Source organism: Malania oleifera, chromosome 5 (genome assembly GCF_029873635.1).
Source record: "Malania oleifera isolate guangnan ecotype guangnan chromosome 5, ASM2987363v1, whole genome shotgun sequence".
Classification (NCBI taxonomy): domain Eukaryota; kingdom Viridiplantae; phylum Streptophyta; class Magnoliopsida; order Santalales; family Ximeniaceae; genus Malania; species Malania oleifera.
The window spans coordinates 145,954-218,042 of record NC_080421.1 but is presented as its reverse complement, the minus strand read 5'-3'; the positions used below and the strand labels follow the sequence as shown (position 1 = coordinate 218,042).

At 37.0% G+C, this 72,089-nt stretch overlaps 1 protein-coding gene across 2 annotated transcripts; it reads left to right on the top strand.

Annotated features, from left to right (window-relative positions):
• Positions 1-15,602: 15,602 nt before the first annotated feature.
• LOC131155174 (brefeldin A-inhibited guanine nucleotide-exchange protein 1) lies at positions 15,603-67,839 on the top strand. Of its 2 annotated transcripts, XM_058108122.1 has the most exons (11): positions 15,603-16,838; positions 28,015-28,332; positions 46,284-46,617; positions 46,910-47,332; positions 48,682-48,974; positions 49,464-49,737; positions 51,078-51,574; positions 51,719-52,040; positions 53,083-53,437; positions 65,815-66,491; positions 67,027-67,839. In XM_058108122.1, the coding sequence occupies exons 1-11, from the start codon at positions 15,787-15,789 to the stop codon at positions 67,636-67,638; spliced, it is 5,157 nt and encodes a 1,718-aa protein (XP_057964105.1). In that variant the 5' UTR covers positions 15,603-15,786; the 3' UTR covers positions 67,639-67,839. The 2 variants fall into 2 exon arrangements, with proteins under 2 accessions (XP_057964105.1, XP_057964106.1); XM_058108123.1 differs by lacking the exon at positions 15,603-16,838 and having other exon boundaries at positions 46,274-46,617.
• Positions 67,840-72,089: the final 4,250 nt, after the last annotated feature.

Below are 72,089 nucleotides of genomic sequence, written 5' to 3'. Positions count from 1 at the left end.
GGCTGCAGTACGAAGGAATGAAATGAAAATATTATGCAATGAAATGACAATGGAATGACCATGGAATGAAATGACAAATGTGAACGAAGTAAATGGGAAAGAGTCACTTAAAGTGAAACGAAATGCAATGTTTAAGTTATGAACATGAACAGATGTGTATGAATAAATAATGACAGAAATGAATAAAGTATTATTTTATTAGAAGTATTTATGTATGTAGAACATGTTACGATTGGGCGAGGCAAACTCTTCGCCTGAGGGCTTGCTGAGAAAGGCGAATACACTAGTGGCTTCAGATGTGGCAGTAGTTGCATAATGTACTAGGGTAGAGGGAACCTATTTGTATGGGCGGGTAGATTTCCCTATCCTTAGGGCCTTTATCGGTAAACTATTGTTGAATGCGTGAGTACGAGATCAAGTTAACACTTGAGGGCTTACTGAGTAGGGTAAGTGCCCTGGTATGCTTTAGTTGTGACCTTAGGGTTACCTAAGTTTCAGGGCAGAGGGGTGCTACTTGTATGGGCGGGTAATCACCCCTATCCTAGGATAATCTCGTGGGTTAAATCTTTTGCATGTGTTTGGTTAGTTTTAGAGAATGATTTCATCGTTATGTTAATAATTTGCAAATGTAATTAAAATGATATCTATTTACCTCATGTTGGCCACACGCTGTTTTAATATGTATGTTTCCTCCCTTACTTAGATGTATCTCACCCGAATATGATTATTTCTTTTTCAGGACATCCTCGAGGTAGGGCTTAGGGAGCTTGAGGGTATTTAGTTTTTTTGAGGAATATAAAGAAACATGGTATATGTTGACGACGTTTTGGATGTAAATATATATGTTTTATGTTTTATGTTGTTATGTTTTAAGGATGTTGAGAGATGAATGGTTGTGAAAATACTGAAATAATTTTGGAGATATATGTATTTGTGGAAATGCAGGTGATGGTTGGATTTTAAGGATCTATAGATAGAAAATAGTAAACTTTGGTATTACGACATTATGGTATTACAGAATAATGTTATATGGAGATTATGTTTAAGTTTTCCACTGCGTATGTATGGACTTTTGTTATGAATTAGGGATTATTAGGATATTATCAGGTATAACGCACCGGACTTGGGTTTAAGGGTTCGAGGCGTTACACATATAACCCCCAATCACACAACTAAACTTACCATAATAATTATCACATTCATATTTTCCCCAACTCCACATATCTAGCATTTCTAAACTATAATTTACCTGAGCTCCTAGAAATATACCCATTGGGGTCTTTAACCCATAGCTGCAGGGTCCTAAAAACACCCTAATCCTGAAAACATAATACCCTAATTTTACTCCACAAAACACTAGTATATTCCCACACAACATAGAATCTAAACTCAGATAAGTCCGGTAATACTAAAAATACCCAATTAATCAACTTACCCTGATTTTGGGATGGTGCCCAAGTTAGCCTAACCAACAATCTGCTCAAGTAGACTTGAAGAGAATCTTCTCAAGAGTAGCGTGGTGGCTTTCGATCGTGGAACTGGTGAAAAATGAAGCTGGAATTGTAGAGAGAAGGAGAGGGGAATGAATTTTAGAGAGAGAGAGGGAGCCTACATGAAATAATTTGCAGAAAATGTGATTTTTGGCCTTATATAGATTGTTTGTCCACGTGGCCTCGTTAACGAGCCACATCTTCTCATCGACGAGTTCAAAAAAGGGGTTCGTTGACGAACACCTAACCTTCGTCGACTAGTTTCAAACCCTAAAATCAGCCCTCTCGATAAGTTCTCGTCGATGAGACATAAGTCCACGTCGACGAGCCCAAGAAGGCTTGGGCTTGTTGATGAGACCCTATTGAGTCCCTTTTGAAAATTTTATTTTCTCTCTTTTATTTTATTATTTAATTCCCATAATTATTTGGGTTACCACATTCTTTTCTCCTTATAAAATTTCGTCCTTGAAATTTGCTATATGTATTGAACACCATCCATTGAGGAAAACAAACTACTTATTTTATTAATTACCCTCACTTATGGCGGAGTACCGTGGTTTCATAAGCAGTTCTAGGAGATTACAATTATACTCATAAAAGAAAAATTCTCCCAATACCAACATACTATCTATCCTATAATCTAAAATACAACTATACATTTATCATTATGTACTGAATAAAATAAAACGGTCATTATCTGAACAAAACTGACTATTACTATATCCTACTAAATAGGTGTGGGTATTTCTATCTGATTTCCTCCTTAAGCCCCCACGAAGCTTCCTCTATGGCGTGATTCCTCCACAAGACTTTTCCTAACTGAATTTTCTTGGTGCGCAATTCCTATTCCTTCCTGTCTAGGATCAGTACTGGTGCTTCCTTATATAACAGTAAATCTCTGAGCTTATCTCCATATAACTTATCACGTGGGAATGGTTTGGAATGTATTTCCTCAAAATGGAAACATGAAATACGTTGTGAATTCTAGATAGAGCTGGTAGTAGAGTTAGATTATAGGCAACTGACCTCACTCTTTCAAGTATCTCAAATAGGCCAATGTACCTAGGGCTCAGCTTGCCTTTCTTCCCAAATCTCATAATTCCTCTCAGTGGAGCTACCTTCAAAAATACCCGAACTCCCACATCAAACTCCAATTCCAAGTGGTTAGTATTTGGGTAACTTTTCTGTCGACTTAGAGTTGCACTGATTCTGTTTTTAATAAGCCAGACTTTATCGTATGCCTATTGCACCAACTCTGGTCCCAATACTCACCTTTCTCCACTTCATCCCAGTATAATGGAGGGCAATACCTCCTACCATATAAAGTCTCGTACGGTGTCATCCTAATGCTGGCCTAATAGCTGTCATTGTATGCAAACTCGACCAGTGGTAAATACTGGGTCCAACTACCCCCAAAATCCAGCAGGCATGCTCGTAGCATATCCTCAAGTATCTGGATTGTCTTCTCTATCTGCCTATCTGTCTTAGGATGAAAAGTGGTGCTGAATGCTAACTGTGACCCCATAGCCTCTTAAAAGCTCCTTCAAAATTGTAAAGTAAATCAGGGGTCTCGGTTTGAAACTATAGATACTGGCACACCATGAGAGCGCACTATCTCTTGAATGTATAATTCTGCTAGTTTGTCCATAAAATAGTTGACTTTGATAGGGATAAAATGAGTGATTTTCATCAACTGATCTACGACCACCCATATGGTGTTTTGTCCCTACTGTGCAGGCGGTAACGCTGTCATGAAGTCCATGGAAACATGATCTCATTTCCACTCAGGAATGTATATCTGCCCTTCCGGTCTTTGGTGCTCAGCCTTTATCTGCTGACACATCAAGCACTGTTTCATGAATTCAACAAATTTCCTCTTCATGTCACTCCACCGGAAGGATTCCTATAGATCCCGATACATTTTCGTGTTACCCAGATGCACAGTGCAAAGGGATCTATAAGCCTCTTCTAAGATTTTCCCCCTGATCTCGACCTCTGTAGGAATGCATAGTATGGCATGGAACCTCAAAGCTCTGTTATCTAAAATACTGAACTCTTCCCCTTGTCCATCTTGTACTATTTCCATCAGTTCTATTAATTATGGATCACTCCTCTAGGCGGTTTTAATTCTTTCTTGCAAAGTACGCTACACCACCAAGTTGGCAATGAATGTTTGGTGATCACCCTCCATCAGCTCCACGCCTAACCTCTCCAAATCCATTTGGATAGGGTGCTGAATCTCCACTACTGACAATACTACTTCTAATGACTTTCGACTCACTGCATCATCTACCAGATTTGCTTTCCCTGTGTGGTAGCTAATAGTGCGATTATAATCTTTAATAAGTTTCATCCATCTTCTTTGCCTCATATTCAGTTCTTTCTAAGTGAATAAATATTTCAAACTTTTGTGGTCCGTGAAGATTTCACATTTTCCTCCATAAAGATAGTGTCTGCAAATCTTGAGGGCATACATCACTGCAACTAGCTCTAAATAATGCATATGATAGTTCTTTTCATATTCTTTAAGTTGTCTGGATGCATAAGCAATAACTCTCCCGTGCTGCATCAACACACACCCGAGCCCTCTCTGAGACGCATCACTGTAAATGACAAATCCATCCTCTCCTGATGGAATAGCCAATACTGGGGCAGTAACCAGCCACTATTTCAACTCTTGAAAGCTCTACTCACATTTATTAGACCATTCAAACCTCGCATTCTTTCTTGTGAGCTATGTCAAAGGACTTGATAGTCTGGAAAACCCATCCACAAAGCGCCGATAATACCTTACCAATCTTAGAAAACTCCTGATTTCTTCAACATTTCTCAGCCTCGCCCAATCTACCACTGCCTCTTACCTGGTTCAACTACTTTACCATTCCTAGATATCACATGCCCTAGAAAAATGACTTACCTTGGCCAAAATTCACATTTCTTGAATTTCGCGTACAAATTTCTTTCCCTTAATACCTGTAACACTAGCCTCAAATGATATTTATGCTCCTTAAAACTCTTTGAATAGACTAGTATATCATCTATAAAAACCACAACGTACTGGTCCAAATACTGATGGAACACCCGATTCATCAGATCCATGAACGTTGTAGGTGCATTTGTTAGACGAAATGACATAATGAGAAACTTGTATTGCCCATATCGAGTCCTAAAAGCCATCTTCGGTACGTCCTTCGCTTTAACTCTCACCAGGTGATAACCTGACTAGAGATCAATCTTGGAGTAGACTTGAGTCCCCTGAAGCTAATCAAATAGATCATCGATTATGGGAAGAGGAATATTCTTTATCATCACTTTGTTTATTTCTCTATAATCAATGCACATTCTCATGGTCCCATCTTTCTTCTTTACGAATAAAACCAGTGCTCCCCAAGGCAACACGCTAAGCCTGATACAACATTTTCTAACAGCTCCTACAATTAATCTTTTAACTCTTTTAATTCTGCTGGAGCCATTCTGTAAGGCACTTTAGATATTGGTGTCGTCCCTGAAAGTAAATCAATTGCAAATTCTATCTCTCAATCAGGTGGTAAGCCAAGTAACTCTTCAGGAAAAATATTTAGAAATTCTCTAACCACTAAAATATCGTTAAGCTTTAATTATCCCTTTGGCCTCTCCTTTACATAAGCCACGAATCCTTAACAATCGCCCTGAAGCAGCCTTCTCACCTGTAAAACCGACACTAATCGCGGTGGGGCACGCACACACGATCCCATAAATTTGAATTACTGCTTACCCGGAGGTCTAAAGATCACTTCTTTCTTATGACAGTTAATGCTAGCATGATTAGATGCCAACTAGTCCATACCCAATATCACGTCAAACCCCTGTAGGTTTAGTACCACAAGATCAGCTGGTAGTACTTCCCCGTTAATAGTCACTAGAAAATTCCTAAGTATCTTTCTACATCTCACTACAGATCTAGTCAGCGTGGCAATAGACAGATCTACATTTAAGAGTTGTGCCTCAATCCCAGATAATTTAGCGTAATCCGATGATACAAATGAATGGGTGACACCCGTGTCAAAAAAAACAATACCTTTATATGATAAAGCGGTAAAAGTACCTGTCATGACATTTGCGGTGGTCTCCCCGTCTCTCGGCGTCAAAGCATAAACCCTCGCCAGGGCTATATTCCTCTACTAGCCACCACCCTTGGGTGCCTGATTATGTCTCTAGATCTGTCTAGGAGCTGGTGCTTTATTCAGTGACCACTAACACTCCCGTACTATGCGTCCAGGTCTACCGCAACTGTAATAAACATTGCTCCCCAACCAGCATGCTTCTGTATGTCTCCTACCACAAATAGGGCAAATAGGGTATGCCTGCTCACCCTGATACTCGTGATCTCCTCCATCCTGTCTCTGAACTCTGCCAAATCTATTTCCCTTCCAATGGCCTCATCTATAACTCACCTAAAATCCCAAAGATGCAGGTCTCTTTCTGTGACTCAATGTCCCCACATCCCTCTAACTCGATGCTCCTACATCTTTTTGCTCGCTCTCCTCTGCCATAGTGGCCCTGTCAACCAGCTCAGAGAAGTCCTGCAGCTTTAAAACCACCACTTGTTTATAAATATCCTGTCTCAAGCCCCACTCAAACATCCTAACCTTTTTCACCTCATCTGGAATAATATAAGGGGCGAAGCGTGACAACTCAATAAACTTCACCGCGTACTGTTGGATTGTAAGATTTCCCTGAGTCAATCTTAGAAATTTTGCTACCTTCGCCTCCCTAACGGTGGTGGGAAAATATCTATCAAATAAGATTTCTTTAAATCAGCACCAAGTCATAACTACTGGTACCTGTCTCTGTTCCTCCAATAATCTCGTAGTCATCCACCACCTCTTAGCCTCACCTGTTAGTTTATAGGTAGCATAAAGAACCTTCTGCTCATCGGTGCAATGGAGGACCATCACTATTTAATCAATCTCTTGTATCCAATTCTTAGCCACTGCAGGATCGACTCCTCCTGAAAAAGCCAAAGGATTCATTTACGTGAACTTTTCAATAGTACAACCTCGCCCTGTCAATGGTCCTCCTTGCTTTTTGGAGTTACGTGCAATTTCGGCCATAACCTGTTAAGCCACACTACGTAAGACTGCGTCTAAATCCCCACCACCTACACCATAGGGGTCTGCCCCATCATCCCCACTGGCATGAGCGCTACTTCCTCTAGGGTCCATCTTGAAAAGGAAAATAAACATAATCTGAGGACCCTGTATGTATAACATAACTAACATATTCATCAACTTTTGAAATCTCATAACATCAACTAATCTATCATCCTTACCCTCGATTTAAGATTCAGTCTAGTAATTGAGAAACACAACCTAGCCATAGTTTACTATGGCTTTCCTAAAATCATCACCCCAGGAAAGGCACAAAAATCATAACGGAAATTCTGCTTCTCGATCACTAAACAAAACCCTAAATACTTATCTTCATTCCCCAACATTGACTCACTAAATTCCTGATCTATTCCTGTACTTTGGTATTGTTTCTGCTGCACTTTATAGCCTACAAAACCTAGCAACCTAGGCTTTAATTTTCATCCATTTTTTCCCCTTCTATATTAATATATAATTTCTGATACCTTGCATGAGCATAGCTGACATCATCACGACCCGAAGTGAGACCGTGGTATCCTGTACATTTCATATAACACCTAGGCAGGAGAAGTACATACATATCCAACATATTCCAAAATACAATACCTGAGTACTATATACCTAGCTATACACATACACACATTTATACATAACACTTCCTAAAAGTCCCAAAAATACTGTGGGTTCCACAAATCAGCCCAAAACTCACCCCAAAACTATTCCAACTCTACCCTACCTCTACCTTTGAGCCGTCCCTGCTTGCCTCTCTAGATTACCTAAAATGTTTAATAATGTTGGGGTGAGACACCTCTCAGTAAGGAGAAACATGTTATTACTAGTGTGTGGCATATGGTTAGTTGGCAGCATATCGTTTAATCAATACTGTATACAATATACATCAAGAAAAACATCTGTATAAAAACACATGCTTATGTCATATAGAATATGAAAATTTATGAGTTATCTATTCAAAAGTACTTCTATCTATAATACATAATCTTTGCTTTCCGTGTATACTATACATAACCATATATCTATAAACTTCCCCCTGGATGGCTATATGTCATGACTTACCCCCTCAAGTTTTTGAGAGTTTGAAAGAGGGGAGAGTTTGAGGTTGGAGAGTTTCTGAGAGTTTGAGAGGAGAGAGACTGTAGAGATCTCCTAGTAGGGGAAATTAGGGTTTCCCGCTCGTTTGGTTGCAGAGCAGAAGGTTAGAGGAGGCTGAGAAGAGGGTGAGAACAAGAAACCCTAAGGGATCCATTTGCAGAGGGAAGAAGAAAAGAGAAAGAGAGCTTCGAATTAGAGAAAATAAAAATGAGCAAAAATGAAAAAAATTGACTTTTTATATGTTTGGTGTCGGGACCATAGGATCGCGCCACGTGGCTCTCCTCCCACCGCATCTTCACATGCTACGCGGCCTCTTGTGAGTCATTCAATCTGTTTTCCTTCTCAACATTTGAGATCGTGTCATGTCTTTGATCCGGGTAATCCTCCATTTCCCCTTTCGCTGGCCGACATGTGGCATGCTATCCTCCACATCTTCGCGGTGTTACGTGGTCTCTTGTGAATCGTTCGATCTTTGTTTCTCCATAATAGTTGAGATGGCGCCACTGCACCGATCCAAGCACGTAGATACCCTTCCATCCAGCTGTCGACATGTGGCCAAACAGTTAACCCATACCAGTTTCCCATTGAACTGGTTGACCCCACTGAACCGGTTTCTTTTTTATTTTTGTTATTTATTTTATGTATTATATTATGTATTTGCTTAAAAATTTGAAAAAAATATGGAAAAGTTAAAAAAAAAAATTCAAAAAAAATGAGAGGAAAACCATAAAAAAAAAAAATTTTGATTTGGTTTTCACCATTTTCTTTATTTTTGTATTATATTAGGCTTTAAAATTTCATGAAAAATTTGGAAAAATCACCAAAAAATTCAGAAAAATCGTAAAAATATTTTTGAGGTTGAAAGATTGTCTTTACAAACTTTTCATCCCTAATAAGTTCAAAAACCTCCCATAAAATTTTGAAAATATTGCCTAATATTTAGAAAAATCCTATAATTTCTTTGAAAAAATTAAGGGAGTTATTTTTTGTAAAATATTTTTTTGATTTTGTTCCCTATGACTTTAAAAAAAGGGTATGAGTTTTTTGAGCTTCACGTACCCTAGTTTTAAAGGATATTATATATTATGTAAATATTTGTGTGGTCCATTTATTTTGCATGTTCGTTGGTGATTTTGTAAATTCAAAAAGGGAGTAAAATAAAAAGGCTACTAAATTCAATTTGGGATAATATTCGATTAATTAGGTACCGTTTGTAGAACGAGTGTGTAAGGGGTGCTAATACCTTCCTCTCGCATAACCAAACTCCCAATCTCGATCATGGTAATGTTGACCGATTCTACCCTTAATTGGGTAGTAATCATGCATGTTAACCACACTCCAAAAGGTTAGTGGCGACTCCATCACGCAATTTTCCTGAAAATCAAATTATTCATTTTTCATTTGCCCACTTAGGAGCACCCTTGCTCCCGGGGACATTGTGACAACAGAGGCATAAGACACCAAATCGTCAAAACCATGCCTGAGGGGGTGGCCTGATGATGCGTTTGTTTTTGTCTATAGCTACACTACACAACAACTACTAGTCACCTGAACTAGGACTCCTTGTGCTCTGAACATCATCATCATCATTATCTTCATTATGAGTTTTTAACTCCACCTACACCTTCTATTGATCTCTCAAGCTAAAACCCCCCTGCATTTCTCCCCTATGTCCCTAACTCCACCCGAACCACATGCCTGTTACAATTGAAGTTTTTTGGCACTTGTTTCTCTACTTCTTTACGAGTACGTCGCAACGTGACTTTCTCATTGAAAATCACATTTTTGCTAATTACCACCTTGTTTGCCACTTGATCTCACAACTTGAACCCTTTCACAACATTGTGATACACTAGAAAGATGCACCATTTAGACTTCACCTCAAACGTTGATCTCTCCTCACAAGGAATGTGCACATAGGTTGGACACCCAAACACTCTTAACCCGTAGTAGTCTACCTTGTTACCTGTTCACACTTCCTCAGCAACTTTCCTATCCTATGATGCCCTTGGTGATTTATTAACCAATAAACAAGTCATAATCACCACCTCGACCTAGAAATTCATTACAAGTCCAACATTCAACCTAAGACGCTGAACCCTTTCAGCTAGAATTCAGTTTATCCTCTTTGCCACACCATTTTTTCGTAGTGTCCGACATACTAAAAAATGTCTCCTTATACCATGCTGCTCATAAAACTCTACAAAACCTGAATTTGTGTACTCAGTATCGTTATCTGACCTAAGGCACTTTATCTTTATCTCGGTATGGTTCTCCACCTCAACTTTCCACAATTTAAACTTGGAAAATGTGTCAGACTTATGTTGCATGAAGTAAACCCAGACCTTTCATGAGTAGTCATCAATGAAACTCACGAAATACACAACCCCCTCGTGATGCCCCCCAAACATCCGTATGAACATAGTCTAGTAATCCCTCTATTTTGTGTGTGGTTGCCATAAACTAAACTCTATTTTGCTTCCCAAGTACACAGTACTTGTAGAAATCCAACTTACATGATTTTTACACTCTTCTAGAAGATTTCTTTTGTGAAGTTCCTTCATCCCACATTCACCTATATGCCCTAACTGCATATGCCACAAAATTGTACTATCAAACTCAAACTCAGTGGTTGCAGCTCCACCTACAACCGTTGTACCCAATAGTGTATATATATTTTCTGGCACTCTCTTCCCCTTTATCATGGTCAGAACGCTCCTGCTCACCTTCATTGCCCCACCTTCAGATTTATAACTAAACCTGTTACAATCCAAGGTGCCCAATGAAACCAAATTATTCCTCAACTGTGGTATGTGCCTCACATCACACAACATCCTAACCACACCATCGTACATCTTTATTCATATATTCCCTATCCCGATCACTTTGCACGCAGCATTGTTCTCCATCAGAATAGTACTAGAACTCACTAATTTGTACGTAGTAAACCAGTCTTTGTTGGGCGTTATATGATAAGAACACGCCAAGTCTAAGATCTAACCATCTACAAACTTATTTGCCTAGATGAAACCGAAAGCATATCACCGTCACTGCTTCCAAAGTCTCATTCTTTTACTACATTTGCCTTGTTTGATGACCCTTCTTTGTTTTCAGCATTCCCCTTCATCCAATCTGGGCACTCAAGTTTTATGTGTCCCTTTTTACCGCACTTAAAACATTGCACATCTTTCCTTTTGTTGGATTTGGACCAAGCCTTATGGTTGTTCGATCTAGCCCGAGATTTGACTCTCCCACAATCCAAATTACCCTTCACCATGAGCCCTTCGCCTTGAGAATTATTGTCATTGACCTTCTTCTTTTGATGGAAACTCAAGAGGTCTCTCATGATATCCTCCAACTCCAGGGTTTCTTTTCCCCAAGACAGATTTGTAACTAGGTTCTCATACGTTGGATGTAACGGCCCGACCCTCTACGTGGGCCCGGAGTGCTACTAATCCATTCATTTACCTGATAATTCATATACTAATATCATGTATGCAATGAAAAATATAAATATAATCTTCCAACAAATATAATACCATAGTTTTTTGCTTCCATCTACATTCTAGCATAAATCATACATCCACCTGTATTCACATATATACATATCTCCAAAACATAACTTACACTTGCAGTATTCACAAACATCAGTATTCACAACTAACCATTTCCCCAGGAAACTTAAAACATAAAACATAAATTTTATACATCCCAAAATTAACATAGAAATATACCCTTTTCTTTTTCTATTTCCCAATGATGCTATAAAAACCTCGAGCTCTCAAAACTCGATCTTAAGGAAATCCTGAAAAAGATAAATTCATATTTGGGTGAGACACATCTTAGTAAAAGAAAAAACAATATATTAAAATAGTGTATGGCTAACATGAGTTTATATAACAACATAATATTTAACATTTGAAAATCATTAACATAATTTCTGAAATTATTCCATGAACCTAATCAATCACATGCAAGAGATTTAACTCATGAGATTACCCAAGGATAGGGTGATTACTCACTCATACAAGTAGCTCCCCTCTGCTCTGATACTTAGGTAATCCTAAGGTCACTACTAAAATATACCAGGACACTCACTTTACTCAGTAAGCCCTCAAGTGTTAGATTGATCTCGTACTCACACCATTCAACAATAGCTTACCGGCAAAAGCCCTAAGGATAGGGAAATCTACTCGTCCATATAAGTAGGTTCCCTCTGCCCTAGTACGTTATGCAGTTACTACCACATTTGAAACTACTATAGCACTCGCTTTACTCAACAAGCCCTCAGGCGAAGAGTGCACCCCGCCCAAATGTAACATGTTCTACATACATAAATACTTTTAATATCATAATATATTATTCTTTCTGCCATTATTCAATCATACACATCTGTTCGTGTTCATAACTTAAACATTGCATTGCATTTCATTTTACGTAATCATCAACATTACATCGTTCACATTTGTCATTTCATTCCTTTATCATTACATTGCATTTTCATTTCTTTCCTTCATACTACAACTGGTCTTTAGCCATCATCAGTTAGTCTACAACTCCTTTCAGCTGTCATCAGTTAGTCTACACAAAAGTGTGCTAAAATCTGCTAACATGACTGTCTTTCAACTATCTTACATTTACATGGTTGCATTTAGCATACACAAGCAACATAGTCCATAACATATTTTATTTCCAATACTTTACTTACTTAGCCTACATCTCATACATTTAACATATATTTTCACAGGATCTCATGCCACACAATTTAACAGTCAAATTCATACAAAATTCCTGTAAAATAGGTCAACCCACATTTAACATTTATATGCTAAAAATACATTTCATTTCTTACATAATTCCTTAAAAATCACTTTTCACTTTCATCAGTTCATTTCCACATATACATAGCTAAATAAGTGATCCAGGCTTTGAAATCATAGTTTTACATGATTGACATTTTAATAATTCACACCAAAACATGCATATATTATAACATATTTTATTACTTTTAATTTTATAAAATCTGCTTTAATATATAATTTCCCCTTACGTGGTTTATTAAACTACGCCAATAGGGACCCTGAAAAATACCTACGGTACTCACTCAGATCCTGAATAAAAAATCCTAATTCCATTAAATTAATCATAAATAAAATGCTACTTTAATATTCCCTAGGCCCTTAAATACCATATAACAGTTATACCCTCAAATATAACCAATTTGTCAAAATTTCTAAATCCCACTCATGCTTTGGAGTGGGGCCTAGAAAACCCCAATTGAAAATTTACTCATGTCAAAATGACGACGATTACGACTAGAACCCCATGGTAGTGCTTGATCGTCGATTTAACAGCAGATTTAACAAAAAATTGCGAAATTAGGGAAATGTTGCCTTACCTCAAGAATGGTGCCTACACCGCTCCACGACAAATTTGCTCTAATAGAAATGTCGGTGGTGGAATTAGAAATCCAACGACACCTTCCGTTTTCTGATCGGTCGAATATCCGTTGAAAAATGAGAGGAGAGAAAGAGGAGACGAAGGAGTGGACGACTGAGAGAGAGCGCAGGAGGTCTCTCTCTCTGCAATTCACAGGAAGCCTCTCTAGCTTTCTTATCATTTTTTTTCCCTTTCTTTTTTCTTTTTCTTACTTAGTCATATGTTATAATAATGTTATATATATACATATATATGTATCTATGCTTTAACCATTACATATATATATATCATATTATTTATTTAACAAATCAAATTTAATAATACTTAATTAGTTAATTGATTAATAATAAATAATTTTAATTTAATTAAATTTTTTTTATTTTATTTGTTTGTTTAATTAATTGATTTAATAATGTTTAATTAATTAACTAATCAATAATTATTCTTAATTCTAATTTTTTTAAATAATTATTTTTTAAATATTTTTTTTTGGGTTATTACATTGGAGACGTAGGTAGGGAATTCAATAACATCAATGCTTTGTCTTAATTCTCAAACTTCACATGAACCTGTTTTCATATTGCTGATGATTTGATTGAAAACGTTGATGTGTTGATTCAAATCTAAACCTTCTGCCATCTTAAGCTCATAAAGTCGTTGCTTAAGATTCAACTTGTTCGATAAAGACTTGGACATGTATTGACTATCCATTTTCAGCCAAACTGCCACCGGCGATTCCTCATCCATGACGTGATACATCACGTCATCAGCTGGACACAATCTGATAGTAGCCACAATTTTGGCTTCCGAATCCTTCCAACTTGCATCATCTATGTTGTCTAGCTTCTTTCCACAACTCTAATTCAATTGTTGTGACCATAGGTGCTCTGACACCAATCATCGGAGTTGAACGCGCAACGGGTACAACTCTAACCAATCCAGAACAATTGATGCAAAACAATCAATGATGAATATACAGATCAAGCAAGCACGAATCATAATCACACACAATAATTAAAAAAAAAAAGACAAAAGACACAAGATTTATGTGGTTTAGCATTGTGCCTGCGTCCATGGGAGCAACAGCCGATTTTCACTATAAGATTGCTCAAGCTTACAATTAGGGGTATGTAGACATGTATATATATCAACCCTATGCGCACAAAAGGCCCTACATAAAATCTCGGAGAAAAAGTCCCCCCAATTTACTAATCTCAAATTCGAATTTTCATATTTGCGCCAAATGAAACCGTTGACGATTTGAGACAGAGAGTAATTCCCTCGCTGACAACTTCTGTAACCGTTGACGGTTTCCTTAGTAATGCCAAACCGTTGAGCAAAACCGATGACAGTTTCCTCTTGCAAGCCTCTCCCTTTGTTCTTTACATCACTATGCTTTTCCGTTACGTATATCTACCCAAATATAAGTCACATCTCCAACAATTAAGGTGATGAATATGTGTTTTAATTGTTTAACCATTTTCTTCAAAACTATTTATTTTTCGTTTGGGGACCGGCATTCCCTTTTTGTCAACACCTCGAATAGAATCTAGCATCGACACAAGGGCAGATCGACTTAAAAGGACTTCAATACTTCCTTCTTATTCTTTTTTGTATCTCCCTTATGTCCTTCTTAATCCCCATATCTTGACCATAATTGTAAGCCCATCAAGTTTAAGTAAGGACCAACAATCAATGTTGTATCAAATATTGTATTAAATTTCAAAATAAGAGTAAGACCATCCTCATTATATATTTCTTTGTTATATTCACATTCAAAAAACTTAGAAAAAAAAAACTTAAGTTATGTTTTGTTTCATTTTTATTTCTACATAGTGAAGAAACAAATTAAAAAAATGTTTTCATGAGGCTTTTTTTTGCTTTTGTTGTCCATTTTCAATTATTTGCGAAAAAATTGAAAACTAAAACATACAATTTTTCATTTGTTTTTACAATGTAAGAAATTTTAATATCTAAAAGGGTTTTTTTTTGAATTAAATCATTTGTTTTATATAGTTTTAAATTAAAAAGTATAGAATGATGTATAAATTTAAATATAGTTAACATAAAAAATATATATAAACTTTTTTAAAAGTAATAATAAAGCTAATAAAGTATTTATACTATTATTCAATTTTTATGTCTAATTAAAATTTTATTATAAAGTATTTTAAGGCATGACAATTAAGTAAAATAACTACAATAATTTTTATTTTTATAATATAGTTTTTTAATGTGCATTATTTTAATAATATTTATAATATTATTTGATGGATGAAAATGAATATTTTTAATTAAAGTTTTAATTTATTTTAATTTTATAAATAGTGATTTAATAGAAGATTGATTTCTAATTTTTAATTTTTGTTTTTGATTTTTGATTTTTAAATTTTATTTTCGTTTCTTTAATTTTATGGTGTTGTTGAATTTTACCATTTTAAATTTGAAAAATAGGTCCTTTTACGCCTTCCTCTCTCTCTCTCCCCGACCAAATTTTCCAGGTCATGGCAGCCGACCAACAAGACCTTCTTTCTTCCCCAATCTGCAGGGCCTCCTTGTCCTCCCCAAACCGTTCTCTTGATCTATATCCTGTCACTTGCTAACCTAAAATTCTCTCAATGTCGGCCTCCCAAACCCTAGGCGGTACTTCTCGCTCCGGTCGGGTCCTTGGCCCCTCCCTCGACAAGATCATCAAGAACGTCGCCTGGAGAAAGCACTCTCAGCTCGTCGCTGCCTGTAAATCCGCCCTCGACAAGCTTGAAACCCTCTCCGACTACCCTGATCCCGATTCTCGCTCTCCCCTATTCGGATTACCCCTCTCCGACGCCGAATTCATCCTTCAACCCCTCCTGCTCGCCCTTGATTCCGCCTCCATCAAGGTCGCCGAGCCCGCCCTCGAATGCACCTTTAAACTCTTCTCTCTTGGCCTAATCCGCAGCGAGATTGATCGCACTGACAGTGACGGCGACACCTCCCTTGTTCTACATCTGCTCGAAGCCATCTGTAAGTGCGGTAGCCTCGGGGACGATGGCATCGAGCTAGCCGTGCTGAGGGCCTTGCTCTCTGCCATTCGATCTCCCTGCGTGTTGATCCGTGGAGACTGCTTGCTTCATATTGTTAGAACTTGTTACAATGTGTACCTCGGCAGCTTGAGCGGCACCAATCAGATCTGCGCAAAGGCTGTCCTCGCGCAGATTATGGTGATCATCTTCTCGAGGGTTGAGGAAGACTCCATGGACGTCGGCAATATTCCATTGGTTTCTGTTTATGGATTGTTAGAATTTACGGATAAGAATTTGAATGAAGGGAGTTCGATACAGTTCGTGCAGAACTTCATTAATGAGGTTATGGAAGTGAGTGAAGTGGCTCCGGACGTAAAACGGTCACCAAATATTTCACTTACAATGCAGAATGACAACGTTTTGGGGTCTAAAATGGACCCAAAAGACGATTTGGGAGGTGGTGAATTGCATGGGGAGCCCAACACTGGTGGCAGTAAAATTAGGGAGGATGGATTTCTACTTTTCAAGAATCTGTGCAAGTTGTCGATGAAGTTCTCAGCACAAGAGCATTCAGATGACAATATCCTTTTGAGGGGGAAAGTTTTGTCTCTGGAGCTGCTAAAAGTAGTCATGGACAACGGTGGGGCAATTTGGCGATCAAATGAAAGGCAGGTGCTATTTAAGAGTTCTGGACTTGATCCGTTTATTTTTATCATTGGCATATTACTCATTTATATGTTTTGAAATCTTATAAAATCTCTGCTATTGTTTTTGTTACTTCCTGGCAATTTATCTAATTGTGTTTCTTGCCATAGGATTGTCAAGGCATTGTATTGTAAGTAGTTCCTTGTTTTTTTGGTTTTATTTCACGAATACATGAGAATTCAGAATATTATGACTAGAAAAAAAACATTTTAGCTATTTATGTTTAGTTTATTGCTAGATGATTGTTGAATCTGATATAAAATGGAAGATGAAAATGATAAATTTAAAAATAAAGGGAAACAAAGTTGAATTGAAAACTCTACTTCTTCATTGATAAGGAAATGACCATTATATAGGTTAAAAAACAAACGGTTACAAGCACAAAAATAGGAACCACTAACATCATGCTAAACAACTCCTAGGCATTACTAACATTATGCTACCACTAACGTCATGCTAAATAATTTCTAGGCACCACTAACATCATGCTAACTAACTTCTACAAACTAGTAGAAAATAAAACACATTTGCTGCTATTAATTTATTCAACAAACCCTCCCTTAAACTAATGTTCCATACATAACATTAGTTTAATAAGACTTAAACTTTAAAGCGTCATCCCTAAGATAAAGTCCTTTGAACTGCAAACACCAAGTAACTCCCTGAGCTTATGAAATACTGGAAATTTGAGAGGCTTTGTTAGAATATCAGCAATCTGGTCGTCACTTTTGCAGTAAACCAGATTAATAACTCCATCATTTGTGAGATCTCTCAAGAAATGATACTTCACATCTATATGCTTGCTTTGATCATGTAGAATAGGATTCTTTGAGAGTTTTATTGCTGAACTGTTGTCACAGTAAATGAGAGTAGGCCTATCTTCTTTGAACTGCAGCTCTTCAAGAATCTTCTTCAGCCAAATAGCTTGACAAGCACAAGCTGTTTTAGCTTCAATGGTTGACAATGTGACGATTGGCTGCTTCTTTGATGACCATGAAACAGCTCCTGTTCCTAACATGAAAACATACCCAGATGTGCTTTTATGATCATCAGAATCTCCTGCATAACCACTATCTGTAAAGCCAAACAAATCTGATTTTTCTTCCTTTTTTAAGAACGACCCAAACTCCTTAATACCTTGCAAGTGCCTAAGAATTCTTTTTGTAGCCAAAAGATGAATCTCTGTTGGACACTCCATGTATCTACTAATGACACTTACAGTATGCATTATATCAGGCCTTGTTGCAGTCAAATACATTAAGCTCCCCACAATCTGCTTGTAAAGAGTACTGTTAACCTTCTTTCCTCCATCATCTTTGTTTAGCTTCAAACCAAATTCAGATGGTGTATTCACAGGATTACAATCCTTCATCTAAAACCTGTCCAAGATTTCTCCCACATATTTCTTTTGAGAAATAAGAATGCCGGTAGAAGACTGCAACACTTCTATGCCAAGATTAGACATTTCAAATTCAGCCATCATGGATTTCTTAAAGCTTCCAAACATAGCTGTATTACTTCCAGTATAGATTAGATCATCTACATATAAGCAAACAATGAGCATTTTCCCTCCATCCTCAACTTTTATGAAAAGTGTATGTTCATAAGGACATTTTTGAAATCCTTCCTTCAAAAAATAAGTTCTAATACGATTATACCATGCTCGTGGGGCTTGTTTTAATCCATATAGAGCCTTCTTTAGTCTATACACTTTATGCTCATTTCTAGATTTCACATAACCAGGAGGTTGATTGATAAATACCAGTTCCTTCAAATCTCCATGGGGGAACGCCAACTTCACGTCCAGTTGAAAGATAGGACATGAGTTTTGAGCTGCTAATGCAATCACCAATTTGATTGTGTCATGCCTTGCAACTGGAGCAAAGACTTCTTTATAATCAACACCGCACTCTTGCTTATAGCCCTTGGCCACCAAGCATGCCTTGTACTTATCTACTTCACCATTCTCCTTCAGCTTTGTCTTGTAAACCCACTTCACGCCAACTGTTTTGTGCCCTTTTGGAAGATCAGATAACTCCCAAGTGTCATTTTTTTCGATGGCTGCAATTTCAGCATCCATAGCCTTCCGCCATTTTGATTCTTTGACTACACTTTTAAACACTGTAGGATCACAATATGAAAATAGAGCAAAATGAGTGATTTGGTCTTCAGATTGATCAATTTCGGTTACCTCATAATCTGACATCCATGTTGGCCTCCTTCGAACACGATGAGAACGTAATTCAGCTGCTCCTTCTGGTGCTGTTGGAGTGACTTCAAAGGCTGTAGAAGTTTCATTTTGAGGATTCTCAAATGCATCAGTTGCTGGAGCAAGGTGTTGCTGCTGCTGGTTTGCTTCATCACCATCTTCTCCATCAAAACTAGTTGGAATTGGCTCTCCAACTACATTTTTGCTCCATTCCCATATTTGATTTTCATACAAAACAATGTCTCGACTGATAAGTATTTTCTTAGTTTTAGGATTGTAAAGCTTATAAGCTTTTGAATGATCACTAACACCAAGAAAAATACATTTTTCTCCCTTGTCATCCAGCTTCTTCTTCTTCTGATCTAGAATATGGGCATATGCAACACACCCAAAAATTCTGAAGTGATCAACAACTGGTTTCCGTCCGCTCCATTCTTCCTCTGGTGTCTTATTTTGAATAGCAAGTGTCGGACTTCTATTCAATATATGAATGCTCCAGTTAACTGCTTCAGGCCAGAAGCTCTTTGGAATACAGCTCCTTATTAAAAGACTTCGCACCATATTTAGAATAGTATGATTCTTCCTTTCAAAAAAGCCATTTTGTTGGGGCGTATAAGCTGCTATAAGCTGCCTCTTGATTCCATGAGTCCCACAAAAACTTGCAAATTCATGAGTTATATTCTCCACCACGATCTGTGCTAAGAATTTTTATGGGACTGCCAACTTCTTTCTCAACCAGCACTTTATAGCTTTTAAAGGCTAGAAAGGCTTCAGATTTCTCTTGCAAAAAATAAACCCAGCTTTTACGACTAAAATCATTAATGAAAGTAAGTATATATCTCTTACCTCCATTAGAGCATGGAGATATTGGCCTGCAAATGTTGGAATGAACAAGCTCTAGTGCAGCCTTCGCCCTCCATGATTTCCCTTGTGGGAATTGATTACGGTGTTGTTTGCTAAAAACGCATTCTTCACAAACTTCAGAAGGAGCTGTTTGAGGAAGACTTGTCACCATGTTCTTCAATTGTAAAGTCTTCAACCCACCGAAGCTAAGATGTCCATAGCAAAAATGCCATAGCCATTCCTTCTTTCCCAATATTGTAGAAAGACATGAGTGAGCGGTGTCATGGAGATACAATGGAAACATTCGGTTGACTGTCATGTCGACTTGAGCTATCAAGCCCAACTTCTCATCTTCAATTCTGCAGACTCCATTTTTGATAGAGATTCCATACCTCTTTTCTTGCAGCTGACCAACACTGGGTAAGTTTGTTCTCAAATCTAGAACAAAGAGAACATTAGAAATAGTTTGAATACAATTTTTGTTGGTTTGAATTGCTACATTTCCCTTTCCCATGACAGAGACTATAGAGCCATCACCAAACTTCACAACATCACGAAAAGCTTCATCCAATTCAAAGAATACAGACTTCTCTCCCCTTATATGGTTGCTGTAACCAGTGTCTAAGTACCATGAGAATTTCTTGTGAGTTTCCTCCTTCACGTGACAAGCCATCAACAAAGACACTTCTTCTTCCTTCTAAGCAAATTTGGACTGCTCTCCGCCATCTTCCTTAGATTAGTATGACGCTCTGACTTGTAGTGGCCAAACTTGTGACACCTGTAGCATTCAACTCTTGATTTTTCTGCCAACTTTGACTTGGAAGGTGTTGAATGATTGTTATTGTTGTCATGACCTTTTCCTCTCCCTTGAGAATCAGAATCTTCAGATTTTTTATTTGAGTGTCTACCATCATTGCCACCTTTGCCTCTGGCTCTGCCTCTGCCTCTTCCTCGTCCATGACCTCCTCTTTTTGATGCCGAGGCTTGTAACGCTTGCTCCTCCTTGTCTTGCCGATTTATTTTCTTCTCATGAACCAACAAAGAACTCTGCAATTCATCAATGGACATGCTGTCAGTGTCTTTAGATTCCTCAATCGAACAAACAACATAGTCGAATTTTGTTGTCATCGAACGAAGAATCTTCTCAATGATAGCGACATCTATCATTTGGTCGCCTTGGATTCTCATCTTATTTGCGATTGCCATCGTCCTGGAGAAGTAATCTGTCACCGATTCTCCAGACTTCATGTGTAAAGTTTCGAAATTGCCTCGAAGTGCTTGCAATTGTGCCCTCTTTGCCTTTGCCGTCTCCTTATATATCTTTTTCATAGAGTCCTAGATCTGCTTGGAAGTTTCTTTACAAAGAATGGTTTCCAGGATGGAACAATCAATGGCCTGAAAGTGATAATTTTTTGCTTTGAGATCCTTCAACTTCTGCCTTGCAAGCTCCACCTTCTGTGCATCTGTTAGCACAACACCTGCTGCTGGTTCTGCTACTCCAGAAACAACAACAGTCCAATATTCTTTGGACCTCAAAAAATTTTCCATGAGCATGCTCCAGTGGTCATGGTGACCATCAAAGCGTGGAATGGCTGGCTGCACAAAAGTTTCAGAAGCCATTGTGGAACTCTAACTTGGCTCTGATACCACTGATGTAAAATGGAAGAAGAAAACGATAAATTTAAAAACAAAGGGAAACAAAGTTGGATTGAAAACTCTTCTTCTTCATTGATAAGGAAATGACCATTACATAGGCTAAAAAACAAACGGTTACAAGCACAAAAATAGGCACCACTAACATCATGCTACCACTAACATCATGCTAAACAACTCCTAGGCACCACTAACATCATGCTACCACTAACATCATGCTAAACAACTTCTAGGCACCACTAACATCATGCTAACTAACTCCTACAAACTAGGCAGAAAATAAAACACATTTGCTGCTATTAATTTATTCAACAAAATCAGTGTACTGTGAGCATTTTTTTTCCCCTCTGATTTTTTGAATGGATGAGAATTCAAAACATTAGGACTAGAGGGAAAATGGTGGATAGACTCCAAAACAGTAAGTGAGAAGCTATAAATAGCTTTGTGAATAAATGCATTGAATGTGTTTTTTTAGGAGCTATTTAGGGGGCTGAAACTGCTTGCTACAACAACAATAACAATAACAACAACTAACCAAGCCTTGGGTCTCGCTAGGTGGGTGGCTACATGAATCCTTTTCCACTAATTCACATGATTGAGGGCATTTTTATTTACCGGTTTGAGAGCTATTAGACCACTCTTTACTATCTCATTGCATGTTATTTTAAGTCTACCACAACCCCTTCTATTACTAATAATGGTAATTAGCTCACTCCTCCTCATTGGTGCATTACTTGGTCTATGTTTCAAATACCCAAACCATCTAAGATGCTCTTCCTTTATCTTATCTTCAACCGCCTAACTTATTACAAATATGTTTGTTCTTTACTTTATCCTTTAATGTTTAACCATTCATCCACGTTAACATTCGCATTTTGGAAACTTTTGCTTTATATGTTGTTTTTTAGTTGCCCAACATTTTGATCCATAAAGCACTGGTCTTATAGTTGTCCTATAGAAATTTCCTTTTAGCTTTAAGGGTATTCTATGATCAGAAAACACTCCTCCATTTTAGCCGACTTGTTTTAATTCTATTTACTACATCCTCCCCAATTTCTCATTCGGCTTGCATAATAGATCCTAACTAATTTATTTATCATGAAGTTTAATATTTTTTTCAATATTTTTCCTATCATGGCTGAAATTATATTTCATATATTCCGTCTTATTTCTACTTATCCTCAAACTTCTAGACTCTAAGGCTTCTCTCCATAATTCTAACTTATATTCTTCTCCACTCCTACTTTCATCAATCAACACAATATCATCTGCAAATAGTATACAAAATAGTATCTTGTTTTGGATACTCCTAGTGAGTTCATCAATCACTAGAATGAAAAGATAAGAGCTCAAAGTAGATTCTTAATGTACACCTATTGTGAGTGGAAAATCTTTAGTCTCTCCATGTGTAGTCCTAATTCTAGCAAGTTCGAGTGAGTTCATTAATCACTAGAGCAAAAAGACAAGGGCTCGAAGTAGATTCTTGATGTACACTTATTGTGATTGGAAAATATCAGGTCTCTCCATCTTCAGTCTTAATGCTAGTCAGTGCTTTATCATACATATCCTTAATGACATCAATATACCTACTGCATTCTCCCTTCTTTTCTAAAGATCTCCTAGGTATAGCTTTTATCTACAAGTTGATTTTTCATTGTTCATACTTTAAAAAAATAGTAAGATTTTTTTTAAAAATTTTTTATCCTAATTTTGAAAAATTAAAATATTTTTTTTTCCACAAATGATTTACACAACTCGTATTACATTTGATTTGATATTTATTTTCTAATAAAAAGGATCAATTTTTTTTTATTTTTAACAAGGAAATAGCGTGGGAGAGCGTCTAACTGTTATTGTTAAAAATTGAAGGGTATATAGCATGATTTGGGGGGGCTGTTGTTTTTTATTTACTTATTTCTTTTATTTGCGCTGTTCAGTTGTTACTAATGAGCTGCACAAAGCTTTAAAGTGCCAAAAACCCTAACCAAAAAACTCAAGCTTAAGAACTAGGGTTTTTGTATCTGTCCGTAATTTGATCGTCATTGGCATTTTCGGCATGGATTTGCCTGAGATTGAATCCACAGACTCCGCACAAACACATATTAGCGGTCTCCTTATTGGTGAAGACTAAGAAGCCGTGCGTTCGATTTTCTGCTTCCGAAGATCTGTTCGAGTTGCTCTAGGCCTGTTCAGTTTTGTGCATTGGTTTGAAAAGCATTGCTATACTTGCTCCGGTGATGTTTGTGGTCTATGCAGTGGTTGTTGATATGCATGAGAAGAAATACTTGTCTACTAGGAGAGAAAAGAAGATGAAAGAGATCGAGTCGTTAATCGAAGTGGTTCTTGGATATATCAGTGTGTGTCGTTGGGAGGATTCAGACATGGAAAAAGATGCTTCAGGTAATTTAATTTCTTCCATAGCAGATTTAGTTTGCTTTTGGGTGGAGGATCGGCTTGAGGGGAACAGAGAGGTAATGGAAGCTCTAAAGTTGTTTTACCCTCTTTTGAGAAGGATGCTCATACAAGGCTTAATGTGAGAGAACTTGATATTGGTTACTTTGCTGGAGGAGTTGTTTTTTAGGCTCTTTTGTTGAGAATGTGCTGGAAATTTTGGCATTGATGTTCTGAGATCATAGTTGCAGAAAGATTTGAGGACTTGGACAGTGGGTTCAATAAACAACATTCAGAGCTATTACTTTTTTGGATAGCGTTCTCTTCCTTTTCCTTGACATGAGCATATGCTCATTGGTTTACAGTTATAATCTTTTCCCCTTTTTTGATTGATTTATTTAGTCAGGTTGCTGTGGATTAGGATTTGGGATATTGTTGGTCAAGGTTTGTGATCATGGGTCTGAGGACTCAGTTGTTAGGTTAACTACTTTCCAAGGATAGGTAATTTATGTTTGGTGACCCTGAATATCTCCCTTGTTCTTCCATCCCTCTAGGATTGCTTTTCTTTGGCATTACTGCGCCCGGGGGGTGGGGGTGGAGTCCAGGAATTGTTATGAGGATACCTTTGGAAAAATTGATGTTTCAACTTCATTTGCTCCTTATTCGCAATGATTTTAGAGATTCTTGCATGGATGACTTTTTTGGGGGTTGAATGACTTGCTGTATTGTCCCCTCAGAGTCAGTGGTCTGTATTCTTTTTCTTCTTACAATGAATGATTTTGGAGGTGCTTGCATGGAAACACATTTGGGGATTGAAAACCCTTTATCTTGACTCCAAAATATGATGTAAGAGCACGTTATGTTTGGATTTCCCTTGAAATCTACCCAAATTGTTTGGGCTGTTACACTGCAAGCATCTATTAATGTGTACTTATTTTCTTAATTGTTCATATAGTAAGGTCTTATTGTAATGCACTAAAAATAGCAATAAAAATAATATATTTTTTTTAATTATAAAAAGTCATTATATTACAAATTATTCAATAACTATTTATGCTCAATAATAGTGAAAAATGGAGCCTATACATGGGATCTTATAAGGAGATACAAATTCTCATAATTACAAAGTGAAAATGGCGTCCTGCCTAAATCTACGAACACCATGTTCTTCATTTTTTTGAATAAGAGAATATATTACCAGTGAAAGAAGGTACAAAGAGAGGAGAACAGGATGTCCTCCTGAAAAATGAAGAAAGCATATAAACAATTATAAAAGAGCTGACCTCCAATCCCTTTACAGGTGTGGCAGTGATATCCCCCAGAAAAACCCAAAAAAATGAGCCTAAAAAGAGGCCAAAAACACAACTCTATTCCATAACATGCTTAAAGAAGTTTTGCGGTCCTTGAAAATTCTCAAATTCTTTTTGATCCTGAGGGTATCATCTCCATAATACCCTATCCTTTCTTGATTTTACAAAATCCCAAAAGCTCACTTGTAGGGAATCCCCCACGACTCACAGAACAGCCCAATTTACAACATGAGGATGCAGGGACCCGTCGCAGATCTCCATGTAATCATTCTGGTAAGGGTTTTTCAGAATCGCTGCTCTTCTTATTAGTCTAAAGTTATTGCTTTTACTAAATGTTGTGATCCTATAACTGCACATGGAATTTCTAATTCTTGAAATGAGTTATCTGAACTCTAAAGAGGTATTCTGCCTATACCTGTGGTTGATTTAAATGAAAGAATTACCTTTCATGACATGGAGAGGTAGGTCCTGTTGGAAGGACCGAAGGACCTTAACCTTAGATTTGCTGGGGGATGCGAGGGACATCCGGGACCCATAGGATCTTCTGGATAGAGGGGCTGCTCTTTAGTTAATCCTTTAGGTGAGGCTGTGAAGGTTGCTGTTTCTCCTAGAATCAATGAACCAGGGGAAAAATTTGGCTTCCAATCCTATAGATTTCCACTTTTCATCTTTTTTAAGGCCATAGTAGCTGTAGTTACTCAAATTTTGTGAATAAATATCATATTTAGGGGACATTTGCTGTTACTCTGACTTCTGAACATTGTGAGTCGTGACTAGAAAAAAAAGCATTTTAGCTACTTGTATTTAGGTTCTTGCATGATTGTCAAGGCACTATATTATAAGTGTTTTTTTTCCTCCTTTGATTTTGTAAATGGATGAGAATTCAGAACATTATGACTAGAGAAAAAGCGGTGGATAGACACCTAAAAACAGTGAGTGCAAAGCTATAAGCCTATAATAGCTTTGTGAGTAAATGTGTTGAATGTGCGCATACTTCATAATGAGCTTTTTAGGGGACTGAAACTGCTTGCTGTTACTCTGAATTCACACTGAGTTATCAAGAGGTTATTTGCAGCATTTGTGTCTGTTAGTATTGGCGACAAAATGATGGAACTTCTATGTTTCAAGAATACAAATTCCAGTATCTCCATAATGTTATCAAATAGTACAATGCAGACATAAACAAATTATTGGAGTTAAGTTTTCTTGAGCTTGCTTATGTAATACCTTCTATAGAATTGCTTCCCTGCATCGTCCTACAAATAAATATCCCTCAACATGCATGTTTAGTTTGAAAATCTAACTGGTTGGTATCCTTTGGAGACTGAGTTTATTTGGCATAAGATGATCTGTTGTAAATATGATTATTGGAGTTAATGTTTCTCTTGTAGGGCTTTGGAAATTAATATGTAAGGTTTCTCATCTTTTCTTCTTTTTTTTCCCTGTGTGAAGTATTATGATGGTAATGGGGTGAAAGTTCAAATCATTTTTGGGAAGATAATGGATTGGGAATGCTCGTTTCTTTTGGGCTTATCCTTGTCTTATTCCCTTGCTAATTGTCATTATTTTTATTTTTTATTTTTTTGGCCCCTTCAAAGCACTGCTTCTTGAAATCTTCACTTTGGAGGAAATCTGAAAGGGGGAGATGAGTGACCTTGTTTTGTTGTTGGATGCTTTTGCTTGTTAAGGCTTGATAGAAGATTTAGCTGCTTCATAGGAATTTTCTTGTCGCTCTGCTGCTCTTTCCTTGTTAGCTGATGCATAATTCCAATGATGTTTACTTCCTCGTGCATTCTCATACTTGGAAAGCTAAAAACCTTTTTAAAATTAAAGCTTTTACCTAGTTTATGTTCCTTAAGATGAATACCAATAAATTTTTGTATTTATAAAAAATAAAGATAATGGTTTATTGCAAAAAAGAAGGCTGAATAAAGCTTCATCTTCAAATTTGTTTCTGCTTTGCAATTAGATGAACTGTGAGATGAATGCTTGTTTCTACTTTGGGAGCATTAGATTTGCCCTCCTTCAGATGGGTTATTTCTTATGAAGTTTAAGGGTTTTGGTAGTTGTAGGTAGATGAAGATTGTTTGGAAATGTGCTAATTTTCACTTATGGTGTATTTGGTTGGATTATAATGCTATGTTTAAGGTGCAAATGATTCTTTGGGCTTGGTTTAGGGTGGTGTTATCTTTTTGGCTTTGCTTTAGTGTTCTACTTGGTCTGTGTTCAAAGCAGTGCCTTTGGTTGATATGTATAGAGACCCTAGAGCTATACTTCATTACAAGATTCTCTAGTTTTCTTTTTTCGTTTTTGTGTGACTTAGGATGGTAACTTGTCCTCCACTTTGTCTCTTTATTCTTTTCCTCCTAAATTTCTTCATTTAATGAATCTGTTGCACTTCTTTCACCATTATAGTCAATTTTCATTAGTTTTGAGCTAATTTTCAATTGTCAGTTCTGCTATAGCCATAACCAATCAGAAAGTTTGAAGGAAAAAAGTGGAAATTTTTATTCGAAGATTTTTCTTTCTGCAACACGGGTTTGTTGAGGGGGCTATAGTATGTATTACAAAGAAACAAAGCGGTAAAGATGTTGATTTCTTTAATTCTCTTTTTTGATATTTCTAAGTTTGTTTCCCTGTATATTTGGGTTGTTGCTGCTGTTAATTATCTAGAGGTTGCCTGAGATTTGTTTAAGTTTTGTGTAAAGAATCTGACTTTCTTTTTTGGCACAGGTTCCTCAGCACGATTAAGCAGTATCTTTGCTTATCATTGTTAAAGAACAGTGCGCTCTCAGTAATGACTATTTTTCAGCTTCTGTGTTCTATTTTCATGAGCTTGTTATTAAAATTTAGATCAGGTTTAAAGTCAGAAATCGGAATTTTCTTTCCCATGCTCATCCTCCGTGTCCTTGAGAATGTCCTTCAGCCTAGTTTTTTACAGAAAATGACTGTCCTCAGCTTACTGGAGAAAATTTCTCAGGATGCGCAGATTGTGATTGATATTTTTGTGAACTATGACTGTGATGTGGATGCTCCAAACATTTTTGAAAGGTACCATAATTTCATTTTACCTTTCTGCTATATTTTAAATTCAATTTAGTGTAAACATCTCTCCCAAGCTTGGGGATCCTCACTCTCTTCTTATGTTGTGTGTTTTCTTTTTCATGATTTGAATCTGATCCCATTGTGGGTCAGTCAGCAGCAGTTTATTTAAGTAGATCAGCACTGGCATTGATATACATAACTATTGCCATACCATTGGACACATTTCATTCATGTAATGAAACTCTTATGAGCATGTTAGAATTAGTATGCATAGTGCGCAAAAGTCATCTTGAATATTGCATGGTTGCTTTTGAACGCAATGACACAATCCTGAAGTCAAAATTAATACAAAAAAGATTCCCTCTAGTTCCTCAAAAAATGCATTAGTGGTGGTAAGGATTGGATTAGGGTGATACTGATATGAGGTGTGGTCACCACACTATTTGTATGAAAAATCTTTATTTCCACTTGTGGAGTAAATGATAGATTCTTGAGTTTATGGAGGAAAACCTTATGGGAGTCTAACATAGAAGCACTTAGAGCCAACTACTGTAAGGGATTTATCATAATTGCACATGATCTAAAAATTTGAGTATTAAAATTTATGCTAGAAGATTTTATTATTTAGTAGTATTTACAAACTTCAGACTACCTAATTGAATTTTATTTCGCAAGCATCGTGACATTTAAGAGATTTTGTAGGATAATTGTACAAAAGCTAAAAACTTACAGGAGATTTTAATGATAGTTTTGAACTCTAGATAGTGGGCAAGCCTAGTTGATGGTACTATGGTGAATTCTCTGAGTTTCTATTTTAGAATTTCAAAAATTCTTATTTTGCTTTTAAGAGCAATTATCAAAGCAATTTTGCTGACAAATGGTATAATTTTTCCAAAATTTTGATTGGAATTGGCTGTTTATAAAGCTAATGATGGAAAATTAACCTTGGCAAATCTAGTTTCCTTCAGTAAGGCCCTTGATTAATCACGAGCTGCAAGTTGGAAAACATTATTGCTGATGGTCATGTTGTTCGAATGACTAACCTTTTTTTGCACCCCTAAAAGCTAACCTCTTCCGCTAGTTCTCTTATTCACCTCTCTACTTGTTTTTTCCCTTTCTTCTTGTCAAGAATGTGCAAAAAATTAAAAAAACAAAATCCTAAAATGGTGGTTTTGGAGCCTTGTGCTTGATTTCTCTCTCATATTTCACTAAAAGAGCTAAATAGAAGATTTCTTTGCCACTTGGGGTACCCTTTTCATATTAGATTGCTCAATCCTTCCACATTCAACCTAATTATCACATTAACCCGAATGAACCTAATTGAAACCCAAAATTGTCATTTCAGACTGTATCAAGGCCATTGAAACCCTAAACTGCCACACTAAAAGTCTAAAACCATCAAAATTCTAAAAATTGTAATGTTGAACCCACCAAAACCCAAAAATAATCACATTAAGCCAAGTCAAACCTTGTTGTAACCCCAAACTGTCACACCAAACCAAATTGAAGCCCTAACCCCAAAAATAGTCCAATTGGAACCCTCATGACACAACAAACACAATTGAATCCCTAATTCCACCCTTAGCCATGAAATTTCCCAAATTGCCCCCAATTGAAACCCTAATTTCCAAATCGTGGCTTCAATTTCACCCTTAGACCTTCAAATTGAACCCAATCAACCACCAATTTTAACATTACACTTGCATTCCACCCCAATTTCAACCTTATCCTATGCAATGAACAAATTTTGGCTTTTAATTTCACTCTATACACGAAAATTGAACCTCAATTTCAATTCATAGGGCAGTTGATAGAGGGTTGGTTAAGGATTAGGTGTGGGGAATTAGGGGGTGGTGGTTTCTCATCTCCAATTTGCTGATGATTCCATTTTTTTTCTTGATGATCATGACCTCTCGTTGAGAAGAATTTTGGATATACTTCATGTTTTTGAGAGTGTTTTTGGGCTTAAGATTAATTTGGGAAAAAGTGGTTTAGCAGCCGACTGGGAAGCGGATGCTGGGTGTGGCCTATTGGACTAGCCCCTAATTTATTTAAGAGTTTCGTTGGGAGGGAATCCTAAAGGGGCGGATTTCTTGAATCCAGTAGTGGAAAGGATTATGAAGAGATTAGATGGTTGGAAGGGTGCCCTTTTTTCTTTTGAGGTTAGAATTGCACTTATCCAGGTTTGCCTCTCTAGCATTCCGTTGTATTTTTTTTGTCTGTTTTTAGAATTCTAGTGGGGATTGCTAGCAAACTTGAGAGAATTATGAGAAATTTGTTGTTGTTCGGTATGGGTCGTAGGTACCATTTAGTAATCTGTGTGGAGGTTTGTAAGTCTAAAAAGGGTTTTTGGGGGGGGGGGGGGTTTGGGTCTTGGTAATTTGGTGTGTTAAAACACCGCTCTGTTTGCCAAATGGTTGTTGTGCTTCCCTTTAGAAGATAATTCCCTACGACATAAGAGTTATTCATAGTAAGTTTGGGTTGGATGAGAATGGGTGGGATACCAATGCTAGTTTGACATGTTCTTTGGGGAGTCCATAGAGGTCCATTTCCTAGATTTACTCTATTTTCACCCCTCCCAGGATTCCCGGATTCGTTTTTGGAAAGACCCTTGGCTTAGGAATGATTCTTTTTCCACTTCCCTTCCTTGTCTTTTTAGATTGTGCTCTGAGCCAAACAAAGGTATCTTTTTCTTTATGGAAAATGTGAGTAGCTTTCTAGTCTCTTGGGATCTTCATTTCAGGAGACCTCTAAATGATAGGGAAATAATGGAGGTGGAGTTGACTTCCTTGTTGTGCGTATTGAACAATTGCAAATTATCCTTGGGTAGGGATTTTTTTACTTGGTGTCTAGACCATTTGGGGGTGTTTTCTTGTAAATCTTTCTTTGAATTTTTGACTTATTCAAACTCTGCCTTTCCTCTTTATGCTATTATTTGGAAGGTTAAAATTCCTCTAAAAATTAAAGCGTTTACTTGTTTGGTTGTGCTTAAAAAATTTATACCAATACATTGTTGCAGATTAGGAGACCTTTGAAGGCTTTCTATCCAGATTTTTGTGTGTTATGTTATAGGGATTCTAGAACAGCCTCTCTTCTCTTTTTGCATTGTGATTTTACATAAGGATTTGGAATAATTTGTTCAGTATTATAGAAGAGAGTTGGGGCATGCCCCTGTTCGGTGGAAGGCTTGTTAGTCACTTATTTTTCCGACTTTGGAAGGAAGGAAGGATAGGGCTGCTTTTTGGAAGTGTAGCAAGTATGTAGTTTTATGGGATTTATGGTTGGAATGTAATGTGTAGACTTTTTCTGGGAAGTTGAATTCGTCTATGGTGTGAGAAATGATTCAGCTTTTGACTTCTTTATGCTTTGTCGGGTTTGAAATTTTCAAGGAAAGTAGTTTTCAGGATTTAAATAGGGATTGGAAGAATTGATTGGCTTTCTGATTTGTTGTTTTAGTTTTTTATTTTTTGGTTTGTTCCCTATTTTTTTGGGAGATGTCTTATTGTGCTTCCTTGTAATTTTCTCTCTATTAATGAATTTTCTTTTGCTACATTTTTTTTTTTGATTCAATCTGAAAATTTTAACCAAATATCCAATCCAAGCTCAAAACCGCTAAGTTGAGACCCAATTGAGCACCAATTTTCAAATTCAAGGCCCAATTGAACTTCAATTCTCTAATCAAAGCCCAATCGTGCCTCAATTCCTAAAATCAAGACCTAATTGGACTTCCACTCTAAAATTGGGATTCAGTTGATCCTTAATTTTGCAATTGAAGTTTAATTGTCATTGACCCTCCAAAATTGAACCTTAGTCCTTAGAGGCTCAATTGAACCTTAATTTTCTAATTGAAGCTCAATTACCGTTTCAATTTCTGAAATCCAGATTTCATTGGACTTCGTTTTCAAAAATGGGACTTAGTTGAATCTTAATTTCGCACATCAAGTGCTAATTCCTATATTCCATCAATTAATCCTTAATTGGCGCCTATCTTCCACAATTTGATTTCTCACAATCCACTAAATAGCACAAGTTTGTTAGTGACTTGAACACTCACACCTTGCACTTTCACGCTCCTTCCTTAAGCTCAAGCCATCACCTTCATCAACCCAATTGATGGGGATCAACATGCACCTCGAGTATCTTTCGCGGATGTGAACTTTATTTGCAGCAATTGAAGTTTCTCTTGGTATCTAGCTTGGAAAGAGGACGACAATTTGCAAGTCAAAGAGTCTTGGTTTTTCAAGAAGCATGACAGCTTGCAAGTCAAAGAGTCTTGTTGTTTTCAAGAAGCATTTATTTCATTTTAAGTTCCTAGACTCCACTATCATAATTATTCTAGTTCCTAGGCACCTATTTCCTATGACAAACTATTTCCTAGGAAAATCATTACCTATGTTTTAAATGTTTATTTTACTTTTTTATTTTCTTTAATCTCTTAAGAAGCCATGTGCAAGTCATGTGCATGCTCATGTAAGGCTATAAATATGCCATCACTTGTATTGTAAAAGGCATCTTGCATTATCAATTAAAAAAAGAAGCTTTTGCTTGAACTTGTGAATCTTGTTCCTTGGCTTGTGAGTGTGTAGTGAGGCTACATTCCATCTCCCCTAAGATTGGGTGGTGAGAGACCACGACAACTTCAACGTCATCATCAACACTACACACCCACTCCTCTTTGATAGCTCACAGCCACAACCACCTGAAGCTTCATTCTTGTCTCAAGATTCCTAAGGATCAACAAGCTTGTTCGTGGTGCGAGCACTTGTGTGTCTTGGTGTTTGTCATTCTGAACCTTTTGGTAAGTTTGTTTCAATTCCTTGTTTGTGACCATCTAAAATAGCCCCTAAAGTTACCTTGTGAGCCTTGAAACTCTACCTGAGTCCTTGATTGAAAAACCTTGGTCATTCTTTTTGAATCTTCCTAGATTTTCAACATGAACATGTTTGCTAGTAATATGCTTAGGGATATTTGATTTGTACGCTAGGACTCGTGATCTAAAACTTCTAATATAACATCTTTTAAAATGAACTTGATTACTTGAAAGAAATGATTAACTATGGGCTTTTAAACCAAATCATATATGTTTTCAAAATCTCAACAACTTGTGATCAGTAGAATATGTTTGTGATGTTCATAATTGGTTAAATCAATTATTCCTATAGATTTTGATATTGTGTGTGTGCTACAAAGAGGGTCAACCGTAGGACTAGGGCTACTTAGAACCGTCCTACATCATATTGGTATCAGAGCCTAGGTTAGGTTCACATTTGACCCTACTTTGTGTGACAAAAACACCATTCTAAAGGGCTGCCCTTGTGTTGGCCGAATCCTTTCCCCAACCCCTAGGATGGCTACTCGATCCAGGAATTCTTACCGAGGTCGTAGGACTGATGTTGAGAGAGCTACCTCAATAGATGAACTTCAAGATCAAGTCCGTGATTTGAATCAAAAGCTAGTTGAGACCGGCCAAAGACTAGATAGGTTGGAAGTCCAACTAGTCCATAACCCACCCCAAGACAATTTAGAGCCGCCCCTTGGGCTAGGCAATGATGATGAACATCCTAGAGAGCCACCTATGCCTCCTAGAGAACGACCTCTTCTTATTTTGATTGGTATAGGATGATTGACCCTCATCGGGTTAAGTTTGCAAAAATGAGGTTGACGGGGCAAGCCAAGCTCCATTGGTTGAATGAAGGATACGTTGAGCTTTGGGACCTAATGAAGGATACGTTGAGGGAGAAGTATATATGCCTTAGCTATAGAGAGTGCCTTATGGATCAGCCCTACAATTTGCGTCAGGGTAGCATGACTGTGTCAAAATACATGAGTCAATTCAATGAGTTGTCTATAAGATGCGGTGTCTATGAGACTGTTAGTCAGCAAATCTCTCGATATCACATAGGGTTAAAGCCTGAACTGAGGAGAGAAATGTTTCCCCATCTAATTGAGTCTCTTGAACCCTATAATTTAGCTTATGACTTTGAGCAAATGAATAAAGGGCCCATGGGAAAACAGTTTAGTACCTCTTTAAGTGAGCCATACTCCCGAAGGGTACAAAGCTATGACAAGTCCCGACCAGCGCAATTAGGTCAAGTCACCTCTTGAGGGAGCAATCCCATAGTCCAGCAGCCTATGGACAAGGGAAAAGCACCCATGACTGGATCCTGTCGCTAGAGTTCTGGCAATGCAGTGTGCTTCAGGTGCCATACATAGAGACACTTTACCAAATAATGTCCCACCAGGAACTTGACCTTTGATAAGGAAGATGGTGAGGACGAGCCCGAGGAGGATCAAGTATATGTTCCTGAAGTTGTACCTAGTGAGGATGAGTTGTCAAGTGAGCCAGATGAGAGTGCCTAGTTGAGTGTGATGAGACTCATTATGACCATTCCCAAGGATTAGGAGGACTGACGTCGCACTTTTATTTTCCACACTTGCATCAAGTGTGGGAGTAAAGTTTGCAAGATGATCATAGATGGTGGTAGCTGTATGAATGTTGTGTCTAAATCCGCAGCTGAGAAGTTGGGATTGAAAGTTGAGCCACACCCACAACCATATAAAGTAGCTTGGGTTGATGCCACTACCATGCCCATGAGCCATAGATGCATAGTCCCCATTAAGATTGGTGATTATGAGGACGAGATTTGGTGTGATGTCCTTCCCATGGACGTTGCTCATATTTTGTTAGGATGACCTTGGTTGTATGATTTGGATGTCTCACAGAATGGGCGTGCCAACACTTATTCCTTTAGGTGTAATGGCAAGAGAATTGTTTTGAGCCCACTAGAGTCGAAAGGTGAGAAAAAGAAGAAGGAAAAGACAAAAACTAGTGGAAAATCATTGAATATTATGAGTAAAAAGCAGTTTGTGTGGGAGAGTCGAGATACACAGGTAGTGTATGTGGTTGTTACTAGGGAGACTAAGGTGCCCCTTCCTGAGCATGAAACACCACTGGAAGTATCACCCATACTTTTTGAGTTTGAGGATGTCATCTCTGAGCCACCTAGTGAGTTACCTCCCATGAGAGACATTCAACAAGTCATTGACCTTGTTCCTGGTTCATCTTTGCCTAATTTACCACATTATAGAATGACCTGAGAGAACATGAGGAGTTGATGAAACAAGTGAATGAACTGAGGGAAAAGAGTTTTATTCAGGAGAGCATGAGTCCATGTGCCTGCCCTGCTCTTCTCACTCCCAAGAAAGATGGCACTAGGAGCATGTGCATCGATAATAGAGCAATCAACAAGATCATCGTCAAGTATATGTTTCCCATACGTAGACTAGATGATATGCTTGATCAGATGGTAGGATCCAAGATTTTTTCAAAGATAGCCCTTAAAAGTGGATACCATTAGATTAGGATCAGACCGGGAGATGAGTAGAAAACTGCCTTCAAGACGAAGGATGGGTTATATGAGTGGTTAATCATGCCATTTGGCCTAACTAACGCACCGAGCACTTTCATGAGAGTCATGACTGAGGTATTAAGGCCTTTCATTGGACACTTCCTTGTAGTCTATTTTGATGATATATTGATTTATAGTTAGAATAGGAAGGAGCACCTTGTCCATTTGAGGAGCGTGTTTGAGGTTTTGAGGAAGCAGAAGTTGTATGCCAATTTAAAGAAGTGTACTTTCATGACTACACACGTCATCTTCCTTGGTTTTGTTGTGTTTGAGCATGGCGTTTTTGTTGACCCTGATAAGGTCAAAGCCATTAGAGATTGGCCTACTCCCCGTAATATACATGATGCGAGGAGTTTTCATGGGTTAGCCATATTCAATAGGAGGTTCATTAGGAACTTTGGCACCATCATGACCCCCATTACAAACTGCCTCAAGAAAGGAGAATTTGCATGGTTGAAATCTGCGACAAAAGCCTCTTTGGATATAAAAGATTTGATGACTAAGGCACCGTTGCTACACCTTCTAGATTTCCAGAAATTATTTGAGGTTGCATGTGACACCTTAGGTGTAGGCATTGGAGGAGTACTTAGTCAGGAGGGACACCCCATAGCCTTCTTTAGTGAGAAGTTGAATGAGGCAAAACAGTGGTATCCTACCTATGACAGGGAATTTTATACTGTAGTACAGTTACTGTGACACTGGAGACACTACCTCCTTCCTTTGGAGTTTGACTTGTACTCAGACCACCAGACCCTTAGGTATTTACATACTTAGAAGAAGTTAGGGCATAGACATATGAAATGGGTCAAGTACATACAGTAGTACACCTTTGTACTCAAATAAACACCGAGCTGGTGTTGAGAACAAGGTTGCTAATACTTTGAGCCGAGTTGTAGCCAGCATACAAACTCTTCAGGTGAAAGTTGTTGGCTTCGATAGCATCAAGCAACAGTATCTTAGTATAAAGACTTTTGTGTTATCTTTTCTAATTTGCTGCAGGGAGTTCCTAGATCTCATCCAGACTTTGTGATTTATGATGGATTTCTTTTTAGAGGAGCTAGACTGTGTATCCCATCCACATCTCTATGTGACCAGCTTATTTGGGAATCACATGCTGGAGGTGCAACGGGTCACTTCGGTAGAGATAAGACCATAGCTATGATTGAGGATAGATTCTACTAGCCTAGTCTGAAGAGAGATGTTGCTAGGATTGTTTCACAATGCCATACTTGTCAGACAATGAAGGGTAGGAAATAGAACTCAGGATTGTATACCCCTTTGCCTGTGCCACACATCCCATGGCAAGATATTAGTATGGACTTTTTGTTAGGTCTTCCTAGGACTGCCAGGGGAAATGATTCAGTGTTTGTTGTTGTGGACAAATTTTCAAAAATGTCACATTTTATTCCATGCAATAAAACACATGAGGCCTATAGGATTGCCACTATATTTTTCAGGGAAGTAGTGAGACTTCATGGTCTTCCCAAAATCATTGTTTTCGATAGGGATGTGAAGTTTGTGAGCTACTTCTGGAAAACCTTATGGGCATTACTAGGTATTAAGCTAAAATTTTCTAGTGCATATCACCCACAGATTGATGGGCAGATTGAAGTGGTGAATAGGAGCCTGGAGGACCTATTGAGATGTTTGGTTGGTGATAACATCACAACTGGGATTTATGCCTTTCTATGGCCGAGTTTGTGTTCAGTAGTTCAGTGAATAGGACCCCAAGACTTAGCCCATTTCTAGTTGTTACAGGATATAATTCTAGGAAGCTTGTAGATCTCATTCTATTACAACTTGAGTCTAGAGTCAGCGAGCAGGCTGATACATTTGCAAAGCACATACATGATTTACACTCTAAGATAAGAATGAAAATTAATTTAAGCAATGAGCATTATAAATCTATTGCTGATGTACATCGCAGGATGCAGGAATTTTCAGAAGGTGATATGGTTATGGTTCGAATTTGCCCTGAACGGATTCCTTCAGGAAAGGTAAGAAAGCTTCATGCCAAAAAAATGGGACCATTCAAAGTTCTCAAGGAAATAAGTTCTAGTGCTTACATGTTATATATTCCCGATGAGAGGCTCAATGGGGAGCGTCACCATGTTTGCATAATTTCCATCATCCTTTTTTTCCCTTGTGTAAAAAATCTTAGCAAGCATTAGAGGAAGAAGAGACTATTCTACTATTTATCTTGCTTAAAATCTTCAAGATGTTGAGTTTAGAGATCAACTTGTCCAAGGGTGGGATGTTGGGTCAAATTGGGAATTTAGAGAGTTCTAATTTTTTTTTTTTTAAAGAAGGGGGGAGGTTGTTTCCCTTTGAATGGTTGTTTTCTTATCTTTTTTTCTTGTTTGGAGGCAATTGAAATTCCATGACCTTTTGGGACCTTATGATTGAGAAAATGAATAGGAGATTTGAGGGTTAGAAAAGTGTGCATTTGTCTCTAAGGGATTGTGGCATAATTATTAGTGCCTCTTTGAAACATTCCTATTTATTTCCTCTCTTTTTACAGGGCTTTTGAAAACCTCCAGGCTCTACAGTGGTACAAGGGCTTGGCAATGTGGTATTTGAAAACATCTTCCTAATCTGTAAATGGTCGTCGAAGTTTCCACTAGAAGTGAACTCCTTATGGCACAAGGTGATCAAAAATAAATATGGATTCAATCAAATTGAGTGGGAGATAGGAGGAAGTGGTATTATTTCTCATGCATGCCCTCGGAAGTTTGTGTCCATAGAGAGTTAGTTCTTTCCTCCCACCTGCTTCAAAGCATGAAATGGAAATAGGGTGCATTTTTGGGAGGACGTGTGGGTGGGTGAGGTTTGGTTTGGTGCCTTGTTTATTTAAGATTTATTCTCTTTTTAACGCATCTATTAGCTTCTAATAGGGGCACTCTTTCGTGGAACTTCCATTTTTCTAGGAATCTCAACGAAAGCGAGGTCGATGAGTTCAACACCTTGTTTTTTGCGTTGGGCTGCCTTTTTCCTACCAATAGGGAGGATGAGAGTGAGGTAGGGTGATTTAGAGCTGTTCTCTTGAAAATCTTTTGTTCCACATCTCTTAGGAACCCCTTCTCCCAACATTTTTCTTGGGGCCACATCATTTGGAGGGCCAAGGTTCCTTGGAAAATCTGGACCTTTATCTTGACTATAATGTTGACTAGAATTAATGTGCATGATGTGTTACAGACAAGAAGGCCCTATATGTCTCTCAACATGTGCTTGATGGGCCGTGAGTCCAATGAAATGAATGAATGTCTCTTTCTGCCTGTAAGGTGGCATCACAACTTTGGAGTGCTGTTTTCTCATATGCAGGTGAAGCTTTGGTTAGTGCCTTGGAATGTGAGAGATCTCTTGCTCTGTTGCTGCTCGTAAGGGATAGGGGTTTTTGTTTAAGTAGGAAGTGTGTATTATGGAGTGGAGCAATTTTTGTTATTTTATGATCCCCTTAATCGAGAAGAACATGATAAAATTTAAGTGCTGTACATCCTCTCCTAGTCTCTTATGGGATAGAGTAGTGTTCTTTCCTTTGTTCTGGGTCCATTCTTTTGGTTTTGTTGGGTTCATTGTTCTTCGAAGGGAATGGAAGGCAGCTCCAGCGTAATATTTCTGGTTGTGGATTATTGTATCTAGAGGAAATCTTGTCGTCATCTATTGTTCATTGTTTTGGTTCTTAATACAATTTTTTCTTTATATACACAAAAAAAACATCCATACCTTTTTTTCTAGGTTAGAACGTGAGGAAATTAGGAATGCTTTTGGAAAGGAGGTTCCATGGTGTATGATGTTTGCAGATGATATCGTATTAATTGACGAAACTAGGGATGGAGCAGAGGCTGAGTTAGAATTATGGAGAGAAACTTTGGAATCTAGAGGCTTTAAGATAAGTAGAAATAAAACAGAATATATGAAATGTAATTTTAGTAATGATAGGAGGGATATTAGAGACAAAGTTAAACTTGATGATGAAGAAATAAATAGCACTTGTAAATTTCGATACCTTGGATCTATTATGCAAGCTGAAGGAGAAATTGAAGATGATGTAATGCATAGAGTTAAAGCAAGTTGGGTAAAATGGAGAAGTGCTTCAAGTGTTCTATGTGATCGTAGAATACCCTTAAAATTGAAAGGGAAGTTTTATAGGACAGTTATAAGACCAGCTATGCTATATGGAGCAGAATATTGGGCGACGAAGAAACATAATATCCAAAAAGTAAAAGTTGCCGAGATGAGGATGCTTAGATGGATGAGTGGTATAACATTGAAAGATAAATTAAGGAATGAATATATTCGTGGTAAGTTAGGTGTAGCTCCTATAGGAGATAAGATAAGGGAGGGACGACTCAGATGGTATGGACACTTGCAATGTAGGCCTTATAGTGCACCTGTGAGGAAGAGTGACTTAGTTATTGTGGGGGGCAGTAGAAGGGGTAGAGGTAGACCTAAAATAACTTGGGAGGAGATAGTGAGTAAAGATTTAATATCCTTGAATCTATAAAAAAAAATGGTCCGTGATCGCATAAATTGGCGGAAAATGATTTATATAGCCGACCCCACTTAGTGGGACTAAGGCTTGGTTTTGTTGTTGTTGTTGTATTTTAATTTTTTCTATTCGTCTACCTTATTTTTTGGCAAAATTGCTAGAGACATGTTTGTTAAAATTGTTTTTGTTTTGTTTTGTTTTTTTTTCACGTTTATCAAAAAATGATTGAGTGAAAAGGGATGGATTTTGAGAACAGAAAAACTTGGTTTAAACTGTTGTCCGACAACACTTTGAATTCTATGTTTTGATTTCCTTACAACTGGAAGTATTTTTGGGTTTTACTTGAAACAAAAATCAGAAATCCTGCAGCATTTCCAAATTCACCCATCAGAATATAGATTCTAGCTTTACAATTTGTGATCAACGTGTACCATGAAATGGATATTTCTAACATTGAGTGTGAGCAGTCCTCAAATAGGACTTCTCAATTAAAATAGCAGAATTTGAATGGTTACCTTAATTTTTTCTCCTTTGTTTTCCTCAATGTATCTTTTCTTTGAGTTTGTTAAAAAGAAAATTGCTGATTAAGCAGCGCATAGGATCTCTTAAAATTTAGGTTTGAGATGATGGTTGATTGATCATAGATGCTAAGAAGATGCTCGAGAAGTCTCTAAGTTTTTATATTTGACATCCATTTATATTCTAATTTTGTTTTGGATAAACAAAATAAGGGGAAAATTGGACTTTGAATTATTTGTGCAGCTTAACAGGAGATGAAACCATTCTTGTTTGGCCTTATCATGATGCCATGCTAGTAATTCCTTATATCTTGTCATGTTACACATTAGAAATCTTGCTTTATCAGTTGATTTGTAGTCATTTAAGGATTTCCCATTGTTTATGTTGTATGAATTAAATATGACCAATATCTTCTCTGTAATTCAATTTTACATATAAATTTTGTTACTAGTTGCAAAACCATTTGTGTTTTCTTCATCATTCATATTAAATTAATTAATGATATTTTTCCAAACAAATTTGTCTAATTTGCACCTTTTAATGGAGTCTCTACGTAGTGAAAAATCCTCTCTTGTCGGCTGTTGTAAAACTTTGAAAAAGAAGCCATTTCACAGTTTAAACATTAACATTCAGCAATCTGATTGGAAAGTGATAACTAATTTAAAATCTGCCTGGGAGGAAGCTTCAATAGCCAACTTCCTCCAAACGTCATTTTAGGCTCAAAACAACTTCTAATCTAACTGTTAATGGTTATTTAGTCATTTAGAAATATTATTATGTGTTAAGTTTTGTTTGTAATAAGTGTGAGTTAGTAAGGGGATTATGGTTATTGCAATTGTACTTGACATATATTATAAATAGAGGGAGAGACCTATTTTTTAGGTAAGGTCTTCCATTTTACCCAATTACTCAACATGGTATCAGAGCATGATTCGGTAACCTAAACCATAATTGTTGCCACCACCATCAAAACCAAAGCCTAAAACCTAAAATCTGCTATATGTCTACTATCACAGAAGAATTTCCAGCTACACTATAGCCCCTAGAGAACAGCCAGCAGCTGCCTGAAGTCAGACCAGTGGCTGGAAATTTCCTGGGCAACACAGCCGGTTCAGGGAAAAAAAATTTACTATAGATTTTGCAAAAACAACACCATAGTCACCCACAGACACTGCTGATCTGCCCCCCACTGAAATCCCAACCCCAGGAACTCTCTCACGTACCCTCACATGCTGGTCGAAGGCTGCCAGGGCCGACCCCACGTGCTGGCGCGTGAAGGTACTTTCAGGCATGTTTTTGACCTGAAATCATCCAGCAGTGATCCAATCCCTCTATTAACATATTGGTGGAGATTTTTGTGGTGTTTTTTGTCCGAAGATCTCACCTTTTTTAATTGCCCATGTGCGGCACCCAAGGAATAGTTGTTTGATGCTTTGTGAAGCTGTTTATCAATGGTTAATGAGTTTGCTGGGTCTGAAACAGTGGGATTTGCTGTGTTTTATTTCATGTTCTAATTCCTTCTACATACCAAAATATCAAGCTGTTGGGCATGTGTTTTGGTCATGGATCCAATCTTTGTTTTGACAATGTACTTGTGGTATTCGTTAGTTGTTGTTCGGTGTTAGTAAAAGTCATTGGTGACTCTCTTGGAGCAGTGGTAGTGTTCATAAGCTGTTTTTTTGTGAGGCTGTGGCAGTTATATAAGTTTGTTGGTGATTTGTCCATGGTAGTTTTGGTTGTTCACCTCTCCAATTGTTCCAGTGCTATGTGTTGCTTTCTTAGGGCTGCGCCTGAGGTTCGTGGTGCTGTGGCAGCCTTGTATTGATTTATGTGTGACTTGTTTAGGGTGTGTCACCTTGTTCGTGGTTGTTCCAATTGTTCTAGCAATTAATCTTGTTATCATTGTTCTGAGTTTGTGAGTGTTGGGATGGAGTTTACAAATCCCCAAATGTATGGTTCCCTTGTTAATCACTTGTTTGAGTGAACCACGTAATGGGACTATATTAGAGGAGGAGTATTCGAGGTTTCTATAGCATCAATCGTGTCAACAAGCATCTTATCACATTGATTCTTTTGCCTAGAAAGGTAATCCTACAGTCTGTATATCATCTAGTATCTTTCCCACTAGTCCTTGGGTTATTGAGTTTGCTACCACTGACCATATAATAGGTGCAACCAACTTCTTTTTTGACCTCTAGTATTCTAAAAATCTACATCAAGTTACCCTTGATGATGGGTCCACTATTGCTGTTAAGGGGATAGGAACAGTAAATCCCACTCCTTCCGTCTCTCTTTCTTCTGCTTTATACATTCCTAAATCTCCTTTCAATCTTATGTCAGTTAGTAAGCTTACAAAGTCACTAAATTGTTTTGTCACCTTTTTTTTTTTTCCCCTGATTTTGTAGTTGTTCGGGATCTGAAGACGAGGAAGACAATTGGCATAGGACATGAAACTCATGGACTTCACTACTTTGACTTGTCTTCTCCCATTGCTTGCATAGTTGCAACTACACCACTTCAAATTCATTGTTTCCTTGGTCATCCGTCCTTGGACAAGCTGAAACAACTAGTTCCTACATTGAGTTTTGTGTTTAATCTTGAGTGTGAGTCTTGTCAATTGGGAAAACATCATCATGTTCCTTTTGCTTCCCGAGTTGACAAACGGGTGGTTATTCCTTTCATGCTAGTCCATTGTGATATTTGGGGTCCTAGTCGTGTCACATCGAAATTGGGGTTTTGGTACTTTCTTACATTTGTTGATGACTACTCTAGGATGACTTTGTTATATTTAATGAAAGATCGTTTTGATTTGTTTAATTTCTTTTGTGATTTCTATTCCCAAATAAAGACTCAATTTGATATGCTAGTTAGGATACTTCATAGTGATAATGCTAAGGAGTACTTCAGTACCCAATTCAATACCTATATGACTAATTTTGGTATGATCCACAACAAAATGGAGTTGCAGAGCGGAAAAATAAACATATTCTTGAAGTCACTCGTACCCGATTGTATCAAATGAATGTCCCCAAAGTTTTTTGGAGTGATGCTGTGCTAACTGCTTGCTCCCTCATCAATAAAATGCCATCCTCTATCCTAGGTGGTAAAATACCGTATTCAGTTATCTTCCCTAAGGCTCCTTTGTTCTCCTTTCCTCCACGTATATTTGACTGTCCTTCATCCATTAGTTAACTTCAGGAATGGATAAGTTGGACCTGCGTGCTATCAAATATATTTTTCTGGGCTATTCCTCTACTCAAAAGGGATATCAATGTTATAATCCTACTTTACCTCGATTCTTTGTCTCTGTTGATGTCACCTTTTTTGAGTCAACTCCATACTATGATTCCTTGAGTTTTATTGACCTTGATGAGTCCTTTCCTATGCCTCGCCTTTTAGATCCAAACCTATTATCTGTGCCCAATCCTCCTACATCTTCATCTAGTTTGAGTCCTTCTTGTCACTTGGATTATCCCAATTTGCAGGTATACATCATGACGACTCAAGGGAGGAGTGCCTCTTCCAGCTTCTACTACTATGCCTCTAGTTCCCTCGTTAGATGATCTTATTTCCCTCTTATTACCATTTTGTTAGTACTTTGTCTTTTGTTGCTCTTCCAAATTCTATTTCTAAAGCCCTATCCCATTCTAGATGGAGGACTCACGATGGTTGAAGAGATGCATGCACTACATGATATAATGATACATAGGATTTGGTACTCTTCCTCCTGATAAGTTTGTGGTTGGTTGTTAGTTGTCACTGGGTGTACAATGTGAAAGTCAATCTTGATGGTTCTGTGACATGTTTGTTGGCCTGCCTTGTTGCTAGGGGATATACTTAGGTGTATGGTTTGGATTATTCAGACAAATTTTCTCTAGTTGCTAAACTTGCCTCAGTACGTTTGTTCATCTCTTTAACCGTCACTTGTCATTGGCCTCTACATCAATTAGATGTGAAGAATGCTTTCCTACATGGTGATATTCATGAGGAGGTATATATGGAGCAACCACTTGAGTTTGTTGCTCAAGGGGAGTCAAGCTTAGTATGTTGGTTTAAGAAATCATTATATGGATTAAAATAGTCTCCAAGAGCATAGTTTGGCCGTTTTAGTGCTATAGCACTTGAGTTTAGCCTCCGTCGATGTGCACTAGATCACTCTGTATTTTATCATCATACTCCATCTGGTTGGATTTTGCTTATTGTGTATGTGGATGACATTGTGATCACTGGTCATGATGATCAAGGCATCCAAGGTCCAAAGCTTTTCCTACAATGTAAGTTTTAGACCAAAAACTTGGGACCATTGAAGTGCTTCTTGGGTATAGAAGTATCGAGATCTCGTGCAGGAATTGTCTTATCATAGAGGAAGTATGTTCTTGACCTTTTAGATGAAACAGGGCTGTTGGGATCTACACCTGTGATACATCCATGGATCCCAATAGTAAGTTAGTACCAGATATGGGTGATTTGTTGCCTAACCTAGGTCAGTACCGGAGACTTGTTTGAAAGTTGAATTATTTCATAGTCACTTGACCAAATATATCCTTCGCAACAAGTATTACGAGTCAGTTTCTTGATTCCCTGAGAACAGGTCATTGGGATGAAGTAATTCACTTTTTGAGATCTCAAAGGTGTGCCAGGGAGAGTTATTTTATATCAGGATTAGGGTTACACTCATATTTGGGGATATACAAATGTGCATTGGGCCAAGTCACCTTCCGATTGAAGATCCACAACCGGTATTGTATCTCTTTTGGTGGTAATTTGGTGTTTTGAAAAAGTAAGAAACAAACTATGGTGGCCAGATCATGCGTTGAGTCAGTGTATATGACTATGATGCACATTACATGTGAAGTTGTGAACTTATTTGGTTGAAGAATATGTTGACAAAATTAGGTTTTCCACATTCTCAACCTAGGGAGTTGATGTGTGATAATTGAGCTGCTATTCATATCGACTCCAACCCGGTCTTCAGCTCATTACAACCACTGATGTGAAGTCTGAGTTTTAGCTTGCTGATTTGTTCACAAAAGCCTTGGTAGATGCTTGTGTGAAATTCATTTGTAACAAGCTAGGAGCATATGATATATATGCTCCAACTTAAGGGGGAGTAGTAATGGTTATTGAGTCATTTAGCATTATTATTATTATTATTATTATTATTATTATTTGTTAAGAGTTTTGTTAGTAATAAGTGTGAGTCTTTAAGGGTATTATCGTCATTAGTAATAAGTTTGAGGTAAGGTCTTTCATTTTACCCAATTATTCAACACAATATGGCTTACCAGCTAAATTATAGGCTATCCTAAAATCAGTTTCTTGCACTACAAAGTCATTTTGAGGTCAAAGCTGTCTCACGTGAGCACCTCCCCCCCCCCGCCTCCCCCCCTCCCCAACTCTTTTTTGTTTTTTTCTCTCTCATCATGTATATATATGCATGCATACATTTGCATCTTGGACGTTTTCTATTGTCATTTCATTTTGGCATTGTGTTTTGTAACATGTATTAAAGCACTTTTAATTCCATCAGATATTTGCAGGACTGTCAATGGCCTTCTTAAAACTGCTCAAGGCCCACCTCCTGGTTCCACAACAACCTTATCCCTGCCCCAGGATATTACATTCCGGATTGAATCGGTGAAGTGCTTGGTGAGCATCATCAAATCAATGGGAGTTTGGATGGACCAACAGTTGAGAACAAGCGACTTTTGTCCAGAGAAAAATTCTGAAAGTGTCACATCAATAGAAATTCATAATACATTGAATGGAGAAGAAGGGGTTGTCTTTGACCATGAACTGCATCTAGAATCAAATTCTGAGTTATCAGATGCTGCTACGCTTGAGCAACGTCGAGCTTATAAAATAGAACTCCAGGTTGAGTACTGCTTTATTGGGTGAGACCGGATATGTTTATTTCCTATCATGTCAGTGTCCTGCCATATTGATGATTTTCAAATGCCTTGTTTTTTTTATCTACATTGCTTTTTTTTGTAATCATGCCAGAATGACCTGTAATTTTCATGTACGCAAAAGTTATCTCTGGTATTTTATTGCCATCTATTCTGGCATATTGTTTGTTTTACTTTGATTTATACTGTTTATGATTTCAAATTCTGAAATATAGATTGGCTTTTCTGTCGTGACAACTTAACTGGGTTGAATGCAGAAAGGTGTTGCACTGTTCAATAGGAAACCTTGCAAGGGCATTGAGTTTCTAATAAGCAGCAAAAAAATTGGGGGTTCCCCAGAAGATGTGGCTTCTTTTCTTAAGAATGCCACTGGCCTGAATAAAACTGTGATTGGTGATTATTTGGGTGAAAGGGAGGAGTTTTCCTTAAAAGTGATGCATGCTTATGTGGACTCATTCAATTTTGAAGCAATGGATTTTGGAGAAGCAATTAGGTTTTTCTTACGGGGCTTTAGGTTACCTGGAGAGGCACAGAAGATTGACCGAATCATGGAGAAGTTTGCTGAGCGCTACTGTAAATGCAACCCAACTTCATTTACCAGGGCAGACACTGCATATGTTCTTGCTTACTCTGTGATAATGCTGAACACGGATGCCCATAATAACATGGTAAAAGATAAGGTGAGCTGCTGAAATTGTTTTTATTTGCCTTTGGTCACAGTCATGACCATGAACACTCTGTATTTGATGCTTACAATTTAACTTCTGGGAGAATGTTATATTTTTGAAAAATAGAATAATAACAATATGAAAAGGCAAGCATGTCCTTACATATATTTTGATCGAATAATAACAAGATTGAAAGAGTGGGTTTTCGAATTGCTATTCTTTTAATGGTACTGTGAAAATATTTTGACTCTATAAAAGAGTCAAAATATGCTATTAGTTACCTTTTTGAGAGAATATATAAAACCATTTAGAAAACTATAATTGGAAGGTTGCATTTAAGAAAATTAGGGAACATTGAGTTAGAAGATAATATTGTTCTTAGAGTTAAAGAAGGTTGATAAAAACAAAGAATTGCATTTGGCTTGCCATGTGATAATCAAATACCTCTAAAAGCTAAAAAGGAAATTTTTATTGGATGGCTATAAGATTAGCTCTATTATGTGGATGATATAATAGACTAGTATAATTTTGAAAAATTGGGCAAGGGAAGGGTAATTAAGATAGATTGGGCAGTTGTGGCAGACTAGAGTACGAGGCATTGCTCACTGGTGCAAAAGAGTGACTTGTTGAGTTTAGAAGCAGTAGAGAGGGAACGGTTAGACCCAGAAATTTGGATTGAGGTATTAAAGAGGGATTTGACAGCCCTCCAACTTTTGGATGAATATACCCTGGCCCAATTGCCCAAGTATAGTGGAAAAATATTCATGTAGCTGACCCCATATTGTGGGGCATATAGCTTTGTTGTTTTTAATAGTTATTGTAACTCAGGAGATGATATTATGTACATGTAATACTTGGGTTAAGATAGCAAAGAGGTATTTGAATGCCCTCCAACTTTGGGAGGATGACCAAGTCGAATATCAGAAGAGAATACATTTAGCTGACCCCTTATAGTTTGGTTTACGGCTTTGCTGTGTTTTTGCTTGATAATCTTTGTAATTCAGTGGATAATATTATTGTGCATGTAATAATAATGCCAATATAATTTGGAAACAAGATCCTTATCATACATGATCTTTTGATGCATGTACACATTGCAGACATGGGATAGCATTATTACAGAACTCAAGACTTTTCATTTTGTTGTTGAGTGTCCATCCATATTGTTGCACCTTGGTATGCAACATGGATAATCCTAGAGGACACTTGCAAAGTCTCCTAAAACTTTCTTACATTTGGACATGCAACTGCACCTGATGCTCAATACCCACACCCTTGTGCAATGCAGCAAGAAAACATTTATTTGTGTGGAATTAATTCTGACTTAAGTTCTTTTTTTTTGTATTGAATTGGTTACTAAGATGACCAAGGCTGATTTCATTCGGAATAACCGGGGAATAGATGATGGCAAGGACTTACCTGAAGAATATCTAGGCACCCTCTATGATCAGATTGTAAAAAATGAAATTAAGATGAATGCTGATTCTTCTGCACCCCAGAACAAGCAGGCAAATGGCTTCAATAAATTGTTGGGATTGGACGGTATACTCAATCTAGTCACTTGGAAGCAGACGGAAGAAAAACCAGTGGGTGCAAATGGAGCTCTCATACGGCACATCCAGGAGCAGTTCAAGGCAAAGTCAGGAAAATCAGAGTAAGCTAAAGATACAATACACCCAATGTTAAGATTTTCTTTTAGGGGTAATAGAATTTGCCTGTTGATTTTGAGACTGATCTACCCATTGCAAGAGGGTCAATGCTGCACAGAAAGAAGCTGCATTTTTCTTTCTTTCTTTTGCTTCATCTATTTCTTTTTGAGGTGTTTGTTTTTTGTTTTTTTTTGGTAGGGAGTGGGGGACCCAAACTGTATTATCATGTCTTTTCCCCTCCATTCTGCGCACACTTACTTTCCGTACCATATTATTGATTGTGATGATTTGGTACAATCCTTCATTCTAATTATTATGAGCCATTTTCTTTTTGACGGCGTCTACATTTTTATTCCCTAACTTATTATTTACTGTAATGATTGGGGGTCAATTCTTCACTGTGAATAATTATGGGCATCTTACCTCTTTGTTTCATGTAAACTATGATTAATAATAACAATAAAAGGGGAATCCATTTTTATGTGATGTTGCAGGTCCGTTTATTATGCCGTAACAGATGCAACTATATTGAGGTTTATGGTGGAAGTCTGCTGGGGTCCAATGCTTGCTGCATTCAGTGTGACTCTTGACCAGAGTGATGACAAGGCAGCTACTTTTCAATGCCTGCAGGGATTCCGACATGCTGTTCATGTTACTGCAGTGATGGGTATGCAGACGCAGAGAGATGCTTTTGTCACAACTGTGGCCAAGTTTACTTACCTCCATTGTGCTGCAGATATGAAGCAAAAAAATGTTGATGCTGTGCAGGTAAGTATATATTGACTGTTGAATATATCATCTTCAAAAGGGGCCATCTACCCTACCTTATGTAGCACAATGATTTTAACAAGGAGCTTCTTGTTGGACAAGACTCTTGTTTGACACAGCTCCTGTGCATTTCAATTTGATGTTGGACATTCCTTGGAAATGCACAGAACTATGACAGAAACTTGATTTCAACACTTTTCCAGAATGTGGCCAATGTTGAATGAATTGAATGGAAAGGCTAATCAACTTTGTCGTGGTATGCAATTTTAAGAAATGAAAAGGAAAAATCGCAATAAAATGTGGATTGGAGGATAAACATTAGAGAATTAAGAATTCATATGTATGAACTTATACAGATATTAGATACACACCTATATACTTATGCAAGCTTGAACACAAGTTTTCAAAGGATTTATTGCGTCAGTGTATCAGGATTGTATTTAACTCAAGTCCTATGACTCTCCTATGTACATTGTCAGATAAAAAAAATGATGCTTCACTGGAGCAGTTTGAGAAATGCTCAAACACTTGCATCTGAATGTTCTTGTGTACTCCCTTCCAAAGTGGAGTTACATGTGATGTTGGAAATACAGTTCAATTCCAATAGCTCATTATAATTTGAAAAAGCTTATAGTTGGTTCCCTAACCATCCTGAAATTCTTGAATAACCAGTCAATCAATGCTTGGTTATTTAATACTTGGTAACACTTGGTTTGTTGGATGTCTATTCTAGGAATAAAATGCTTGTGCTATATCAAGTTGATAGGTCATGAAAGAAAAAGTGTTGTCATGAAGCAAATGATGATGCAAATTTTTTTTATTAATCTATAACATGGAATGGACTAGAAATGATAATTTCCAAATTTCACTATCAGAATTTATATTCCTTGTCTATTCCATGTTATGAATTGATAGAAAAAATTTGCGTTGTTATTTGCTTCATGATGACGACACTTTTTCTTTTGTAAGCTATCAAATCTTTTTACTATGATCATTCTATTCTTAGAAATAGACATTGTGTGAACGAAACATGACAATTTTAGTTTTTTGCTCCTTCACACTTAAAATTGAGTTCCTTCCCTGTGCCTGCCTTCAAATGCAGAATACTGATGAAACTAATTGGATGATCATATCTTTGTGCATTTTGTTTTTGGACCATAAGCCATTTCTTTAGTGATTATAAAGAGCTAGTTTTATGATTAGGATTAGCGAGGTAGGTTTGTTTCCAATTATGAGCAGGGGAGCAATATTGCTTGCATTTGCCTTCAGTATTTTTATTTGTGCCCTACAGTGTGAAGTTTGTGCTGATCAACATGAGCGACATATTCTAATATGTGCAGGCAATGATATCGATTGCCATTGAAGATGGTAATTATCTTCAAGAAGCTTGGGAGCACATACTAACATGCCTTTCAAGATTTGAGCATCTGCAACTGTTGGGAGATGGTGTGCTGCCTGATGCATCGTTTTTCACCACCATTGAAGCAGAAGAAAAGCTACAGAAATCTTCAGGTTTTCCATCTCTAAAGAAAAAAGGATCTCTTCAGAATCCGGTTGTGATGGCTGTTGTTCGAGGAGGTTCATATGACAGTACCACCATTGGGTTTAATACTTCGGGGCTGGTAACTCCAGAACAGATAAATAACTTCATTCTAAATTTGGATCTGCTAGACCAGATTGGGAACTCTGATTTAAACCGCATATTTGCTTATAGCCAAAGATTGAACAGTGAGGCAATAGTGTCTTTTGTGAAGGCCCTTTGTAAAGTTTCTATGTCAGAGTTGCAGTCCCCAACAGACCCTCGTGTATTCAGCCTCACAAAAATAGTTGAAATAGCGTAAGATAATCATTATTATTTTTTGCATCTGTCTTAAAAATGTTCTTCTCAAAATATCCATTTCCTAATGAACCAATCAAGAAAAAAGATATGATTTTTGTTTTTTGGGTTGAGTACTAAAATACTGTGTCTTCTTTCTTGCAGGCATTACAATATGAATCGCATCAGATTAGTGTGGTCTCGCATTTGGAATGTTCTTTCTGATTTCTTTGTGTCAGTTGGTTTATCAGAAAATCTTGCAGTTGCAATATTTGTGATGGATTCATTGCGACAGTTAGCTATGAAATTTTTAGAGCGTGAAGAGCTGGCAAATTACAACTTCCAAAATGAGTTTCTAAGACCATTTGTGATTGTTATGCAGAAAAGCAGCTCTGCGGAAATTAGGGAAATAATAGTTAGGTGCATATCACAGATGGTCCTCAGCCGTGTCAGTAATGTGAAATCTGGATGGAAAAGTGTATTTATGGTAATGTTGATATCGCCAATTATCAATTTTTGGGATCATACACTGGAAATTTTCTCATGAAATTGGACTAAATTAAATAATCCAAATTATTTGTTTGGGTTTTCAGAAATTTGTCCTGTTCTTAGAATGTTAGAGCAAAAGCTTTCATCATTTCATTATTTTTTATTTTAAAATGAAAAATGATATTTATAGTAATGTTTGAGCCAAAATTGGTTTTGCATATTTGGATTAGTCCAGCCAAACTACAAATTTATTTGAAATTCACTGTGCACTGAACATTGGACAAAATGTGCCAATTTGTAGAAATTAGGATTTGGTTATGCTTCTGAATCAGAAGTTGTCTAAACAGAAGTTAAGTTTGCATTGCTTTGTGATCCTATCAATTTTCATGGCCAGAAAGGTTGGCTAGGGTAAATGCCTGCAGTGATTTTTACTAGTCACCAAAACTATGTATTTTGTTAATTAAATTTGTTTTTTTTGTTGGGTAAGTTAAGGGCTAGTAACAGGACAGCAAATAGGCGATGAATGGAGTTGATCAATAGATGTGCACTGAGATCATGCCACATTGGACAGACTGTGGTGTTATGTAGTTTATAAGTGGGCTTTTATGCCTTCAAAGGCTGCGTAGGCTTTTGGAGCATTGGGTGTCTCAATGAAATTTATTTCTAATTTTTAGAAACAATGATTTTTTTATCTATACTGCATTGCTCTGTATTTTTTTTTTGGGTATATCCCTGCAAGAAGATTGAAGCTTAGCTGGGTCTTAGCAGTTGTGAACACTGGCTGGAACACTGCCGACTTGCGTTTAGTATTGGCTGTCCGGAGGAAGTTAGTAGGATTAGAGAACTGTATAGAAATGTGTTAGCTCCCCACTTGGCAGTTTAGATGGCTTTAGAGAGTTTTATTCATACATTATTCGATTTTAATTATTTGGAGGATTTCTTTATGGTAAGTACCATCTCCTATGATATGCATAACTGAAAGCTGGCATTTAGTCCTTGCCAATGCCTTGTTTCTCACATGTTGCTGCCCTTGTTCGCAGGTTTTTACGGCTGCTGCAGCTGATGAGCGAAAGAATATAGTATTGTTGGCATTTGAGACTATTGAAAAAATAGTACGAGAATATTTTCCCTATATAACTGAGACAGAGGCTGTAACTTTTACGGACTGTGTTAGATGCCTCATCACCTTTACAAATAGCAGATTCAACAGTGATGTTAGTCTAAATGCAATTGCATTTCTCCGATTCTGTGCTGTTAAACTTGCTGATGGAGGACTTGCTTGTAGTGAGAAGAGCAATGAACAAGTGTCATCTGCAGTAGAGAATCAGGATGCTTCAGGTGGACAAACTTTCATGGAGAAAGATGATGTGTCCTTTTGGGTTCCTTTGCTCACAGGTAAGTTGGTTTAAAACATGGATTTCAAACAAGTCTTACTTTATTGGAAATGAAGAACTGAATTTATATTTTAATTGGGAGCTACCTATTAAATCTCCAAATAATAAAATACACCTAATTTTTATGATTAAATATTTTTGGGAATCGATACCTGTATTTGCAGCTCTGCCTATGATGCACTTATGTTCCAATCTTTTCACGCATAGCTGGTCTCAAGCCCAGGTAAAGGAGGGTTGTGTTAGGTAGCTGATGGATAGTATAAAACTTGTTAGATCACTATGATATGAATCCGTACCAATTATTTGCTGGGTCGTCTCCTACGAGCAACATGTTATACTTATACCACCTGGATGTAGCAAGAAGTGGGCAACAGTGGGCTAGATCATCACCTCGAAGTGTCACAAGTCGAATATTTCACACCTTTGTGAAGGACTGTGCGATGCTAGCGAAAGCACTGTTGCTTAACAAGCTAGCCAAAAGTTTATCACGGTTTTCAAATAGAACACTTTCATTGTCATTAAAAGAAATGTGAGCGGAAATAGTAAGCAATTCATGAAAGTAATAGCAAGCAAGCGATAAACATCGAAGCGACATAATTCATTAAAGCTACACTTTTATTAACAATGTGTGTTTAGCGAGGGAGGCAAGTAGGCTAAACGCGTTTACTATGAATAGTGAGTTCTACATATTGATGAACACTCACCCTCCCTTGCAGAGTTTTCTATGCAATTTTCACTTTGGAACTAGGAAACATCAACTTCTTCTTGTCATACTCCCATTTTTAGCCTAAGACAACTATTTTTGAAAAATAAACCTACATTTGTATATACATGATGGTAACCCATCCCAAGCACACGAGACGAGCATAATGCCTTGAACAAGCTTAGCTCATGACACTCCTGTATTTATGTGGTTGACATCCTTGTAGACTCTGACACTAGGTACTCTTTAACTTTGTGCATGAACGGTTGTATATATTCCGCAGAAATTCAGCTGAGTTCTTCGTCTCCAAGGCCTTTCCATTTCATTAAGACCTTGTGCCACTTCTTGCTGGAGGATGTGAACTTTTTATCTGCAAGGATGATTTCATATTCTTGTTTGTCAGGTTGCACTATCTTCCCTTTTGGTCTGGTTGATCGACTTTTGCTTGGATATTTGATGTTTGCATCGAATGACTTGAGGTAGTTGATGTGAAACATGGGATGTACTTTCATCCAAGCCGGAGGGTTAATCCTGTAAGAGGTCTTCTCGACTTTCGCCAAGATGGGGACTAGTTCTTCATATTTACGAAGTAGTCTCCTATCGTGATCTCGTAGTGACCTGATCTATTTAGGATTGAACTTAATGAGCACCAAGTCATCCATGTTGAAGTGCAATGGTCTTCTCCCTTGATTTGCCAACTTTTTCATCCACTTTAAAGCTTTCTACAAGTAGGCTTGGGCAATCTCTGCATTTTCTCTCTATTCTTCGATGAAGATGTATGCTCTAGGACTCTTTCCTTTGTACAACTTGTCCACTGTGTGAGGTAATAGTGGCTACTGGGCTGTAACAAACTCAAAAGGACTCTTGTTGGTTGAGCTCTTTTGGGCGTTGAAACAAAATTGAGCCCATTGAATATCTTTTGATTGACGTTGACGAAATGGTGTGAGTACTCTTCTAGTAGCCCATTGAATCTCTTTATCTATTTGTCTGTATGTGGATGATATATACATGTGAATCTAGGATTCTAAAAAGTTTTGTTCGGAAGTTGCCAGTGAGTCCTGAGTTTTGGTCAGTGATGATATCATGGGGAACATCCCAATATTTCACAATATGCTTAAAGAAAAATTGTGCCATCTCTTGTGCCAAACAATATTTTGATCTTGGTATGAAAGTACCGTACTTCGGAAACCTGTCTATGATCACAAGTATAGACCTTGCATCTCCCACTTTGATTAGGTTGGTGATGAAGTCCAATGAGACACTCTCCCACGGTCTGGTTGGTATTGGTAGGGGCTTTAGTAGCCCTGCAATATTCTTTTGCTCTAACTTATCTTGTTGGTAAGTGAAATAAGTTTGGGTATAATCTACCACATCATGACGCATGTGTGGTCAATAATACCTCTACTTTAGTAAAATCAAAGTGCGCTGCCATCCTGGATGTTTGACCTACATGGTATCTTGATATTCTCTCAATAGTGGCTTCCTCAGATCTCCAACTTGTGGCACAAAGAGTGGGCTACCATGGGTCATTAGCAATCTATCTTTCATCTACAACTGGTGTGGTTTGCCCTCTTCTGTCAGCCTCATGAGGTTGTGGGCAATTGGATCTTTGGCCAAGTTCTCCTTGATGCGCTCTTGCATCGTCGTGGTAATTGTCCTTAGTGTCAAATGTGTTACCATTTGTAAAGCCGTTAGCTTGACCTTCTTGCTCAGTGCATCTGCAACTTGGTTTATGTGCCCTGCCTTGTGCTCAAATGAGAAATCAAATTCTGCTAGTTCTTTTTGCCATCAGCCATACTTGGGTGATAACTTCGGCTGCATAAAGAAGTGGCTATTTGTTTTCATCACAAACCTTGACCCAAGTAGGTAATGTTGCCACATGTGGTGACAATGGATCACTGCTAGCATCTCCTTCTCTTGAACTGTGTAATTCTATTTCGCTTCACTAAGCTTATGACTCTTGTACGTAATAGGATGTCCCTAACAAGACTCCTCCAAGTCAGGTGCTGAATCTCTCATCATGACATCTTTCAAGTAATCAAAGCCTTCTTGGTACTTCTTTGTCCAATTCCATCCCTGATCTTTCTTTAGCAGTTTAGTTAAAGGAGCAGTTCTCCTCGAGTACCCCTTTACGAACTTTCTGTAATAGTTGGAAAGACCAAGAAAAGAATGCAGCTCCATCATTGTCGTTAGGATCTTCCATTCTTGAGTAACTCTTATCTTCTCTATGTCCATTCTGATATGACCTTGTTGACTCACACGACCAAGGAATTTTATGTTTTGTTAAGCAAAAGAACACTTCTTTTTTTTTTTCACATACAATTGTTCTCCTTTAGCTTGTCGAAAACCTTCCGTAGATACTCTTTATGTTCCTCCAGAGTGGAACTGTGGACAGCTATATCATCCAGGTATACCATGACAAACTTGTCGAGGTACTCGCGGAATACTTGGTTCATCAAGATACAAAATATCGCGAGCGCATTCATTAACCAGAGTGGCATCCCCAAGAAATCATGCCTTATATCGTGTCACACAAGTTGTCTTCAGTTTATCCTTATTAGCTATTCTTACCTGATAGTAGCCTGACTCAAGTCTAGTTTGGTGAAGTGCTTTGCATGACTTAACTGATGAAACAGATTGGCAGTTAATGGAGCATGATATTTGTTGTGAACTATCACCTTGTTGAGCACATGGTAGTCTACATAGATCCGTATGCTCCCATCATGTTTCCTCTGAAACAACACTGATGTTCCGAACATTGCTTTGGAAAGTCAAATATATCCCACTTCCAATAGTTTATCAAGTTGCTTTTTTAACTTTGTTAGCTCTGGAGGCACCATCCGATATGCCCCTTAACACATGACTTTACTCTTGGGAATAACTCGATCTTATGCTCGACACCCCATTGTGGAGGCAAGTTGTTAGGTAGCTTATTCGATATCACTTTTTTGTACTCATCTAACACATATTGGATGGTTGTAGGCACCAACTCTTGGCCTACTTCTTCATCTACCACCTGCGTGGCTAGATACATTTGGTTACCCCTCAATTCTTTCTTGAGTTGCATGACAAAAAATGAACTTTACTTCGTCACTTTTCTTTGCAACAACTTGCACCATGTAAGAATGGTCTCCCATCAGAGAAAGGGAACCAGCGAAAGGCATCGGCACCACCTTAGTCTCCCTAAAAAATTCCATTCTAAGAATGACTTGGAAGTCATCTAAGGACACAAGCGTGAAATTTGCATGTCCAACCCACTGCCCAAGCTTCACTGTATTTTTCTTGGCTACTCCTAGAATACGTTGGGCTGTAGAGTTAACCAATTTCATGCATCCCGTTGGGCTATAGAGTTAACCATTTTCATGCATCATATGTCCTGAATCCTTCTCCAAGGATAAGTTAAATCTCCTCGCTTCTGCTTGTGAAACAAAGCTATGGGTAGCCTCGGTATCAACCATAGCATAGGTGCTCTTTTGTCTATGTCTCCAATCGCTAGCCACATTGCACCCATCCTTGAGGTATCTTCCTCATCCTTATCATCCCCCTTCTTGATGGAAGCTTTAAGGCATTAAGTGATGGCTTGTGAGGGCATTTAGCAACTCTATGAGGGCCTCGACATAAGAAGCATATAATCTTACCCTTACCATTGGTTGTGTTGGATGCTTGAAATGAAGAAACTTTCTTTGAAGTTGACATCTTATTGTCAGCTTCCCCACTTATGGGTTTGCCCTTCTTAAAAGACTTTTTGTTATTTTCATCCACGCCACTCTCTTTGGACGAACCAGAATTATCTCTAGCGTAGTCAGTCAAGTGTTTTGCAGCGCATGTGTGGTAGACAAGTCTTGAACTCTTTGTTTATGAAATTTTGTTCTTGCCCAAGGTTTCAACCCCTCAAGAATTTGTCAGATTACTATGATGTGAATCCTTACTGAATATTTGTTGGGGGTGTCCCCTACGAGCGACGCGTTGCACTTGTATCACCCGAGTGTAGCGAAAAGTGGGCGAGGGTGGGCTAGGTTGTTGCCTCGAAGCAACGTGCTGTGTCAGCGCCCGAGTACGGTGTCAAATATGTGAGGGTTCCTGCATCATTCTGGATGTGGGCAGGTAAAGAAGTTAATTCAGGAAACTAGGCTTAGATTAGCAACTTGGAATGTAAGGACACTTATGGGTAAAAGCATGGAAATTGTGGACACAATGATTAGAAAAAGAATTAATATAATTTGCCTTCAAGAAACTAAATGGGTGGGGGAGAAAGCTAGAGAAATTGATAAATTAGGATTTAAACTTTGGTACACTGGAAAAGAAAAACATAAGAATGGAGTAGGAATTATTATAGACAAAAACTTAAAAGATAGCGTTGTTGATGTAAATAGAGTAGGGGATAGAATTATAAAAATAAAAATGGTATTAGGATAAGAAATTATAAATATCATTAGTGCTGATGCTCCTCTAGTCGGCTTAGCAGAATCTTAAGAGACAATTTTGGGAAGATATGGATAGTGTTATACAAGCATACAAGGGACTGAGAAAATATTTATAGGAGGAGATCTGAATGGACAAGTTGGAAGGGGTAATAAAAATTATGAGAGGATATATAGAGGATATGGAGACAAAAATGAGCATTGGGAGAGGATCTTAGACTTTGCTATGCCATATGATTTTAGTATAATGAATACTTGCTTTAAGAAGAGAGAAAAACACTTAATAACTTTTAAAAGTGTACAAAATGGAAGTTAAATAGATTTTTTTTTTAACTAAGACGGTAGATTGTTTATCATGTAAGGATTGTAAAGTTATTCTAGGTAAAAACCTAACCGCACAACATAGAGTCTTAGTGTTAGATATATGCATTAAAAAATGGAAGAAAAAAGATAAAATAAATATCAGTGTAAGAGAACTAGATGGTGGAACCTAAAAGGAGAAAATATAATAAAATTTAAAGATAAAATAATCAAAGATGAGGATTGGACTATAGAGGATGTGATAGATACAAATACTTTTTGGAGTAAATTAGCTAGCTCTATTAAAAAGATAGCAAAAGGGATTTTAGGTGAATCAAGGGGAAGATTCTTGAATAGCAAAGAAAGTTGATGGTGGGATAAAGATGTACAAAAAGCCGTAAAGACAAAAAGAATTTGGTATAAGATGTGACAAAAATGTAGAAACAGGGATAACTTTGAAAAGTACAAGGAGACGAGAAAAGATGCAAAAAAGGTTGTTAGTGAAGTTAAATACAGATCATTTAATAGTTTGTATGATAAATTAGATACAAAAGAAGGGGAAAGAGATATATAGTTAAACTTGCTAAAGCTAGAGAAAAGAAAAGTAAGAACGTAGGAAATGTAAAATGTTTAAAAGTGAGGATGATATTGTCTTGGTTAAGGATGAAGACATTAAAGAAAGATGACGAAATTACTTTAGTAAGTTGTTTAATGAAAACCAATAGAAGGCTTAAATTTAGAATTTTCAAATGAGGAAAAAAACTAAAAAATATGAGATTTATTTGCAAAATTAGAGTTAATAAAGTTAAGTTTGCTCTAAAAAAGATGAAAAATGGGACAGCTATAGGACCAGATAACATCCAAATTGAAGTTTGGAAATGCTTAGGAGATAACAAAATGATATGGTTAACAAATTTATTTAATGCAATTATAAAAACTAACAAAACCAGATGAGTGGAGGAAAAACACTTTAATACTTATATACAAAAATAAAGGAGATATTCAAAATTCTAATAGTTTGTAAAAAAAGCCGTTAGTGAAGCTAAATACAGATCATTTAATAGTTGTATGATAAATTAGATACAAAAGAAGGGGAAAGAGATATATTTAAACTTGATAAAGTTAGAGAAAGGAAGAGAAAGGAGTAAGGACTTAGGAAATGTAAAAAGTGTAAAAAGTGAGGCTGCTATTGTTTTGGTTAAGGACGAAGACATTAAAGAAAGATGGTGAAGTTACGTTAGTAAGCTATTAAATGAAAACCAATAGAAGGTTTAAACTTAGAATTTTCAAATGAGGAAAGAAAATAAAAATATGAGATTTATTTGCAAAATTAGAGTTAATGAAAGTTAAGTTTCCACTAAAAAAGATGCAAAATAGGAAAACTATAGGATCAGATAACATCCCAATTAAAATTTAGAAAGAAGATAACGGAATGATATGGTTAACTAATTTATTTAATACAATTATAAAAATTAACAAAATGCCAGATGAGTGGAGGAAAAACACTTCAATACCTATATGCAAAAGTAAAGGAGATATTCAAAATTATAATAACTATTGTGGAATTAAACTTATGAGTCATATGATGAAACTATGGGAAAGGGTAGTTGAACAAAGTTTAAGGTTAGAAATGAAGGTCTCATAAAGTCAATTTGGTTTTATGCTTGTGAGATCTACCACAGAAGTTATATATCTTTTAAGAAGATTAATGGAAAGGTTTAGGAAAAAGAAGAGGGACTTGCATATGGTATTTATTGACCTAGAGAAAGCATATGATAGGATACCTAGGGAAGTTTTATAGTGGGTTTTAGAAAAAAAGGGTGTATGTAGTAGATATACTGATGTCATTAAAGATATGTACGATGGAGTAATGACTAGTGTAAGGACTATAGATAGAAAAACTAGAGAATTTCCAATCACCATAGGTGTATATCAAGGATCTGCTTTGAGCGCTTATCTTTTTGCTTTAGTGATGAACCAACTAACTAAGAGTATTCAGAAGGAGGTTCCATGGTGTTTGTTGTTTGCAGATGATATTGTATTAATTGATGAAATTAGGGATGAAGTAGAGGTTGATTTAGAATTATGGAGAGAAGTTTTGGAATCTAGAGGCTTTAGGATAAGTAGAAATAAGATAGAATATATGAAATGTAATTTTAGTAATGGTAGGAGGAGTATTGGAGACAAAGTTAAACTTGATGATGAAGAGATAAATAGCACTTGTAGATTTCGATACCTTGGATTTATTATGCAAGCTGAAGGAGAAATTAAAGATGATGTGATGCATAAAGTTAAAGCAGGTTGGGTAAAGTGGAGAAGTGCTCAAGTGTGCTTTGTGATCATAGAATACCCTTAAAGTTAAAAGGGAAGTTTTATAGGACAGCTATAAGACCAGTTATGCTATATGGATTAGAATGTTGGGCGACAAAGAAACAAAATATCCAAAAAGTAAAAGTTGTTGAGATGAGAATGCTTAGATGGATGAGTGGTATAACGTTGAAAGATAAATTAAGGAATGAACATATTCACGGTAAATTAGGTGTAGCTCCTACAGAAGATAAGATGAGAGAGGGATGACTCAAATGGTATGGACACTTACAACTTAAGCCATATAGTGCGTCAGTGAGGAAGAGTGAGTTAGTTACTGTGGGGGACAATAGAAGGAGTAGGGGTAAGCTTAAAATAAATTTGATAGAGATAGTAAGGATTTAACATCCCTGAATCTATCAAAAGAAATGGTTCATGTTCGCATAAATTGGTGGTAAATGACTCGTATAGCTGACCCCACCTAGTGGGATTTAAGGCTTGGTTTTGTTGTTGTTGTTGTTTTATTCCCTGATTGACCCACTCTGCTTTAGATCTCTCAGATTTCTTCTAGCATTATATTCACTGTTCTCAGGAAAGAATTTGGTCCTGAGTTCTCTCTTTAAGTCTGCCCAACAATCGATGACATTGCGTCCATTCTCAATTTCATTGTGCTTGGTATACCTCAACAGTTTAACATCACCAAGTACATAGTTGTAGTATTCACTTTCACTAGTCTTGAGCCTATTCTCATAGCACGAAATTACTGCTCCATATCAAATAAGAAGTTCTCCAACTCCTTGGCATCACGAGGATCTCAATACATTTTGGGTTTTGGCACCTTGGTCCTGCTGAATTTCAGAGTGTTAAGAGTTTCGCATAGCAAGGAGCATCACATTCAACTTCGCAATAAGACCTGCTATCTTAGCATGTAAGGTCTCTGCAGTATGGTGAAGGTCCTCTTGACAATTTCACTGTGCAACTTTGTTGATGTTTTTGTGATCCTTCCAATTTGTCAATATGGTGAGTAAGTCGGGCCATCCTTTCGGCCATATTATGGGTTGTCTTAACCTATGCTTCTAGCACCCCAATTCTCTTGTCATTGGTTGGTATGGTCTCTTACCAAAGCTTTCCAAATCCCACCATGAAGGCAACTAAATTCGTGTAGCAATCAACCGAGCTTTGATACCAGGTGTCACGGGCCGAATATTTCACACTTTTGTGAAGAACCGTGCGGCACTAGCTAAAACACTCTTGCTTAACTAGCTTGCCAAAAGATTACCACGGTTTGCCAACATAACACTTTTATTTTCATTAAAAGAAATGTAAGTGGAAGCAATAAGCAATTCATGAAAGTAATGACAAGCAAGCAATAAACATCGAGGCAACGTAATTTCTTAAAGCAATACCTTTGTTAACAATGTGCGTATAGCGAGGAAAGCAAGTAGGCTAAACACGTTTACAATGACTATTGAGTTTTACATATTGATGAACACTCATTCTTCCCTATAAAGCTTTTTATGCAATTCTCACTCTAGCACTAGGAAAGATCAAGTTGTTCGAGTAGTCACACTCCCATTTTTAGCCTAGGACAAACTATCCTTGAAATAAACCTACACTAGCATATACATGATGGTAACTCATCCAAAGCACATGAGACAAGCGGTCACAGGCAAGCATAATGCCCTGAACAAGCTTGGCTTGTGACTTTCCTTGAAGCCACACACATGGAAATTGTGGACACAAATATTAGAAGAAAAATTAATTTAATCTACCTTTTTGAAACTCAGTGTGTGGGGAGAAAGTTAGAGAAATTGAAAAATTAGGATTCAAATTTTGGTATACTGGAAAAGAAAAATATAAGAATGAGGTAGGAGTTATTGTAGACAAAAACTTAAAAAGATAGTGTTGTAGATATCAAAAGAGTAGGGGATAAAATTATAAAAATCAAGATGATCTTATGCTAAGAGATAATAAATGTCATTAGTGCTTATGCTCCTTAAGTAGGCTTAGCGTTAAGAGATAATTTTGGAAGATTTGGATATTATTATACAAGGGATATCAGGGACAAAAAAAATATTTATAGGATCAGATTTGAATGGGCATGCTAGAAAGGATAATAAAGGATGTGAGAGGATACATGGAGGATATGGATATGGAGATAAATTTGAGTCTCGGGAGATGATCTTAGATTTCGCCATTGTCATATGGTTTTATTACAATGAATACTTGCTTTAAGAAGAGAGAAGAACAGTTAATAATCTTCAAAAGTGGATAAAATAAAAGCCAAATAGATTTTTTCTTAACTAGGAGGGTAATCGTTTATCATGTAAGGATTGTAAAGTTATCTCAAGTGAAAGCTTCAATACATAACATAGAGTTTTGGTGCTAGATATATGTATTAAAAAATGGGAGAGAAAGGGTAAGATAAATCAGTGTAAGAGAACTAGGTGCTAGAACCTAAAGGGAGAAAATATAATAGAATTTAAAGATAAAATGATCAAAGATGGTGATTGGACTATTGAGGATGGTGTAGACACAAACACTCTTTGGAGTAGGATAGCTAGTAAAAATATAGAAAAAGAGATTTTAGGTAAGTCAAGAGGAAAATTCTCGAATAGCAAGGAAAGCTAATGGTGGGATCAAGATATCCAAAAAGCTGTAAAGACAAGATTTGGTATAAAACATGACAAAAATGTAGAAACATGGAAAACTTTGAAAATTATAAAAAGTCGAGAAAAGATGTAAAAAGGCCGGTAGTGAAGCTAAACATAGATCATTTAATAATTTGTATGTTAGATTAAATACACAAGAAGGGGAAAGTCACATATTTAAACTTGTTAGAGCTAGAGAAAGAAAGAACGAAGACTTATGTAATGTAAAATGTATAAAAAGTAAGGATGTTATTGTCTTGGTTAAGGAAGAAGACATTAAAGAAAGGTGATGAAATTATTTTAATAGGCTGTTTAATGAAAACCATGTAGAAGACTTAAAGTTGACAAATGAGGAAAATGCAAAAAATACGGGATTTATATACAAATTAGACTTAACGAAGTTAGGTTTGCATTAAAAAAGATGAAAAATGGAAAATCTATAAGACTAGATAACATTCCAATTGAAGTTTGGAAATGCCTAGGTTATAATGAATTATATGGTTAACTAATTTATTTAACACAACTATAAAAAATAAGAAAATGTTAGAAAAATGGAGGAAAAACACTTTAAATATCTATATACAAAAATAAAGGAGATATTCAAAATTGTAATTACTATAGTGGAATTAAACTTATGAATCATATAATGAAACTTTGGGAAAGGGTAGTGGAACAAAGATTAAGGTTAGAAATAAAGGTCTCATAAAATTAATTTGGTTTTATGCCTTGGAGATCTACTATAGGAGCTATATATTTTTTTAGAAGATTAATGGAAAAGTTTAAGGAAGAGAAGAGGGATTTCCATATGGTTTTTAAACAAAGCGTATGATAGGGTACCTATGCAAGTTCTATGATGGGTCTTGGAAAAAAAAAGTTTATGTAGTAGGTATACTGATGTCATTAAGAATGTGTACAATGGAGTAGTGACTAGTATTAGAATTATAGACTATAGGTGGAGAGACGAGAATTTTCAATTACAATATGTATACATTAAGGATCTGCTTTGAGCCCTTATCTTTTTGTTTTAGTGATGGATGAACTGACTAGGAGTGTCTAAAATGAGGTTCCATGGTGTATGTTGTTTGCAGATGATATTGTCTTTATTAATGAAACTAGGGATGGAGTAGTATCTAAGTTAAGAATCATAGAGAGAAGCTTAAGAAGCTAGAGGTTTTAGGATAAGTAGAAATAAGATGGAATATATGAAATGTAATTTTAGTCATAGTAGCAGGAATATTGGAGACAATTAAAATTGATAATAAAGAAATTAATAACACTTGTAGATCAAACTGAAGGAGAAATTGAAGAAGATGTAATGCATATAGTTAAGTAGGTTAGGTAAAATGGAGAAGTGCTTCGAGTGTGCTATGTGATCATAGAATACCTTTAAAATTAAAAGAAAGCTTTATCAGAAGGCTATAAGACCAGTTATGCTATATGGATCGGAATGTTGGGTAAGTAAGAAATAACATCTCCAAAAACTAAAAGTTACTGAGATGAAAATACTAAGCTGGAAACAATAGACATATTTGTGGTAAGTTAGGTGTAGATCTTGTAGAAGATAAGATAAGAGAGGAACGACTCATATGGTTTGGGCACTTGCAACGTATGCAACATGGTGGTATGCCAAGGAGGAAGAGTGAGTACTAAAAGGAGTAGAAGTATACCTAAAATAACTTGAAATGAGATAGTGAAGATTTAATAGCCTTGAATTTGTTGAAGGAAATTGTTCATGATCGCATAAATTGACGGAAAATGATTCATGTAGCCAACCCCAGCAAATGGGGCTTAAGACTTGCTTTGCTGTTATCGTTGATACTTGTATCCACATCTACCCTTTGTGGGTTTTTGTGTAAACGTTGTCATGTTCTATTAATTGGTGGATTTTATCAATCCTTTTGTTGCATTGCGTATGTAAACCCTATTACCTGAGTTTTTTCAATGTATTTTTTATGATTGAATATGTTTTATAATTTTAGAAGCCAAATTGTTTCAGGGTTGTCAAAACTAACATCTGATCCCAGACCAGCAATAAGAAAGAGTTCTTTGGAAGTGCTCTTTAACATTCTGAAGGATCATGGTCATCTATTTTCACGCTCATTTTGGATTGGTGTTTTCAATTCTGTTATTTTACCCATATTTAAGTGTGTGGATGAGAGGAGAATAACAGGCCTAAATGATGACCAGTATTCACCAGTTTCAAGGTTTCCATGTCCTGAAGGAAGTTCATGGGATTCTGAAACATCTGCAGTGGCAGCAGAATGTGTAGTAGACATATTCATCAATTTCTTCAATATGGTGCGGTCTCAACTGCCTAGTGTTGTATCGATACTGATGGGTTTCATAAGAAACCCTGTTCAGGGTCCTGCTAGTACTGGGGTAGCTGCATTGGTGCGCTTGGCAAGTGACTTGGGCAGCACACTTGCAGAAGATGAATGGAAAGAGATATTTTTGGCTTTAAAAGAGGCTGCTGCTTCTTCTCTGCCAGGTTTTCTGAAAGTCATGAAAACCATGGATAGCATTGAGTTGCCTGATGCTGCTCAGTCCTATGATGATTTGGAATTTTCTGACCATGGATTGGCTAGTGATCTTGATGATGACAATCTGCAAACTGCGGCATATGTGGTTTCAAGAATGAAAAGTCACATATCCATGCATCTACGTATTATACAGGTTTCTCTCTCTCTCTCTCTCTCTCTCTCTCTCTCTCTCAATACAGAGTGTAGCTGTAATCTTGCTTGTGTAGCTCAGAGGGAAGGATGCATTTAGATCCAGTTGGCCTTACAATTTCAGCAAATAATCTGCACAGGCATGACCGTTGAAGCTGCTGTCTCTTATAACTTGGAAACGGTCCTGTAGTAGAATGGCCTCAGGTTTAGTTTGATAAACTGAAAACTTTAAAAAAACGAGTAAAACGTGGAAGAGGTGGACTGAGCTCACTAGCTAGCTGTATCCTTGTCAACATTATTGTGGTTGTTTTGATCCAGTTGTGTTTTGGGTTGGCCATTCCAAGTGTACAGATAGTATATTGATGTCATCTTTTACTCAATATTCCACTGATGATAAATATGTTACAGAATATTATACACGGTTCTATTCATTATACTTGAAATAATTATGCTGGTTTTGATAAAGCATGTATCTTCTTTCTTTTCTTCTCTTTTCTATTCAAAGTTTGCATGGTCTGATTCTCCTCTCTCTACAACAGGTTCTGACTGATCTTTACAAGATTCACCTACAGTCCTTGTCAGCAGCCAACGTAAAAATTCTTCTAGAAATATTTTCATCCATGGCATCTCATGCTCACCATCTGAATTCTGAAACAACCACACAAATGAAGCTGCAGAGAGCATGTTCAATCTTGGAGCTCTCTGATCCACCCATGGTTCATTTTGAAAACGATTCGTATCAGAATTACCTCTGTTTTCTGGAATATTTACTCAAGGATAGTCCATCTGTCTCTAGTGAGATGAAAATTGAATCACGACTTGTCACAGTATGCGAAAAAATTTTGCAGATGTACCTGAACTGTTCTAGGCTCCAAGCTGCTGATCAGAGGGTAGTTAGCCAGGCTGTGCAGCACTGGATTCTGCCTCTAGGTTCGGCCAAAAAGGAGGAGTTGGCTGCAAGGACCCCTTTAGTTGTGTCAGCTTTGCGGGTATTGGGTGGTTTGGACAGGGATTCATTTAGAAGGCATGTTTCCCATTTTTTCCCATTGTTGGTAGATCTTGTGCGGAGTGAGCACAGCTCTGCAGAAGTTCAGCATGTCCTAAGCAACATGTTCGAATCTTGTATAGGCCCAATCATAATGGAATTGTGAGTTATAATCCAACCATATATTGCATATAGAAGCATAAGTCAGGCTGTTGTCAGCAAATCCATATATATATATATATATTTTAATTCTTTCTGTAACTGGCGGGGAGCGTGGGCTTGATTCCATCTCTCCCTTATTTTTGTAGCATGCACAGAGGCGGAAGAATGTGTTATGAATAATAATTCAATCTCCTTATTTTTTGTAGAGCATGCACCGAGGCGGGAATGTGTTTTGAATAATAATAATAATCACGACGACAACAATTCTGCATATGGCATATATTTACTTTTGATTGTCGAATTTCTAGAGTTTCTTTTCAAGAAATTTTGGAATTCACTATCGCAGTCATAATAATTATAGTGTAGGTATAGGATATTACAAATTAAAAAAAATAGGGATGTGTGATGCCTATCGACTAGGCGTAGCGACCATTTGGTTGGGTTTCCCTCCTTATGGGGTCCATGCTTTTTGGAAAGGTATATATATATATATATATATATTTTATTGAGTTGACTTCTCAAGAAAGCATGGCAGCTTGCCTTGTATTTTTCCAAAGGTCTCACGTACACTAGTTGCCCTTTCATCTCCTTTTTTTTTTTGGTGTACTTACAGCAAGAAGGGGCTCAATTTTTTCTCTATTTTTCTATTTTTCATTCACGTCTGCAGCTCAAGCACCTCATTCCAGCAACCACATTGATCGTCTTCTTTGTTGCAGCAAATTGCTGCTGCTATTTCGACTGTGTATTTATAACATATTGGTATTTCTTTGATTGTGCTCATATTTGTTGGTTTTTTTTAGCTTTGTTCATAATATTTGGTGAGGCCTTTTCATCTTACTACATTTATTTATACACTTGTGTATTTGTAAGGCTTATGTCTTTTGTATCCATTATGTACAACATTTTCGGTGATAATTGATTTGGATTGCCGTGCCCCGTGGACATACCTCAACATTTGAGGGAACCACGTTAAATTTCTTGTCTTATTTTATTTATCATTTGCATTACTCTATTGATTTACTTGTGGGAAATTCGTAATTTTTTTTTTTCCAACAAGTGGTATCAGAGACGCGTTATTTGTATGCATTAAATTTGTGTAAATCATGGATGATAATGTTGGTCGTATGATTAGTTTCAATGGAAGCAATTGGGTGACTTGGAAAACAAAAATGTAAGATATTTTATTTTGCAAAGATTTGGATGGGCCTATTGAGGGTGATAGTCGAAAGCCTAAAGACATGAGTGATGATGAGTGAAATAGGCTTAATAGGAAAATTGTTGGTGTTATCCGGCAATGGATTGATGATAGTGTTTTTCATTATGTTTATACCGAAACTTCGGCACATGAATTGTGGAAAAAATTGGAGGGTCTTTATGATAGAAAATTGGTTACAAATAAAGTTTTTCTTTTTCGAAAAATGGTGAACTTGAAATATAAAGATGACGGTCTTATTATCGAGTGTTTGAATGAGATGAAAAATATTATCAATTAGCTTGCTACTATGAAAATAGTTTTTGATGATGAATTGCAAGCATTAATACTTCTTAGCTCATTGTCGAAAAGTTAGGAGATTTTGGTTGTGACAGTTAGTAATTCGGTTCCCGATGGAATTGTTATTATAGACTAAGTAACTAGTAGCTTGTTGAATGAAGAAATTGGAAGAAAATTAGTTGACTCTTTTCATTTAGAGGTACTTGTGATAGAAAATTAGGAGAGAGGCAGAAGCAAAAGCATATATTCTCATTGTAATGATAAATCAAGAAGTCGGTCCAGTTCAGTTTCAAAAAAAGATATTGAGTGCTACTATTGTCACAAAAAGGGACATATGAAGTGGGAGTGTAAAAAATTGAAATTCAAAGAGTAAAATAAATAGAAAAATTTTGAGAAAAAGCATGAAGACACAACTTCAGTTGCATCTGATGGCGATCTCATGCTTATTTGTGATGAAAGTTGCATTAATTTGACAAATTAAGAGACTGGTTGTGTTATTGATTTCGGTGCGTCATTCCATGTCACTTCTCAAGGAGATTTCTTCACTTCTTATTCCAAAGGAAATTATGGAGTTGTTTGGATGGGAAATGAAGGTCTCTCGAAAATTGTTGGCATGAGAAATGTTTGTTTGGAAACAAATTTGGGATGCAAGTTGGTGCTCAAAGATATGAGACATGTACCCGATATTCAACTAAATTTGATATTTACCGGAAAGCTTGATGATGAAGGGTTTGATAACCATTTTGGAGATAGAAAATAGAAGCTCACAAAGGGTAATTTGGTGGTGGCTAAAAGCAAGAAGACTGATACACTTTATATCATGTAAGGTAAAATTGGTAATGGTGTTGTGAATACAATTGAAAGTCGCTCTTCCACCTATTTGTGGCATAAGCGGCTTGGGCACATGAGTGAAAAAGAAGTGCAGTTTTTCTTCAAAAAGAAGCTCCTACCCTGGTTAAAAGATACTCTCTTAAAACTTGTGTTCATTGTTTGACCGGTAAGTAACATAGAGCTCCTTTTCGTACAAAGTTTGTTACTAAAAAATCTAATGTTTTAGATTTGATACATTCAGATGTATGTGGTCCTTTGAAAATTAAATCTCATGGTGGTGCACTTTATTTTGTTACCTTTATTGATGATTGTTCAAGAAAAGTTTAGGCTTACACTTTGAAGTTTAAAGATCAAGTTTTAGATGTGTTTAAGCATTTTCAGGTTAAAGTTGAAAGGGAGATTGGGAAAAAGGTGAAATGTGTGCGCTCAGATAATAGTGGAGAGTAGATTGACCCATTTGATACATATTGTTACAGCCAAAGAATTAGACATCAAAAGACCGTCAAGAAAACCCCTCAACAAAATGGTATTGTCGAAAGGATGAACCACACTATACTAGAAAGAATGAGATGTATGTTCTCTCATGCGAAGTTGCCAAAATCATTTTGGGGTGAAGCAATGAGGACAGCGGTGGACTTGATTAATTTGTCTCTTTCATCTCCTCTACTTGGTGAAGTTTTCGAAAAAAATGGGAAAGGTAAGGATGTCACTTATGATCACTTAAAAGTGTTTGGTTGTTGTGCATTTGTTCACATTCCAAAAGATGAAAGATCCAAACTTGATGACAAGACAATGTAATGTATTTTTCTTGGCTATGGGCATGATGAATTTGGATGCAGATTGTGGGATCTATTCGGGTTGTTCTTGGCATGACAGCAAACTTGAATTTAGAAGTTGAGCAACTAGATGTGAAAACCGCTTTCTTACACGGTGACTTAGAAAATGAAATTTATATGGAACAACTAGAAGACTTCAAACAAAAAAGGAAAGAGAATTTAATGTGCAAATTAAAGAAAAGTTTGTATGGGTTGAAGCAAGCACCACAGAGATGGTACAAGAAATTTGATACTTTCATGATTGATCATGGTTACTCAAAAACCTCTTTGGATGATTGTGTGTTTGTGAAAAAAATTTCGAATGGTACTTATATTATTCTCTTACTCTATATTGATGATATGCTCATTGTAGGACAGGACTTTTCCAAAATTGACAAGTTGAAGTTGAGCAAGTCTTTTGCTATGAAAAACTTAGGACCAACAAAGCAAATTCTTGGCATGAGAATTGTTCATGATTGTGAAAAAGGGCAAATTTGGTTGTCTCAAGAAAGTTACATTGAAAAAGTGCTTGAGAGGTTCAATATGGATAAAGCAAAACTCGTTGGATGCCCACTTGCTAGTCACTTCAAGCTTTGTATAAAACAAAATCCTACAAGTGAGAAAGACAAGGAAGAGATGAACAAAATTCCTTATGTTTCGGCCATTGGTTACTTAATGTATGCAATGGTTTGCATAAGACCGAATTTAGCTTATGCTGTTAGAGTTGTTAGTCGATTTCTCTCTAATCCAGGAAAGGAGCATTGGTTAGCAGTAAAATGGATTCTCTGATACCTTAGAGGCACTTCAAAGGTGTGTTTGTGCTTTGGAAATGGTAAATCTACGCTCCATGGATTCACGGATGCCGACGTGGCCGGTGATGTTGATTCTAGAAAATCCACTTCGGGTTATTTGATGACTTTTGCAGGGGGAGCTGTGACATGACAATCTAAATTACAAAAATGTGTTGCTCTATCTACTACGGAAGCCGAGTTTATAGCCATTACGGAAGCTTGCAAAGAATTACTTTGGTTGAAGAGATTCTTGAAAGAGTTGGGCGTGAAACAAGAAATGTATGTTCTTTATCGTGATAGCCAAAGTGCAATTCATTTGAGTAAGAATTCTATCTTCCATTAAAAGTCAAAACATATTGATGTTAGATATCATTAGATTCAGGATGTGTTGGAAAAGAAATTGTTGAAACTTAACAAAATTCACACTGATGATAATGGTTCGGATATGATGACAAAAGCATTGACTAGAGACAAGCATGTGAAGTGTCGAGTTTTGGCCGGATTGGTGGAGTTGTCCCCATAAGTC

What these genes read in the sequence shown, in the direction of transcription:
- LOC131155174 (XM_058108122.1), top strand. Translation starts at nt 15,787, where the DNA reads ATGTCGGCCTCCCAAACCCTAGGCGGTACTTCTCGCTCCGGTCGGGTC. An exon ending in AAAATGTTGATGCTGTGCAG is followed by an intron (nt 49,738 to 51,077) that starts GTAAGTATATAT and finishes TAATATGTGCAG; the next exon opens with GCAATGATATCGATTGCCAT. An exon ending in ACAAAAATAGTTGAAATAGC is followed by an intron (nt 51,575 to 51,718) that starts GTAAGATAATCA and finishes TCTTTCTTGCAG; the next exon opens with GCATTACAATATGAATCGCA.